Below are 72,089 nucleotides of genomic sequence, written 5' to 3'. Positions count from 1 at the left end.
GCTCTCTGCTATCTGATTGTCTCACTTACTCTGACGGCGAGAGATGATTTGGCCCAGCTCATAATCCTCTGGATTCTCCTCAGTAAGGAAGTGTAGGTCGAGGGCGCTGCGGATGACGACAGGAGCCCTATCGTGGCAGGTCACCTGGAGCAGCATGGGAGACAGGCCTTCAGGAAATGGGCCTTGAAGTGACTACTCAAGGACAGTGGGCAGGGGCATTCTGGAGGCACCTCCACTCTAAATACAAGGGCAACATCCATGACCCTACTACCCGAGGCTGACCTCCTGCTCATCGTGTGGGCTCTTCCCACAGGCTACTAGCCCAATCCTTGTACATAGGACTTCCTGGGCCTGCCATTGCTCTTTGTGGAGCTGCACTCCTCTCGGAGTGAAAGGACCCCACTACCTGCATACAGATGCAATCTCATCCCACAAGTTGGGAGGAATGGGACAATAGCCTCCAAGATCCCAGGTCTGCCCGAGGATGCAGGCGGCATTGGGAATGGCCTAGGCACAAAACCTAGAGGCTTTGGTCTGGATTGCCAGGGCCAAAAACAGACCCAGGAACATGACCACACACAGGAGAGCTGAAAGATAGCCACGAGAGCTCCTGGCCTCCAGAGGCTCAGTGCTGGCTGGGATGTAGGAGGGCACCTCATCCAGCAAGGGTGGTCATTGGGTTACCTGGACATTTAGTGTGCTTGCTCCACATCCATATCGACTCTGCAGAGAGACTCTCTCAGCTCCTTGTTCAAGGAACATGGAGAACCTCACACTGCTGTCCTCCTCCATAGACGTCAGCATCCCATACAAGGGAACCTGCAACCTAGTTCCTGTCCTATTCTCATCTGTCACCCATACCTGTCCCTGCCCTTCTGGACTGCATGCTGCCACCTGACACACAGACTCCCTCAGACATGGCAGTGGACAAGCTGCTGCACTCGCTCATCTCAGCTCCAGCCCTTCACACTGACCTCTCCCTTCTTGATTCCCATCTATCCTCCTGATCATCCAGAAGCTCCAAATTCAAGAGGGCATGAGTAGTCCATGGTATTGGACCAGTGTCTGCTCCCCACCCAGGTGTAAGCACCACGGGACACCCCTGCTCCCAGGCTTACCAGAACACTCTTGGCCATCTCTGGACTTTGTGTTTCTAAGTGGACACGAATTAAGCAGGTGTCTCCCACCTGCTTGTGGGAAAGCGGCCTGGAGGACTTGCAGGTTGATTCTGAGAACTGTGGGGGATGGAACATCAGCAAACCCAGAAACAGAAAGCCACCCCAGACTGTCAGTTGGCTCTATGGGCTTCCAGCAAATATGTCCAGGTGCTGAGGCTTCTTATTTCCTCAGGTCGGAGTGGAATGGCAGCACATGCACAGCTTGAATAAGGTAGGTGTTTACCTCCTTTCCCTTGACCTGGGGGCGTTTCCTCACCATGAAATATTGTATTCCCAGATTCATGGACGGACACACGAGTGAGTGGTCAGAGACCTTGATTTCTGCAGAGCGAAGTGGAGAGAATTGTTAGGTGGCACTCAAAGATTATACCACAAAACACCCACAACCCCTGAGAGTCTCCGCCAGGCCCATCACACTTTGGTATTTTGGGGCCAAGGCCCACTTTCTCTTGGCTGTCAGTTATCCTGAGCCCACTGTGGATCATGTCTCCCCACTGTCTGATTGTCCTACTTACTCTCATCCTCAGACATCATATACAGCAGCTCAAAGTTGTCCACATCCTCATGCTGCAACAAATTTTGGTCCAAGGCCCTGCGGATGAGGCTTGTCACCGTCTCCTGAAAGGTCACCTGGATCAGGGTGGGACAAATGTCATCAGAGAATGGCTTTTAGAAGAGCTACCCAGAAGACTGTGGTCAAACATTCAGGAGAAATCTCAGCTACATATACAAGGGCACAATCTTGTTATCCTGCTACCTGAGTGTGTCCTCCATATACCACCTGGGTTCTTGCAATGTGCTACTAGAACAATCCTGGTACAAATATCTGCCTGTACCTGCCATCTCCCCTCCCCCTGGGGAGCCACATTCCACTCATGTCAAAGGACCAAACTGCCTATGCACAGACACACTCTCATCTCACTGAGATGAGAGCAATGGGCCAGGGATCTGCGCACCAAGTGTGATCTGGGATGCAGGCTGCCTTTGTGGGTGCAAGAGGCAGATGCACTGAAAATTTGGGTCCTGACTGCCACGACACAAAACAGACTCAGATACAAGAGTGTGCACTTGAGTGCTTCATGATAGCTTTGAGAGGCCCTGGCCTCTGGAAGCTCGGTGCGGGTCTGGTTGTCATGATGTACTTGACTCAGCACTGGCAGTCACTGAACATGTCTCCTCTGCAGCTGGACACCTGCAGCATTAGCGTGTCTACTGCACATCCATAGAAATTCTGCCAAGAACCCCTTTAGCTCCGTATTTACATACATGCAAAGCCTAACATTCCGAAGCTTTGGCATGACCCCCCAGGTGATCCCGACCCCAAATTCCTACACCTAGTCATGCTAAGGAGGTTCTCTTCCCTGCCACCAGGAACACATCCCCTCCTACACATGTGACAAGTCACTGCCACCTCCTCTGCTCCAACTTCACTCATTGAGAATACCAAGTTCTAGGCACTGCAGCCTGCACCCTGGACATATCTCTGCCTTCATCTGTCCACAGCACTTCCGTCTGCACTTCTGGCCTGCAAAACCCACAATACACAGGCCCACTCACCACTGAAGCTGGGCATGCTGATGCTCTCCCTCCTCAGGTCAAGCCCTTAAGACGGACCTCTCTCTTCTTTATTTCCCACCATAGCCCTGGGGTTGGCTGTGTCTCCTGCCTTCCACTGTGTGGACACCCAGGAGGCAGCCCTGCTGTCGGGCTTACCGGGATGCGCTTTGTCTCCCTCAGGCTCTGTCCCTCTAGGAGGACGTGAACAACGCGGCTGTCTTCCACCTGCTCGCTGGAGTGAAGCAGTGAGGAGCTGCTACTCACAGCTGCTGGGGTCCTGGATGCCACTGCCACAGAAGGTTCCAAGAACTGTGGGGGATGACAACATCAGCAAAGCCCAGCAACTGCACCCCACCCAGCCTGGCAGTTGGCTCTGTGGGCATTCTACAACATCCATCCAGAACCTGAGGTTCTTGTCCCCTTGGAGGATGTGGAGTGGCACCAGGAGTAAAGACTGAAGAAGGTGGCTGTTTTGGGAACAAGAGATCCAGCACCTGCTGGGTGGGGATGAAATCCCAGGAGATTAACCCCATGTTGCTGCTGAAATGTAGGTTCCTCCCACAAATGACAGGCAGGAGCTCATTCCTAAGCTGGTCCTGCCTGTAAGGTTCAAGGCTCTGAACCCTGAAGGGCTCCTCCGTGTTCTGATCATTTTCACCCTGGGTTGGGACCAAGAATGGTGGGTTCAAAATGGAAATGGTGACAAACAGAAAAATGACTTGTGCCAATACACTAGAGTCAAAGCACAATGGGACAGTTCCCATCAGTACAAACACACACACACACACACACACACACACACACACACACACACACACAGAGTCAGAATAGGAGTCCTGGGCCATTCATCAGGGATCAGACTAGAGGGCCTGCTGGGCTCACCTGCCCTGTGCTACTCACTGTTACTCTTGAGCTCCTCTGCGACAATCGCCAGAGGCTCTGGCGTCTAAGATGAAGCCTCACCCAGTGTATCCACAAAAGGGCTAGTTGGCCCCCCTGAGATTCCTGGGAGCCTGAGGCTCGGCATTGTCTGCAACCACAGGAGAACATCCTTCTCCCTCCAGTGGCTCCAACCAAGTGAGCTCGGATGGCTTGGTCAGTGAAGTGGGTGCCTGGATACCAGGGTTCCATGTTCTGTTTGATCCATTGTCAAGGCAATGATGTCATTTCCTGTGCCCATACCTGAGCCTCTTTTCACATAAGACCACTTTCAACAGCCCTATGGGCTGCCGATTTCTCCTCCATGCCTACCCATCTCAGGTGCGCAGGTGTTCACCAACAACTACCCAAACATCCCCACCAGCATCTGCCCTGCTTGGTGCCACTAGAGTTCCAGCTTGGAGCCTTCAAAAATGCATTCACAACCAGTCCTTCCCTCTCAGCAGCTTTTGGACCCTGGTCCCATCATTGTGCAACTCATGGTGTGCCCAGTCTTTTCTGGAAAGTAGGGTAGCATCTAATCTCTAGGGTTTATTGTGTCTATTGGCCCATAACACCCTCTGTTCTCTCTGAAACCAGAGATGGGACTCACAGGTGGCTAAAGCACAAATGTAGAGATGGGATAATCACAAGAAAGGGAGAGACAAAGAATGCACCCTAACTCAATCAGGCCTGTGTCCCACACAGGGACATGGCCAATGTCCGTCCCATCGTGGCTGCAGTTCCCTCTCTACACCATGGCAAGTTGGAGGGGACTGAGATGCAGAGGCTGCTCCCCTCTGCCATACAACTTCCCAAGGCTTCTCCTAAGATTTCAAAAGGGCCAAGTGTGTCTAGTGTTGGGGTCTCACAGAGACTCCGAGGTACCACAGCATCCTGCTGCCCAGAACCGGTTCACCCCTCACCTCAAGGGGGCTCAGCCTCTGGATTCATGGGAATTGAAGTGGGTACAGGTGATGGGATATCACCTCCAAGACTGAGTTATGCCAAGTCCATGACCCCTGTCTGCATCCCTGTCTCCAGCACCACTCCCCCCTCTCTCTTTCCTCCTCAGAGCAAACAAATCCATTTAGCAAGTGTGTCCTGTGATAAAGACATGACGGTCACCCATCCTCTCATTACAAAAACACTGAGGCTCAGCCAACATGGATCCTACAGGGAACACAGGCATAAACTCAGACTCCGATCCTCCCAGCCGAGCCTCAGTGGAGCCTGGACTCCCAGCCTCCTGAGTCAAGGAAACAGAGGTTCCTAGCCGAGCCACCTTGGATGCAGCCGCACACAAACTGAACTCATCAATGCCCCTTGCTCTCAGTTGTGAGTAAGAGGGGAAGTGGTGTTTCACAACCCTGGACATCAAGTGCAGTCTCCAGGCTTTGGGGTGTGCCCTGGCCTCTGTCTATCTGCCCAGGCTCTCCAACCCACACTGGCCTCTTACCCAACCTCCTCCTAGGGCCAAACTCAATCCTGCCTCTCAATTTCTGCTGCCTTCCCCAACACACTGCTCCCCAAAATGAGCAGGGCTGGCTCTCGGTTATCATGCTGGTGCCAGCAGCAATGCCACCCCACTGACATAATTCTGAGTCCCAACCTAGGCACTCCAGCTGTCTTTGCCACACCTGGCCTGTTTGGGCTCTGGCTCTTGCTCTTTTCTTTCATGTGCATGTGTTTTGAGGTTTTGAGTTTCTCCCACTGCAGAACTGCAGCTGTGGCAGGGTAGAGCTCATGAGGGTGACATTCTGAGCCACATCCAATCCCATCAGGACTGTTCACTGGGGTGACTGCTGGAACACAGTGATGAGTGAACACATGGGAGGTGGTTGGACCCACCTTGCCTCTGAGTGGCTTCCTTTCAGGACAGGAATGTAGGCATGGGAGCCCCTGGCGTGGGATGCTTTGCACAAGGCGTGACCATGGGCTCTCTTTCCTGGCAAAAATGGCTCCACTCAGCATGGAGAGCACTGTCATTCCTGGTGGCTAACAACAGCCCTGGACCCCAGAAAGGAACCCACACTCAAGATTAACGTCTGAGTGTGCGTGTCCTCGAGGAAATGAGGTCTCCTGATCCCAGGTGCAAAGGGGTAAGTCCTCTAACTCCAGGGGCCATGAAGGGACATCTGAGTTTCCCTTGTCCTTCTTTCCCTCTCTAACTAACCACAGTTAGGACCCTGGCCTCATTCCCCAGTGAGGATCATTAGGCTCCATAAAGGACAGTCTCTAAGATGCTCAGTGGACCAACACCCTCTGCACAACCCATAACCCTATTCACCCAAGAGGCAAGAGGATTTCTATTCAGGAAAACCAGGAAAGGGAGAGCCTTTCTCAAGGACACAAGGACATTAGTGAGTGAGGGAGTGATTAATGGATGGAGAACTATTTCCAACACCAACTTCCAGGAGCATATATGGCCCCCTGGAGAATTCTGCAGTGTGTTGGTGATTAAGGAGAACGTGTGAATTCAGGGGTCACTAGGTCCTCTCAGCCATAAGGAGGGAAACTGCCATAAAGGAACTAGGACAAGGGTGCGAGGAATGCTCACTGGTGGGAGATAGGAAGGAAGGAAAGTGTACTCATTAGAAAAGTGTCGCCTGAAAATTCTTAGCCAGCCAAAAGCCGTGCGAACTTGTGTGGGAAAAGAGTCTTTGCACAGTGATGAAGCTAAGAGCTCACATGATGGAACACAGCATCAACTGGGACCAAATCCAATATCTGATATTCTTGTAGGAAGAGGAGAGTCTGGACCCAGATACCAGGGAGACTGGGGGATACCGGATATGTGAGGTTGGAGCCAGGGCGGGATGCCCATATGGGAACCACAGATCGTGGGCAGCAATAGGAGAGTGGGCAAGGGCTGGGAGAGTTGGGGAGACAGTCCCCTTGAAACCTGGGAGGGGTTATGGCACTGGGACAGCCCAACACCTACTGTGTTGAGCCTCTGGAGCTCAACGGAAGACACTTCCTCTGTTGTCGGCCACCCAGTTAACAGAGTTTGGTTGCAGCAGCCTAGGACCCAGCTGAAGGTCTGAGCATGTTGGCCATGCAGGTTGGATCTGGACCACAGACACCCTCATCAGAGATTGTAGGGTCTCAGCCCTGAGGCAAGACAGGCACTAAGTCAGGCCAGGTGGGGAAACGGATAGGCACACACTCTGGGGGCTGGTGCCTGTGTTACTGGGAGCACTTCTGATCGCAATTCCCTGATCTGCTGCCAACACAGGCTACAGAGGAGGGTACAGAAACACAGACCACGGATCTGCCCCACTCAGTGGGCCCAGGCCAACACCACACCCAGCAGCCTCGTGCCATACCCAATGAGTCTCGAAGCGGCCCCCTCTTCCCATCCTGAGAGCTCTTCCCTTCCTCATGTGCCAATAGCTCCCTACTGTCACTGGCAATATCTACTCTGTGAGATGTCAACATCCGTGGGTACTGTTCTCTCATCCCAGGACAGTGTGGTCCCACACACCCTGGTGAAATGGGCCACCTGGAGGCTGGACCTGGAGGTTGTTGAGGCTGAATGGCAGCGGTGGTCCTCTGGCACTTAATATTATTTAAGTTAAAAAAAACAAAAACAAAAACAAAAAACGGGTCTTGGTGCTCAAAAATGTTTGATTTGCATATTCTCATCCCCTAACCCCAATATTTTCATTATTTCCTCACATATGAAATCTTACTAGCATAAAGGTAATTTCGTATTAAACAAAGTGGATTGAAATAACATTGGTAAAAATAATCAATCACCATACTTTCAATTTTTGTTCTGCTTTCCTATTAGAAACCACTTGGATACAAGAGAACAGAGGACAGACTCATGGAAATGCTTGAAATGACAAGAAGCTCCCACTCAAGCTCAGCATTCAGTCCTGGACAGGGTAAGACCAGGCCACTTTGACATCTGTGCCAAAGAGTCTACCAGACAGAATCCTCTGACTGATCCCTGACTGAGCCATAGGAACTGGCTAGAAAAGCCTTCACATCCTCAATACATTCTTCACGTCAGAATACTTGACAACCATTGATATCCATCTCTCGTTAACTTGCTCCCCAGCCAACCATTCTTCAACAAATTCAAAGGAGTAACTCATGCAAGCACACAGAAAGGGGTGTTCACTACACACATCCATGTGCGAAAAAGACAACTGGTATTTCTTGTTTGGGCTATTTCAAATGAAATCCCTTCTGCATGACCTCCACAAACCAAAGGAAAATATTTGTGAAATTCCCACGTAGAAGACAAGATACACTTGCCAAGGAGGCAGTGGCAAGAATTTTGACACTCCAAATGTAGAGTGTGTGTTTAGGAAGCAGTCACAGTTTCCATGAGAGAGTCCCATGAAATCAATTAGGAAGATCCATGCTCTAGCCCTACCATGCAAGTGATGTGACTTGAAAGAGTCACTTAGTCTTAGTAACCATCATCACTAACAACTAAGTCAATGAATAAAGGTCCTCAGGTGCCAAGCTACAAAATGTGGGATGAGCATGGATGAGGATGGGTGGGAGAAGTCTCCAACTCTAACACAATTAGGGAAGGATGTGCTGACCTCAAGTGGCTGGGGGGGCTGGGATCCTGCCACAGAGGGGGATTCCAAACCTCACATCCCCTGACCCAGGCCAGAAGACCAGGTAGAGTCCAAGGACCCTGGGGTGGCCCAATGGCAATAAAGGTCAAAAGGAACTAGGGATCTGCCTGGTCCCTCAATCCCCTACTCTGAGCAGGGCTGCATGACGAGGCCAGAGGCCATCCACAGCAATCTGCCTTTACAGGAAAACAGGGACTGCAGGCTGCCTCTGGCTCACTGAATCAGGGTGGTGTTTTCATAAAGCAAGACCACTTCCTCACATTTGACCAGCAGCTCATGTGTTGACAGCACAATGACTGACTTGACTCAGGCCCTGATGAATGAAATAGAAAATTCATAGCAAACCCATCTTTAGCTCTTCCACATCATCAGGGGCTCCGATTCAATTCCGTCCAGAAAGGTGTCTGAAATGATTTCTAAACATGCTGGGGACTCACCTCTGTGTGGAACTTTTCAGGAAAAAGGGGATCAAATCTCATGAAGCAACTCTTCTCTCTTCTAGCCCATGGGCAATGCAAGGAACCTGCATGATACCAGAGGCTCACTTCTCTCTTCTCATGTCTTCTGGAAAGGATTCGTTAATGCTTCCTGCAAGGTGAAGCAGAAGCCTGCATCCCCAGCTGCACAGAAGTGTTTTAGGGCAGTGTCTCCCTTAAAACCCAAAAATAAAAAAAAACAGGTCATTCAACAGGCACATGGATTCGAGTACATGTTCAATGAACCCTCCTCCCTGGAGCCTTCCACATGCCCATCTTCCACATTCACAGAGCAATGCTTGGCCATTCTCAAGACCAGGAGACCATGATGCTCATCACCAGGAAGTCAATAAGGAACATGAAGAGAGCAGCATGGATTGCAGAAGGTGGCACATCAAGGATCTTCAGCTCTGCTGCTAGAACACAAGAGCTTAACTTCAGTATTGACTTTTTGCCAACTACCAAGTACGATAGCAGTGTCAAGCCCAATATGCAGATATGCAAGTAGTAGGTGACACCCCGCATCCATTCACAAAAGTGGGCAACATCTGCATCAGAACAAGGAAGTATCTTACCCTTACTCATAAAAATCATCAGAAACAAAATAAAATGGATGCAAGACTTCTCATTTCACTATTAGGTAGCTGTTGGAATTCCCTATTAAATAATACCTCCTCCAAAATAAAAAGTATCTCAGACATGTGTCAACTATTCAATGGATGACATTTTAAAAACTATGGACTTTACTTAATATTTATGTATGCTATATCCCTGCCTAAGGCTCTATGAGAAAGGAGCACATAGAATTGGATCTTTGAAAATCTCACATTTGCTGATAAATATTACTGCTGATCTCAGGCATGGCGAAGTGAAAAGTGGGACTTTGGATATTCCAAGAATGCTATGTTGTGGGATTGGTGTCCCTGATTCATACATAGCATATGGTTTCTATGAAATCCAGTGAGGGAGCAGGAGTAACGAAGCTGATTGCACAGATGACCTCAGGGAATACTGACAGATAGGCCAAATGAAAAATATGCTCCAGCTAACCATTGGTATTTGGGCTTCTGATCCCAGTCCTGTTTTTAAAAAAGGTGCAGACAGGCAGTGTTCATTAAAAACTGTCTACCATGTAAAAGTGGGTAATTTAAATGGCATCTAGTTACACATCTGATAGAATGGTCTGGCAACATATGAATTTCATTCTAACAACAACAACAACAACAACAAAACAAAGAAAATGAGACATAAAGATAAAACCTTGTCTTCACCAGGATGCCTAAAAATAGGTTTTATTTGGCTCATGCAAATAAATATCTTTCAATAGAATTTCTGATTTCTGAATGAATCCATTCAACTTCATACTGCACAGATCACAAGGTTTTCTTTACAGAATATTCTCTTCTTCTTCTTAAAGCCTCACATAGAAAATGTCTCACAGGACATAGGAGGGGAATGACCCAAAGGATGAGAGAATGGCTGGAACCGTTCTCAAATGTGCCCATGTAGCCTAAAGTTTGAAGGCATCTAATTGTACTCTAAAACAATTATGAACCTATTCGATCCATTATTAATAAATATCACCACTTTACCACTTGAACCAAATCACAGAAAATTGGAAACAGATGATCATTGGCTTTGATACCTTTACTTCTGTTTCATTACTCAGAGTCGATCATCTCTATACTTCAAGTGACACAGATTTATTACAGAATGCCTAAGATCCTAAGGATTTATTTTAGCTCAGCCCATGGTATTGCTTCATTATTTTATTATTTTGTAAGTAATAAAATATAACTTCATGTTGGATGACATATTCAAGCCATGAATATATCATCCAACATTGTTCTTCCCAAAATATTAGCCCAATTTCTGCGCGCGCTCACTTACTGTTCAGGAATTTTACTAATTGTTTGAAGGTTCTAGAGGACCTGTTAGACTCCTAATGGACAAACCATACAACATACTCCAGAGAACGGACGAGTGCCATAAGAAGAAAATAAGGTCAGCCTACAGCAATGGGCAGCTGCCTGCCCTCAGCTGGGAGGAGCCCTGGCCATGGCACCAGGGCTGCTGGGCAGCAGAAGCCTCCACAGCCCTGCAGGGAGCCTGGAGCACAGCTCTGCCTAACCATGCTCAGCCCTGGACAGATGCACATGAGTTCCCATCACAGGCTCGAGTGTGACAGTCCCAGGTGCATGCCTGTCATGCCAGCCACCAGGGAGGCTGAGGCAAGAGGAACGTTTGAGGTCAGCCTTGGCAACTTAGACCCCGAGGCAAAGGGGAAATACTTTTACAGGGGTCTCTGAGGGTGTAGCTCAGGTAGGTCACTTGCCTCACAGGCTCAAGGCCCTGGGTTCAATCCCCAGAACCCACGTACACACAAAAAGTGAACTTGGAATATTGTTTAAAATGATGGATCAGGTACACACAAGGACTTCAATATGACCTCTCAGAGGAGCTCAATTTGAGATCAGACTGAACAAAAGACCACCTGGACCATTGACTCAGTGTCTGAAACCCTCTGTGAGCATGGGAAGCACTGCTGGCAAGACACCAGAGGGCCAAAGCACTTGTGCCCCCTGCAGGGGCGTCTCTTGTCTACCGCCAAAGACTGTTCCCCTCCTGGGGCAGCTGAGAGCAAGCTGGGCCTTGGAGCAAGGACTAGTGCTTTAGATATAGACTATGCAAGCAAGGGGCAATGTCTTTAATAAAACTAAAATTAAAAAGTCACATTGAAAAAATTTTAAAAAGAAGAAAATAAGGTCAAGTAGAGGAAGCCCATTTTCACAGGAAAAAATCCCCCAGTGAAAAGCATCAGAATAGATACCAAGAAAAATACCAACAAAAACAGTGTGCTCCCACTATGTATCTACTCAACATGCAAAAGTTAGAAAGCTAGATAATACAATCCTGGCCACAGGTAGAGCTATGCAGAAGAGCCACCTGGCAGTGCTTAGTCAAAGAAGTAAACATGCACACTTTGACCTAGAAATTCCACCTGTGTGTAAACCAGGCGGTGCTTAAGCAGTTTCACAAGGGGACATGCACAGGGAAATTTATCCTCAGGTTCTTATAGAGTTGTCTGTGCTTACAGGGAGTTGATGGTTGTCAAGATGCCCACAGCTGCGAAAGTCAAAAGCTAAAAAAATAATAGATGCCAACCTGGATATATTAATAATCCCGTACCTATGATCACCTTCATAAGGTAGCTTCCCAACTTCTGTGTGGAAGTGAGTTCCTCCTTGGCCCTTACACTGTTGTGGAGACCACTAGGAGTTCAGCTTTGTGCAGGATCATCTGACCTGGACTTTTGGCAAGACCTGTACAGCCCTCACACATGCTCAGATGCTACAGGACTTTTCAGACCAGTCCAGACAACAGTAGGCATCCATTCATTGTCTGCACTCTACAGATTCCTAGATGCACGACATTCATTACCATCAAATGCAGAATTTTCATCAAAAACTAATATATATATCATTCCAATCTGAATCAAGAAAATCGGAAATATCCCCAAATCCAAAGAGTGGATCCCCATTGTGATGCTACAAGTTGAAAATTCCACAGCTGACCTCATGGGATGGTTCACAGTCAAAAGACAGCTGCATGAAAAATATTACATGACCTTCCTGCTATGTGAAAAGTGGCATGTGAAGTACACATGCATGTCTTCCTCAGACATGGGTTCATTTGCAAGACACCTTGTGCAATTGAAAATACTCCAAAAGGGGAGAAATCAGAACCATGTCTCCAAAGTATTTCAGCAGAGACCAACTCCATCTGTCTATCTATCTCTCAGTGAGTGTGTGTGCTCTTGTGTGTGTTTGTGTGTCTTTGTTTGTGTTTGTACCATCATAGCTGATACTTCATTGCCCCCATTGGAAAACTGACTCAGATAATGCCATCTGCCAAACTCCTAAAAACCAAAGTTCTTGCTGATAGAATGAAACATTCCTTCCTGTTGGTTTGGATGTGTCCTTTAGGAATCACTGCTACATTTAGTATACTCAAATCATCACAGTAGATCAGGTAACAAAAACATATATATTTTAAAATAATAATAATATATTAATGGAAACAACAAATACAGGATAGAGTAACAACTGTGTTACTAAACAAGGTCAAGGACAATGGCAAACTATAGATTCAAACTTTGAAGAAAATAGTAATCAATGTAAATATTCCTGGGCTGCCTCAGCCCCGCCCAGGCACACAGCAACAGAATGGTTTTGCAAGCATCCTCAGGAGGGCAGGAGCCTTCTTTGCAGGACGAGAGGGAGGTTGAGGCTCGATCCACCCATCATTCTTTTGGGAGAGGCTCCTTTTCCTCAGCACAAAGTTGGATTTTTTGTGAGGATTCTTGGCATAAAATACGTTGGCCTCTGCTGGAATCCTCAGCTCTGGGGAGGGAGGGGTGTACAAAAAGAAGGTGGCACTCAGGAGGTGCTCCCTAGGACACGCCAACATCTGAGAGCCTGTGCCAGAAAAGGCCAGAGCCACACACCTGAGAGCTCTCCAATTCAGCACCAATACCAACAAAGACAGCCTCCACAGTCCTCCCTGAGGAAGAACTAGGCAGAGCACTTCAACAGACCTAATGTCTGTTCCTACCGAAGGCTTTGGACTCCAGAATATCTCAGGTCCTCTTGCATCTGCCAAAGCACACCACTAGGGTTTGCATCTGAAATCTCCCACAAAAGGCTCCTGTGCCGAAGATTCAGTCCCCACATGAGCCATCTTCATAGGTGGGTTTGGAGGGAAGCATTGGATGGTGAGTGCTCTGATGTCAACATGAAATTCTCATTCAAGATGAATACACTCCTCGGGGGTGGGAGGGACTGGAAGAAAGGTTGAGCATGGTTGGAGTAAGACCTAAACAGGGTTGTGCCCTGGGCAACAGTACCTTGTTCCTGTTGGCTCCACTGAATCCTCATTCTCCAAGGAGAGGTCCTCCCTCTCCATCTTTCTCTCTCTCCCTCTCTGCCAGCCTCGTTCTCTCTCTCCCAGTCTATGCCTTTGTGGCAAGGGCTGAGGAGCTCTCCACTGCCACACACTAGAGCTTTATGGACAGCCTCAGTGCACAACCAAAGAGAAAGCTATGAAACCCAGAGAAAAAAGGCCTAGGATTCCTCCTCTGAGTTATTTTCCTCAAGTATGGCCACAGTGAGGACAGGCTGACCAGCACGGATACCACGTTAGAGCCATGCTTCTGCGTTGGTGGAGCCCGCCTCCATGTGAACCAGGCTTCTGAGAATGGAGGCCACATTCCAAATACTGCCCTACTGAGAACAATGGTTCCAAAGACCAGCAAAGGGACTGCTTCCCTCCAACATGGTGTATGGCCCAGTGGTGCCATGACCCCGAGTGGGGGAATACAACAGCCGCTTCTCCTTCCTCTGAACATGTGTTTCCTGTCGCCCTCCTCTCACCTAGAGCCTGTTCTCCATCCCTTCTGGGTTGGATGTGGAGATCTCTGCTATGAATTTCTTAGGCTACCAAGGCCCCAGACAGACTTCCTCTTCCATAGACTCTACTAACCTAACAGTAGGTTAAGATAGGAGACAAGTGATCCTAGAACTCATAGGGATGGTGGTCTTCAGGGTACATAGGCTGGGATAATGGCTGCTGTGGTGTTTGGCTCACAAAAACCAACCAAACAACCAACGAAAAAGCGCTGGCATTATTATCAGATGAGCTCTGTGGCTACGTGCTCAGGAAGCCCTCATCTGACTTTAGTTAGGGATCACAACCTGGCTATTGTGATCACTCCTTGCCTAGTGGACTCAGGTGCGTAAGACCATGGAATTTATGCAAAAACAGATGATTCAGGCTGTCTCCCAGGCTGTGTTTTCTTCCCAATTTCATCCTGTTACTGCTTGCTAGAATCCTGGCAATGCTCTGCCCAGGCAGTGGTTTTTTGGTCACACAGAAGGCTTTCAATAGTACTGCTTCAGTCCACAAAATGCCAGTTCCCTCTTTAGCCCATGCATTCCCATGTTCCTTTGAAACCACTCCTATCCCAGACCATGAAAACATACTGCTCCTGGAGAGAGGCTTTCCTCCTCACTCCTCAAAGATGTCAGCTTTGGATGCCTGTTCATGTCCAGGGGAGGGCACCTGGTGGGGAGCCGCAATATCCACCGGGGTATACCATTGGACCTCAAGACCTTCCACCAGCAGAAGTGCAGTTGGCTTTGTGCACGAACCCAACACACCTGTTGGAGTGTTCTTGGGGGTCAGAGACTACTCTTTGTTGCTAAGAGTTGACCTGAGTCCACATCCTGACCCTTGCTCTCTGCTATCTGATTGTCTCACTTACTCTGACGGCGAGAGATGATTTGGCCCAGCTCATAATCCTCTGGATTCTCCTCAGTAAGGAAGTGTAGGTCGAGGGCGCTGCGGATGACGACAGGAGCCCTATCGTGGCAGGTCACCTGGAGCAGCATGGGAGACAGGCCTTCAGGAAATGGGCCTTGAAGTGACTACTCAAGGACAGTGGGCAGGGGCATTCTGGAGGCACCTCCACTCTAAATACAAGGGCAACATCCATGACCCTACTACCCGAGGCTGACCTCCTGCTCATCGTGTGGGCTCTTCCCACAGGCTACTAGCCCAATCCTTGTACATAGGACTTCCTGGGCCTGCCATTGCTCTTTGTGGAGCTGCACTCCTCTCGGAGTGAAAGGACCCCACTACCTGCATACAGATGCAATCTCATCCCACAAGTTGGGAGGAATGGGACAATAGCCTCCAAGATCCCAGGTCTGCCCGAGGATGCAGGCGGCATTGGGAATGGCCTAGGCACAAAACCTAGAGGCTTTGGTCTGGATTGCCAGGGCCAAAAACAGACCCAGGAACATGACCACACACAGGAGAGCTGAAAGATAGCCACGAGAGCTCCTGGCCTCCAGAGGCTCAGTGCTGGCTGGGATGTAGGAGGCCACCTCATCCGGCAAGGGTGGTCATTGGGTTACCTGGACATTTAGTGTGCTTGCTCCACATCCATATCGACTCTGCAGAGAGACTCTCTCAGCTCCTTGTTCAAGGAACATGGAGAACCTCACACTGCTGTCCTCCTCCATAGACGTCAGCATCCCATACAAGGGAACCTGCAACCTAGTTCCTGTCCTATTCTCATCTGTCACCCATACCTGTCCCTGCCCTTCTGGACTGCATGCTGCCACCTGACACACAGACTCCCTGAGACATGGCAGTGGACAAGCTGCTGCACTCGCTCATCTCAGCTCCAGCCCTTCACACTGACCTCTCCCTTCTTGATTCCCATCTATCCTCCTGATCATCCAGAAGCTCCAAATTCAAGAGGGCATGAGTAGTCCATGGTATTGGACCAGTGTCTGCTCCCCACCCAGGTGTAAGCACCACGGGACACCCCTGCTCCCAGGCTTACCAGAACACTCTTGGCCATCTCTGGACTTTGTGTTTCTAAGTGGACACGAATTAAGCAGGTGTCTCCCACCTGCTTGTGGGAAAGCGGCCTGGAGGACTTGCAGGTTGATTCTGAGAACTGTGGGGGATGGAACATCAGCAAACCCAGAAACAGAAAGCCACCCCAGACTGTCAGTTGGCTCTATGGGCTTCCAGCAAATATGTCCAGGTGCTGAGGCTTCTTATTTCCTCAGGTCGGAGTGGAATGGCAGCACATGCACAGCTTGAATAAGGTAGGTGTTTACCTCCTTTCCCTTGACCTGGGGGCGTTTCCTCACCATGAAATATTGTATTCCCAGATTCATGGACAGACACACGAGTGAGTGGTCAGAGACCTTGATTTCTGCAGAGCGAAGTGGAGAGAATTGTTAGGTGGCACTCAAGGATTATACCACAAAACACCCACAACCCCTGAGAGTCTCCGCCAGGCCCATCACACTTTGGTATTTTGGGGCCAAGGCCCACTTTCTCTTGGCTGTCAGTTATCCTGAGCCCACTGTGGATCATGTCTCCCCACTGTCTGATTGTCCTACTTACTCTCATCCTCAGACATCATATACAGCAGCTCAAAGTTGTCCACATCCTCATGCTGCAACAAATTTTGGTCCAAGGCCCTGCGGATGAGGCTTGTCACCGTCTCCTGAAAGGTCACCTGGATCAGGGTGGGACAAATGTCATCAGAGAATGGCTTTTAGAAGAGCTACCCAGAAGACTGTGGTCAAACATTCAGGAGAAATCTCAGCTACATATACAAGGGCACAATCTTGTTATCCTGCTACCTGAGTGTGTCCTCCATATACCACCTGGGTTCTTGCAATGTGCTACTAGAACAATCCTGGTACAAATATCTGCCTGTACCTGCCATCTCCCCTCCCCCTGGGGAGCCACATTCCACTCATGTCAAAGGACCAAACTGCCTATGCACAGACACACTCTCATCTCACTGAGATGAGAGCAATGGGCCAGGGATCTGCGCACCAAGTGTGATCTGGGATGCAGGCTGCCTTTGTGGGTGCAAGAGGCAGATGCACTGAAAATTTGGGTCCTGACTGCCACGACACAAAACAGACTCAGATACAAGAGTGTGCACTTGAGTGCTTCATGATAGCTTTGAGAGGCCCTGGCCTCTGGAAGCTCGGTGCGGGTCTGGTTGTCATGATGTACTTGACTCAGCACTGGCAGTCACTGAACATGTCTCCTCTGCAGCTGGACACCTGCAGCATTAGCGTGTCTACTGCACATCCATAGAAATTCTGCCAAGAACCCCTTTAGCTCCGTATTTACATACATGCAAAGCCTAACATTCCGAAGCTTTGGCATGACCCCCCAGGTGATCCCGACCCCAAATTCCTACACCTAGTCATGCTAAGGAGGTTCTCTTCCCTGCCACCAGGAACACATCCCCTCCTACACATGTGACAAGTCACTGCCACCTCCTCTGCTCCAACTTCACTCATTGAGAATACCAAGTTCTAGGCACTGCAGCCTGCACCCTGGACATATCTCTGCCTTCATCTGTCCACAGCACTTCCGTCTGCACTTCTGGCCTGCAAAACCCACAATACACAGGCCCACTCACCACTGAAGCTGGGCATGCTGATGCTCTCCCTCCTCAGGTCAAGCCCTTAAGACGGACCTCTCTCTTCTTTATTTCCCACCATAGCCCTGGGGTTGGCTGTGTCTCCTGCCTTCCACTGTGTGGACACCCAGGAGGCAGCCCTGCTGTCGGGCTTACCGGGATGCGCTTTGTCTCCCTCAGGCTCTGTCCCTCTAGGAGGACGTGAACAACGCGGCTGTCTTCCACCTGCTCGCTGGAGTGAAGCAGTGAGGAGCTGCTACTCACAGCTGCTGGGGTCCTGGATGCCACTGCCACAGAAGGTTCCAAGAACTGTGGGGGATGACAACATCAGCAAAGCCCAGCAACTGCACCCCACCCAGCCTGGCAGTTGGCTCTGTGGGCATTCTACAACATCCATCCAGAACCTGAGGTTCTTGTCCCCTTGGAGGATGTGGAGTGGCACCAGGAGTAAAGACTGAAGAAGGTGGCTGTTTTGGGAACAAGAGATCCAGCACCTGCTGGGTGGGGATGAAATCCCAGGAGATTAACCCCATGTTGCTGCTGAAATGTAGGTTCCTCCCACAAATGACAGGCAGGAGCTCATTCCTAAGCTGGTCCTGCCTGTAAGGTTCAAGGCTCTGAACCCTGAAGGGCTCCTCCGTGTTCTGATCATTTTCACCCTGGGTTGGGACCAAGAATGGTGGGTTCAAAATGGAAATGGTGACAAACAGAAAAATGACTTGTGCCAATACACTAGAGTCAAAGCACAATGGGACAGTTCCCATCAGTACAAACACACACACACACACACACACACACACACACACACACACACAGAGTCAGAATAGGAGTCCTGGGCCATTCATCAGGGATCAGACTAGAGGGCCTGCTGGGCTCACCTGCCCTGTGCTACTCACTGTTACTCTTGAGCTCCTCTGCGACAATCGCCAGAGGCTCTGGCGTCTAAGATGAAGCCTCACCCAGTGTATCCACAAAAGGGCTAGTTGGCCCCGCTGAGATTCCTGGGAGCCTGAGGCTCGGCATTGTCTGCAACCACAGGAGAACATCCTTCTCCCTCCAGTGGCTCCAACCAAGTGAGCTCGGATGGCTTGGTCAGTGAAGTGGGTGCCTGGATACCAGGGTTCCATGTTCTGTTTGATCCATTGTCAAGGCAATGATGTCATTTCCTGTGCCCATACCTGAGCCTCTTTTCACATAAGACCACTTTCAACAGCCCTATGGGCTGCCGATTTCTCCTCCATGCCTACCCATCTCAGGTGCGCAGGTGTTCACCAACAACTACCCAAACATCCCCACCAGCATCTGCCCTGCTTGGTGCCACTAGAGTTCCAGCTTGGAGCCTTCAAAAATGCATTCACAACCAGTCCTTCCCTCTCAGCAGCTTTTGGACCCTGGTCCCATCATTGTGCAACTCATGGTGTGCCCAGTCTTTTCTGGAAAGTAGGGTAGCATCTAATCTCTAGGGTTTAATTAATCTCTAATTAATCTCTAATCTCTGCTCCCCTCTGCCATACAACTTCCCAAGGCTTCTCCTAAGATTTCAAAAGTCAAGTGTGTCTAGTGTTGGGGTCTCACAGAGACTCCGAGGTACCACAGCATCCTGCTGCCCAGAACCGGTTCACCCCTCACCTCAAGGGGGCTCAGCCTCTGGATTCATGGGAATTGAAGTGGGTACAGGTGATGGGATATCACCTCCAAGACTGAGTTATGCCAAGTCCATGACCCCTGTCTGCATCCCTGTCTCCAGCACCACTCCCCCCTCTCTCTTTCCTCCTCAGAGCAAACAAATCCATTTAGCAAGTGTGTCCTGTGATAAAGACATGACGGTCACCCATCCTCTCATTACAAAAACACTGAGGCTCAGCCAACATGGATCCTACAGGGAACACAGGCATAAACTCAGACTCCGATCCTCCCAGCCGAGCCTCAGTGGAGCCTGGACTCCCAGCCTCCTGAGTCAAGGAAACAGAGGTTCCTAGCCGAGCCACCTTGGATGCAGCCGCACACAAACTGAACTCATCAATGCCCCTTGCTCTCAGTTGTGAGTAAGAGGGGAAGTGGTGTTTCACAACCCTGGACATCAAGTGCAGTCTCCAGGCTTTGGGGTGTGCCCTGGCCTCTGTCTATCTGCCCAGGCTCTCCAACCCACACTGGCCTCTTACCCAACCTCCTCCTAGGGCCAAACTCAATCCTGCCTCTCAATTTCTGCTGCCTTCCCCAACACACTGCTCCCCAAAATGAGCAGGGCTGGCTCTCGGTTATCATGCTGGTGCCAGCAGCAATGCCACCCCACTGACATAATTCTGAGTCCCAACCTAGGCACTCCAGCTGTCTTTGCCACACCTGGCCTGTTTGGGCTCTGGCTCTTGCTCTTTTCTTTCATGTGCATGTGTTTTGAGGTTTTGAGTTTCTCCCACTGCAGAACTGCAGCTGTGGCAGGGTAGAGCTCATGAGGGTGACATTCTGAGCCACATCCAATCCCATCAGGACTGTTCACTGGGGTGACTGCTGGAACACAGTGATGAGTGAACACATGGGAGGTGGTTGGACCCACCTTGCCTCTGAGTGGCTTCCTTTCAGGACAGGAATGTAGGCATGGGAGCCCCTGGCGTGGGATGCTTTGCACAAGGCGTGACCATGGGCTCTCTTTCCTGGCAAAAATGGCTCCACTCAGCATGGAGAGCACTGTCATTCCTGGTGGCTAACAACAGCCCTGGACCCCAGAAAGGAACCCACTCTCAAGATTAACGTCTGAGTGTGCGTGTCCTCGAGGAAATGAGGTCTCCTGATCCCAGGTGCAAAGGGGTAAGTCCTCTAACTCCAGGGGCCATGAAGGGACATCTGAGTTTCCCTCGTCCTTCTTTCCCTCTCTAACTAACCACAGTTAGGACCCTGGCCTCATTCCCCAGTGAGGATCATTAGGCTCCATAAAGGACAGTCTCTAAGATGCTCAGTGGACCAACACCCTCTGCACAACCCATAACCCTATTCACCCAAGAGGCAAGAGGATTTCTATTCAGGAAAACCAGGAAAGGGAGAGCCTTTCTCAAGGACACAAGGACATTAGTGAGTGAGGGAGTGATTAATGGATGGAGAACTATTTCCAACACCAACTTCCAGGAGCATATATGGCGCCCTGGAGAATTCTGCAGTGTGTTGGTGATTAAGGAGAACGTGTGAATTCAGGGGTCACTAGGTCCTCTCAGCCATAAGGAGGGAAACTGCCATAAAGGAACTAGGACAAGGGTGCGAGGAATGCTCACTGGTGGGAGATCGGAAGGAAGGAAAGTGTACTCATTAGAAAAGTGTCGCCTGAAAATTCTTAGCCAGCCAAAAGTCGTGCGAACTTGTGTGGGAAAAGAGTCTTTGCACAGTGATGAAGCTAAGAGCTCACATGATGGAACACAGCATCAACTGGGACCAAATCCAATATCTGATATTCTTGTAGGAAGAGGAGAGTCTGGACCCAGATACCAGGGAGACTGGGGGATACCGGATATGTGAGGTTGGAGCGAGGGCGGGATGCCCATATGGGAACCACAGATCGTGGGCAGCAATAGGAGAGTGGGCAAGGGCTGGGAGAGTTGGGGAGACAGTCCCCTTGAAACCTGGGAGGGGTTATGGCACTGGGACAGCCCAACACCTACTGTGTTGAGCCTCTGGAGCTCAACGGAAGACACTTCCTCTGTTGTCGGCCACCCAGTTAACAGAGTTTGGTTGCAGCAGCCTAGGACCCAGCTGAAGGTCTGAGCATGTTGGCCATGCAGGTTGGATCTGGACCACAGACACCCTCATCAGAGATTGTAGGGTCTCAGCCCTGAGGCAAGACAGGCACTAAGTCAGGCCAGGTGGGGAAACCGATAGGCACACACTCTGGGGGCTGGTGCCTGTGTTACTGGGAGCACTTCTGATCGCAATTCCCTGATCTGCTGCCAACACAGGCTACAGAGGAGGGTACAGAAACACAGACCACGGATCTGCCCCACTCAGTGGGCCCAGGCCAACACCACACCCAGCAGCCTCGTGCCATACCCAATGAGTCTCGAAGCGGCCCCCTCTTCCCATCCTGAGAGCTCTTCCCTTCCTCATGTGCCAATAGCTCCCTACTGTCACTGGCAATATCTACTCTGTGAGATGTCAACATCCGTGGGTACTGTTCTCTCATCCCAGGACAGTGTGGTCCCACACACCCTGGTGAAATGGGCCACCTGGAGGCTGGACCTGGAGGTTGTTGAGGCTGAATGGCAGCGGTGGTCCTCTGGCACTTAATATTATTTAAGTTAAAAAAAAAAAACAAAAACAAAAACAAAAAACGGGTCTTGGTGCTCAAAAATGTTTGATTTGCATATTCTCATCCCCTAACCCCAATATTTTCATTATTTCCTCACATATGAAATCTTACTAGCATAAAGGTAATTTCGTATTAAACAAAGTGGATTGAAATAACATTGGTAAAAATAATCAATCACCATACTTTCAATTTTTGTTCTGCTTTCCTATTAGAAACCACTTGGATACAAGAGAACAGAGGACAGACTCATGGAAATGCTTGAAATGACAAGAAGCTCCCACTCAAGCTCAGCATTCAGTCCTGGACAGGGTAAGACCAGGCCACTTTGACATCTGTGCCAAAGAGTCTACCAGACAGAATCCTCTGACTGATCCCTGACTGAGCCATAGGAACTGGCTAGAAAAGCCTTCACATCCTCAATACATTCTTCACGTCAGAATACTTGACAACCATTGATATCCATCTCTCGTTAACTTGCTCCCCAGCCAACCATTCTTCAACAAATTCAAAGGAGTAACTCATGCAAGCACACAGAAAGGGGTGTTCACTACACACATCCATGTGCGAAAAAGACAACTGGTATTTCTTGTTTGGGCTATTTCAAATGAAATCCCTTCTGCATGACCTCCACAAACCAAAGGAAAATATTTGTGAAATTCCCACGTAGAAGACAAGATACACTTGCCAAGGAGGCAGTGGCAAGAATTTTGACACTCCAAATGTAGAGTGTGTGTTTAGGAAGCAGTCACAGTTTCCATGAGAGAGTCCCATGAAATCAATTAGGAAGATCCATGCTCTAGCCCTACCATGCAAGTGATGTGACTTGAAAGAGTCACTTAGTCTTAGTAACCATCATCACTAACAACTAAGTCAATGAATAAAGGTCCTCAGGTGCCAAGCTACAAAATGTGGGATGAGCATGGATGAGGATGGGTGGGAGAAGTCTCCAACTCTAACACAATTAGGGAAGGATGTGCTGACCTCAAGTGGCTGGGGGGCTGGGATCCTGCCACAGAGGGGGATTCCAAACCTCACATCCCCTGACCCAGGCCAGAAGACCAGGTAGAGTCCAAGGACCCTGGGGTGGCCCAATGGCAATAAAGGTCAAAAGGAACTAGGGATCTGCCTGGTCCCTCAATCCCCTACTCTGAGCAGGGCTGCATGACGAGGCCAGAGGCCATCCACAGCAATCTGCCTTTACAGGAAAACAGGGACTGCAGGCTGCCTCTGGCTCACTGAATCAGGGTGGTGTTTTCATAAAGCAAGACCTCTTCCTCACATTTGACCAGCAGCTCATGTGTTGACAGCACAATGACTGACTTGACTCAGGCCCTGATGAATGAAATAGAAAATTCATAGCAAACCCATCTTTAGCTCTTCCACATCATCAGGGGCTCTGATTCAATTCCGTCCAGAAAGGTGTCTGAAATGATTTCTAAACATGCTGGGGACTCACCTCTGTGTGGAACTTTTCAGGAAAAAGGGGATCAAATCTCATGAAGCAACTCTTCTCTCTTCTAGCCCATGGGCAATGCAAGGAACCTGCATGATACCAGAGGCTCACTTCTCTCTTCTCATGTCTTCTGGAAAGGATTCGTTAATGCTTCCTGCAAGGTGAAGCAGAAGCCTGCATCCCCAGCTGCACAGAAGGGGTTTAGGGCAGTGTCTCCCTTAAAACCCAAAAATAAAAAAACAGGTCATTCAACAGGCACATGGATTCGAGTACATGTTCAATGATCCCTCCTCCCTGGAGCCTTCCACATGCCCATCTTCCATATTCACAGAGCAATGCTTGGCCATTCTCAAGACCAGGAGACCATGATGCTCATCTCCAGGAAGTCAATAAGGAACATGAAGAGAGCAGCATGGATTGCAGAAGGTGGCACATCAAGGATCTTCAGCTCTGCTGCTAGAACACAAGAGCTTAACTTCAGTATTGACTTTTTGCCAACTACCAAGTACGATAGCAGTGTCAAGCCCAATATGCAGATATGCAAGTAGTAGGTGACACCCCGCATCCATTCACAAAAGTGGGCAACATCTGCATCAGAACAAGGAAGTATCTTACCCTTACTCATAAAAATCATCAGAAACAAAATAAAATGGATGCAAGACTTCTCATTTCACTATTAGGTAGCTGTTGGAATTCCCTATTAAATAATACCTCCTCCAAAATAAAAAGTATCTCAGACATGTGTCAACTATTCAATGGATGACATTTTAAAAACTATGGACTTTACTTAATATTTATGTATGCTATATCCCTGCCTAAGGCTCTATGAGAAAGGAGCACATAGAATTGGATCTTTGAAAATCTCACATTTGCTGATAAATATTACTGCTGATCTCAGGCATGGCGAAGTGAAAAGTGGGACTTTGGATATTCCAAGAATGCTATGTTGTGGGATTGGTGTCCCTGATTCATACATAGCATATGGTTTCTATGAAATCCAGTGAGGGAGCAGGAGTAACGAAGCTGATTGCACAGAAGACCTCAGGGAATTCTGACAGATAGGCCAAATGAAAATTATGCTCCAGCTAACCATTGGTATTTGGGCTTCTGATCCCAGTCCTGTTTTTAAAAAAGGTGCAGACAGGCAGTGTTCATTAAAAACTGTCTACCATGTAAAAGTGGGTAATTTAAATGGCATCTAGTTACACATCTGATAGAATGGTCTGGCAACATATGAATTTCATTCTAACAACAACAACAACAAAACATAGAAAATGAGACATAAAGATAAAACCTTGTCTTCACCAGGATGCCTAAAAATAGGTTTTATTTGGCTCATGCAAATAAATATCTTTCAATAGAATTTCTGATTTCTGAATGAATCCATTCAACTTCATACTGCACAGATCACAAGGTTTTCTTTACAGAATATTCTCTTCTTCTTCTTAAAGCCTCACATAGAAAATGTCTCACAGGACATAGGAGGGGAATGACCCAAAGGATGAGAGAATGGCTGGAACCGTTCTCAAATGTGCCCATGTAGCCTAAAGTTTGAAGGCATCTCATTGTACTCTAAAACAATTGTGAACCTATTCGATCCATTATTAATAAATATCACCACTTTACCACATGAACCAAATCACAGAAAATTGGAAACAGATGATCATTGGCTTTGATACCTTTACTTCTGTTTCATTACTCAGAGTCGATCAACTCTATACTTCAAGTGACACAGATTTATTACAGAATGCCTAAGATCCTAAGGATCTATTTTAGCTCAGCCCATGGTATTGCTTCATTATTTTATTATTTTGTAAGTAATAAAATATAACTTCATGTTGGATGATATATTCAAGCCATGAATATATCATCCAACATTGTTCTTCCCAAAATATTAGCCCAATTTCTGCGCGCGCTCACTTACTGTTCAGGAATTTTACTAATTGTTTGAAGGTTCTAGAGGACCTGTTAGACTCCTAATGGACAAACCATACAACATACTCCAGAGAACGGACGAGTGCCATAAGAAGAAAATAAGGTCAGCCTACAGCAATGGGCAGCTGCCTGCCCTCGGCTGGGAGGAGCCCTGGCCATGGCACCAGGGCTGCTGGGCAGCAGAAGCCTCCACAGCCCTGCAGGGAGCCTGGAGCACAGCTCTGCCTAACCATGCTCAGCCCTGGACAGATGCACATGAGTTCCCATCACAGGCTCGAGTGTGACAGTCCCAGGTGCATGCCTGTCATGCCAGCCACCAGGGAGGCTGAGGCAAGAGGAACGTTTGAGGTCAGCCTTGGCAACTTAGACCCCGAGGCAAAGGGGAAATACTTTTACAGGGGTCTCTGAGGGTGTAGCTCAGGTAGGTCACTTGCCTCACAGGCTCAAGGCCCTGGGTTCAATCCCCAGAACCCACGTACACACAAAAAGTGAACTTGGAATATTGTTTAAAATGATGGGTCAGGTACACACAAGGACTTCAATATGACCTCTCAGAGGAGCTCAATTTGAGATCAGACTGAACAAAAGACCACCTGGACCATTGACTCAGTGTCTGAAACCCTCTGTGAGCATGGGAAGCACTGCTGGCAAGACACCAGAGGGCCAAAGCACTTGTGCCCCCTGCAGGGGCGTCTCTTGTCTACCGCCAAAGACTGTTCCCCTCCTGGGGCAGTTGAGAGCAAGCTGGGCCTTGGAGCAAGGACTAGTGCTTTAGATATAGACTATGCAAGCAAGGGGCAATGTCTTTAATAAAACTAAAATTAAAAAGTCACATTGAAATAATTTTAAAAAGAAGAAAATAAGGTCAAGTAGAGGAAGCCCATTTTCACAGGAAAAAATCCCCCAGTGAAAAGCATCAGAATAGATACCAAGAAAAATACCAACAAAAACAGTGTGCTCCCACTATGTATCTACTCAACATGCAAAAGTTAGAGAGCTAGATAATACAATCCTGGCCACAGGTAGAGCTATGCAGAAGAGCCACCTGGCAGTGCTTAGTCAAAGAAGTAAACGTGCACACTTTGACCTAGAAATTCCACCTGTGTGTATACCAGGCGGTGCTTAAGCAGTTTCACAAGGGGACATGCACAGGGAAATTTATCCTCAGGTTCTTATAGAGTTGTCTGTGCTTACAGGGAGTTCATGGTTGTCAAGATGCCCACAGCTGCGAAAGTCAAAAGCTAAAAAAATAATAGATGCCAACCTGGATATATTAATAATCCCGTATCTATGATCACCTTCATAAGGTAGCTTCCCAACTTCTGTGTGGAAGTGAGTTTCTCCTTGGCCCTTACACTGTTGTGGAGACCACTAGGAGTTCAGCTTTGTGCAGGATCATCTGACCTGGACTTTTGGCAAGACCTGTACAGCCCTCACACATGCTCAGATGCTACAGGACTTTTCAGACCAGTCCAGACAACAGTAGGCATCCATTCATTGTCTGCACTCTACAGATTCCTAGATGCACGACATTCATTACCATCAAATGCAGAATTTTCATCAAAAACTAATATATATATCATTCCAATCTGAATCAAGAAAATCGGAAATATCCCCAAATCCAAAGAGTGGATCCCCATTGTGATGCTACAAGTTGAAAATTCCACAGCTGACCTCATGGGATGGTTCACAGTCAAAAGACAGCTGCATGAAAAATATTGCATGACCTTGCTGCTATTTGAAAAGTGGCATGTGAAGTACACATGCATGTCTTCCTCAGACATGGGTTCATTTGCAAGACACCTTGTGCAATTGAAAATACTCCAAAAGGGGAGAAATCAGAACCATGTCTCCAAAGTATTTCAGCAGAGACCAACTCCATCTGTCTATCTATCTCTCAGTGAGTGTGTGTGCTCTTGTGTGTGTTTGTGTGTCTTTGTTTGTGTTTGTACCATCACAGCTGATACTTCATTGCCCCCATTGGAAAACTGACTCAGATAATGCCATCTGCCAAACTCCTAAAAACCAAAGTTCTTGCTGATAGAATGAAACATTCCTTCCTGTTGGTTTGGATGTGTCCTTTAGGAATCACTGCTACATTTAGTATACTCAAATCATCACAGTAGATCAGGTAACAAAAACATATATATTTTAAAATAATAATAATATATTAATGGAAACAACAAATACAGGATAGAGTAACAACTGTGTTACTAAACAAGGTCAAGGACAATGGCAAACTATAGATTCAAACTTTGAAGAAAATAGTAATCAATGTAAATATTCCTGGGCTGCCTCAGCCCCGCCCAGGCACACAGCAACAGAATGGTTTTGCAAGCATCCTCAGGAGGGCAGGAGCCTTCTTTGCAGGACGAGAGGGAGGTTGAGGCTCGATCCACCCATCATTCTTTTGGGAGAGGCTCCTTTTCCTCAGCACAAAGTTGGATTTTTTGTGAGGATTCTTGGCATAAAATACGTTGGCCTCTGCTGGAATCCTCAGCTCTGGGGAGGGAGGGGTGTACAAAAAGAAGGTGGCACTCAGGAGGTGCTCCCTAGGACACGCCAACATCTGAGAGCCTGTGCCAGAAAAGGCCAGAGCCACACACCTGAGAGCTCTCCAATTCAGCACCAATACCAACAAAGACAGCCTCCACAGTCCTCCCTGAGGAAGAACTAGGCAGAGCACTTCAACAGACCTAATGTCTGTTCCTACCGAAGGCTTTGGACTCCAGAATATCTCAGGTCCTCTTGCATCTGCCAAAGCACACCACTAGGGTTTGCATCTGAAATCTCCCACAAAAGGCTCCTGTGCCGAAGATTCAGTCCCCACATGAGCCATCTTCATAGGTGGGTTTGGAGGGAAGCATTGGATGGTGAGTGCTCTGATGTCAACATGAAATTCTCATTCAAGATGAATACACTACTCGGGGGTGGGAGGGACTGGAAGAAAGGTTGAGCATGTTTGGAGTAAGACCTAAACAGGGTTGTGCCCTGGGCAACAGTACCTTGTTCCTGTTGGCTCCACTGAATCCTCATTCTCCAAGGAGAGGTCCTCCCTCTCCATCTTTCTCTCTCTCCCTCTCTGCCAGCCTCGTTCTCTCTCTCCCAGTCTATGCCTTTGTGGCAAGGGCTGAGGAGCTCTCCACTGCCACACACTAGAGCTTTATGGACAGCCTCAGTGCACAACCAAAGAGAAAGCTATGAAACCCAGAGAAAAAAGGCCTAGGATTCCTCCTCTGAGTTATTTTCCTCAAGTATGGCCACAGTGAGGACAGGCTGACCAGCACGGATACCACGTTAGAGCCATGCTTCTGCCTTGGTGGAGCCCGCCTCCATGTGAACCAGGCTTCTGAGAATGGAGGCCACATTCCAAATACTGCCCTACTGAGAACAATGGTTCCAAAGACCAGCAAAGGGACTGCTTCCCTCCAACATGGTGTATGGCCCAGTGGTGCCATGACCCCGAGTGGGGGAATACAACAGCCGCTTCTCCTTCCTCTGAACATGTGTTTCCTGTCGCCCTCCTCTCACCTAGAGCCTGTTCTCCATCCCTTCTGGGTTGGATGTGGAGATCTCTGCTATGAATTTCTTAGGCTACCAAGGCCCCAGACAGACTTCCTCTTCCATAGACTCTACTAACCTAACAGTAGGTTAAGATAGGAGACAAGTGATCCTAGAACTCATAGGGATGGTGGTCTTCAGGGTACATAGGCTGGGATAATGGCTGCTGTGGTGTTTGGCTCACAAAAACCAACCAACCAACCAACGAAAAAGCGCTGGCATTATTATCAGATGAGCTCTGTGGCTACGTGCTCAGGAAGCCCTCATCTGACTTTAGTTAGGGATCACAACCTGGCTATTGTGATCACTCCTTGCCTAGTGGACTCAGGTGCGTAAGACCATGGAATTTATGCAAAAACAGATGATTCAGGCTGTCTCCCAGGCTGTGTTTTCTTCCCAATTTCATCCTGTTACTGCTTGCTAGAATCCTGGCAATGCTCTGCCCAGGCAGTGGTTTTTTGGTCACACAGAAGGCTTTCAATAGTACTGCTTCAGTCCACAAAATGCCAGTTCCCTCTTTAGCCCATGCATTCCCATGTTCCTTTGAAACCACTCCTATCCCAGACCATGAAAACATACTGCTCCTGGAGAGAGGCTTTCCTCCTCACTCCTCAAAGATGTCAGCTTTGGATGCCTGTTCATGTCCAGGGGAGGGCACCTGGTGGGGAGCCGCAATATCCACCGGGGTATACCATTGGACCTCAAGACCTTCCACCAGCAGAAGTGCAGTTGGCTTTGTGCACGAACCCAACACACCTGTTGGAGTGTTCTTGGGGGTCAGAGACTACTCTTTGTTGCTAAGAGTTGACCTGAGTCCACATCCTGACCCTTGCTCTCTGCTATCTGATTGTCTCACTTACTCTGACGGCGAGAGATGATTTGGCCCAGCTCATAATCCTCTGGATTCTCCTCAGTAAGGAAGTGTAGGTCGAGGGCGCTGCGGATGACGACAGGAGCCCTATCGTGGCAGGTCACCTGGAGCAGCATGGGAGACAGGCCTTCAGGAAATGGGCCTTGAAGTGACTACTCAAGGACAGTGGGCAGGGGCATTCTGGAGGCACCTCCACTCTAAATACAAGGGCAACATCCATGACCCTACTACCCGAGGCTGACCTCCTGCTCATCGTGTGGGCTCTTCCCACAGGCTACTAGCCCAATCCTTGTACATAGGACTTCCTGGGCCTGCCATTGCTCTTTGTGGAGCTGCACTCCTCTCGGAGTGAAAGGACCCCACTACCTGCATACAGATGCAATCTCATCCCACAAGTTGGGAGGAATGGGACAATAGACTCCAAGATCCCAGGTCTGCCCGAGGATGCAGGCGGCATTGGGAATGGCCTAGGCACAAAACCTAGAGGCTTTGGTCTGGATTGCCAGGGCCAAAAACAGACCCAGGAACATGACCACACACAGGAGAGCTGAAAGATAGCCACGAGAGCTCCTGGCCTCCAGAGGCTCAGTGCTGGCTGGGATGTAGGAGGCCACCTCATCCGGCAAGGGTGGTCATTGGGTTACCTGGACATTTAGTGTGCTTGCTCCACATCCATATCGACTCTGCAGAGAGACTCTCTCAGCTCCTTGTTCAAGGAACATGGAGAACCTCACACTGCTGTCCTCCTCCATAGACGTCAGCATCCCATACAAGGGAACCTGCAACCTAGTTCCTGTCCTATTCTCATCTGTCACCCATACCTGTCCCTGCCCTTCTGGACTGCATGCTGCCACCTGACACACAGACTCCCTGAGACATGGCAGTGGACAAGCTGCTGCACTCGCTCATCTCAGCTCCAGCCCTTCACACTGACCTCTCCCTTCTTGATTCCCATCTATCCTCCTGATCATCCAGAAGCTCCAAATTCAAGAGGGCATGAGTAGTCCATGGTATTGGACCAGTGTCTGCTCCCCACCCAGGTGTAAGCACCACGGGACACCCCTGCTCCCAGGCTTACCAGAACACTCTTGGCCATCTCTGGACTTTGTGTTTCTAAGTGGACACGAATTAAGCAGGTGTCTCCCACCTGCTTGTGGGAAAGCGGCCTGGAGGACTTGCAGGTTGATTCTGAGAACTGTGGGGGATGGAACATCAGCAAACCCAGAAACAGAAAGCCACCCCAGACTGTCAGTTGGCTCTATGGGCTTCCAGCAAATATGTCCAGGTGCTGAGGCTTCTTATTTCCTCAGGTCGGAGTGGAATGGCAGCACATGCACAGCTTGAATAAGGTAGGTGTTTACCTCCTTTCCCTTGACCTGGGGGCGTTTCCTCACCATGAAATATTGTATTCCCAGATTCATGGACAGACACACGAGTGAGTGGTCAGAGACCTTGATTTCTGCAGAGCGAAGTGGAGAGAATTGTTAGGTGGCACTCAAGGATTATACCACAAAACACCCACAACCCCTGAGAGTCTCCGCCAGGCCCATCACACTTTGGTATTTTGGGGCCAAGGCCCACTTTCTCTTGGCTGTCAGTTATCCTGAGCCCACTGTGGATCATGTCTCCCCACTGTCTGATTGTCCTACTTACTCTCATCCTCAGACATCATATACAGCAGCTCAAAGTTGTCCACATCCTCATGCTGCAACAAATTTTGGTCCAAGGCCCTGCGGATGAGGCTTGTCACCGTCTCCTGAAAGGTCACCTGGATCAGGGTGGGACAAATGTCATCAGAGAATGGCTTTTAGAAGAGCTACCCAGAAGACTGTGGTCAAACATTCAGGAGAAATCTCAGCTACATATACAAGGGCACAATCTTGTTATCCTGCTACCTGAGTGTGTCCTCCATATACCACCTGGGTTCTTGCAATGTGCTACTAGAACAATCCTGGTACAAATATCTGCCTGTACCTGCCATCTCCCCTCCCCCTGGGGAGCCACATTCCACTCATGTCAAAGGACCAAACTGCCTATGCACAGACACACTCTCATCTCACTGAGATGAGAGCAATGGGCCAGGGATCTGCGCACCAAGTGTGATCTGGGATGCAGGCTGCCTTTGTGGGTGCAAGAGGCAGATGCACTGAAAATTTGGGTCCTGACTGCCACGACACAAAACAGACTCAGATACAAGAGTGTGCACTTGAGTGCTTCATGATAGCTTTGAGAGGCCCTGGCCTCTGGAAGCTCGGTGCGGGTCTGGTTGTCATGATGTACTTGACTCAGCACTGGCAGTCACTGAACATGTCTCCTCTGCAGCTGGACACCTGCAGCATTAGCGTGTCTACTGCACATCCATAGAAATTCTGCCAAGAACCCCTTTAGCTCCGTATTTACATACATGCAAAGCCTAACATTCCGAAGCTTTGGCATGACCCCCCAGGTGATCCCGACCCCAAATTCCTACACCTAGTCATGCTAAGGAGGTTCTCTTCCCTGCCACCAGGAACACATCCCCTCCTACACATGTGACAAGTCACTGCCACCTCCTCTGCTCCAACTTCACTCATTGAGAATACCAAGTTCTAGGCACTGCAGCCTGCACCCTGGACATATCTCTGCCTTCATCTGTCCACAGCACTTCCGTCTGCACTTCTGGCCTGCAAAACCCACAATACACAGGCCCACTCACCACTGAAGCTGGGCATGCTGATGCTCTCCCTCCTCAGGTCAAGCCCTTAAGACGGACCTCTCTCTTCTTTATTTCCCACCATAGCCCTGGGGTTGGCTGTGTCTCCTGCCTTCCACTGTGTGGACACCCAGGAGGCAGCCCTGCTGTCGGGCTTACCGGGATGCGCTTTGTCTCCCTCAGGCTCTGTCCCTCTAGGAGGACGTGAACAACGTGGCTGTCTTCCACCTGCTCGCTGGAGTGAAGCAGTGAGGAGCTGCTACTCACAGCTGCTGGGGTCCTGGATGCCACTGCCACAGAAGGTTCCAAGAACTGTGGGGGATGACAACATCAGCAAAGCCCAGCAACTGCACCCCACCCAGCCTGGCAGTTGGCTCTGTGGGCATTCTACAACATCCATCCAGAACCTGAGGTTCTTGTCCCCTTGGAGGATGTGGAGTGGCACCAGGAGTAAAGACTGAAGAAGGTGGCTGTTTTGGGAACAAGAGATCCAGCACCTGCTGGGTGGGGATGAAATCCCAGGAGATTAACCCCATGTTGCTGCTGAAATGTAGGTTCCTCCCACAAATGACAGGCAGGAGCTCATTCCTAAGCTGGTCCTGCCTGTAAGGTTCAAGGCTCTGAACCCTGAAGGGCTCCTCCGTGTTCTGATCATTTTCACCCTGGGTTGGGACCAAGAATGGTGGGTTCAAAATGGAAATGGTGACAAACAGAAAAATGACTTGTGCCAATACACTAGAGTCAAAGCACAATGCGACAGTTCCCATCAGTACAAACACACACACACACACACACACACACACACACACACACACACACACAGAGTCAGAATAGGAGTCCTGGGCCATTCATCAGGGATCAGACTAGAGGGCCTGCTGGGCTCACCTGCCCTGTGCTACTCACTGTTACTCTTGAGCTCCTCTGCGACAATCGCCAGAGGCTCTGGCGTCTAAGATGAAGCCTCACCCAGTGTATCCACAAAAGGGCTAGTTGGCCCCGCTGAGATTCCTGGGAGCCTGAGGCTCGGCATTGTCTGCAACCACAGGAGAACATCCTTCTCCCTCCAGTGGCTCCAACCAAGTGAGCTCGGATGGCTTGGTCAGTGAAGTGGGTGCCTGGATACCAGGGTTCCATGTTCTGTTTGATCCATTGTCAAGGCAATGATGTCATTTCCTGTGCCCATACCTGAGCCTCTTTTCACATAAGACCACTTTCAACAGCCCTATGGGCTGCCGATTTCTCCTCCATGCCTACCCATCTCAGGTGCGCAGGTGTTCACCAACAACTACCCAAACATCCCCACCAGCATCTGCCCTGCTTGGTGCCACTAGAGTTCCAGCTTGGAGCCTTCAAAAATGCATTCACAACCAGTCCTTCCCTCTCAGCAGCTTTTGGACCCTGGTCCCATCATTGTGCAACTCATGGTGTGCCCAGTCTTTTCTGGAAAGTAGGGTAGCATCTAATCTCTAGGGTTTAATTAATCTCTAATTAATCTCTAATCTCTGCTCCCCTCTGCCATACAACTTCCCAAGGCTTCTCCTAAGATTTCAAAAGTCAAGTGTGTCTAGTGTTGGGGTCTCACAGAGACTCCGAGGTACCACAGCATCCTGCTGCCCAGAACCGGTTCACCCCTCACCTCAAGGGGGCTCAGCCTCTGGATTCATGGGAATTGAAGTGGGTACAGGTGATGAGATATCACCTCCAAGACTGAGTTATGCCAAGTCCATGACCCCTGTCTGCATCCCTGTCTCCAGCACCACTCCCCCCTCTCTCTTTCCTCCTCAGAGCAAACAAATCCATTTAGCAAGTGTGTCCTGTGATAAAGACATGACGGTCACCCATCCTCTCATTACAAAAACACTGAGGCTCAGCCAACATGGATCCTACAGGGAACACAGGCATAAACTCAGACTCCGATCCTCCCAGCCGAGCCTCAGTGGAGCCTGGACTCCCAGCCTCCTGAGTCAAGGAAACAGAGGTTCCTAGCCGAGCCACCTTGGATGCAGCCGCACACAAACTGAACTCATCAATGCCCCTTGCTCTCAGTTGTGAGTAAGAGGGGAAGTGGTGTTTCACAACCCTGGACATCAAGTGCAGTCTCCAGGCTTTGGGGTGTGCCCTGGCCTCTGTCTATCTGCCCAGGCTCTCCAACCCACACTGGCCTCTTACCCAACCTCCTCCTAGGGCCAAACTCAATCCTGCCTCTCAATTTCTGCTGCCTTCCCCAACACACTGCTCCCCAAAATGAGCAGGGCTGGCTCTCGGTTATCATGCTGGTGCCAGCAGCAATGCCACCCCACTGACATAATTCTGAGTCCCAACCTAGGCACTCCAGCTGTCTTTGCCACACCTGGCCTGTTTGGGCTCTGGCTCTTGCTCTTTTCTTTCATGTGCATGTGTTTTGAGGTTTTGAGTTTCTCCCACTGCAGAACTGCAGCTGTGGCAGGGTAGAGCTCATGAGGGTGACATTCTGAGCCACATCCAATCCCATCAGGACTGTTCACTGGGGTGACTGCTGGAACACAGTGATGAGTGAACACATGGGAGGTGGTTGGACCCACCTTGCCTCTGAGTGGCTTCCTTTCAGGACAGGAATGTAGGCATGGGAGCCCCTGGCGTGGGATGCTTTGCACAAGGCGTGACCATGGGCTCTCTTTCCTGGCAAAAATGGCTCCACTCAGCATGGAGAGCACTGTCATTCCTGGTGGCTAACAACAGCCCTGGACCCCAGAAAGGAACCCACACTCAAGATTAACGTCTGAGTGTGCGTGTCCTCGAGGAAATGAGGTCTCCTGATCCCAGGTGCAAAGGGGTAAGTCCTCTAACTCCAGGGGCCATGAAGGGACATCTGAGTTTCCCTCGTCCTTCTTTCCCTCTCTAACTAACCACAGTTAGGACCCTGGCCTCATTCCCCAGTGAGGATCATTAGGCTCCATAAAGGACAGTCTCTAAGATGCTCAGTGGACCAACACCCTCTGCACAACCCATAACCCTATTCACCCAAGAGGCAAGAGGATTTCTATTCAGGAAAACCAGGAAAGGGAGAGCCTTTCTCAAGGACACAAGGACATTAGTGAGTGAGGGAGTGATTAATGGATGGAGAACTATTTCCAACACCAACTTCCAGGAGCATATATGGCCCCCTGGAGAATTCTGCAGTGTGTTGGTGATTAAGGCGAACGTGTGAATTCAGGGGTCACTAGGTCCTCTCAGCCATAAGGAGGGAAACTGCCATAAAGGAACTAGGACAAGGGTGCGAGGAATGCTCACTGGTGGGAGATCGGAAGGAAGGAAAGTGTACTCATTAGAAAAGTGTCGCCTGAAAATTCTTAGCCAGCCAAAAGTCGTGTGAACTTGTGTGGGAAAAGAGTCTTTGCACAGTGATGAAGCTAAGAGCTCACATGATGGAACACAGCATCAACTGGGACCAAATCCAATATCTGATATTCTTGTAGGAAGAGGAGAGTCTGGACCCAGATACCAGGGAGACTGGGGGATACCGGATATGTGAGGTTGGAGCCAGGGCGGGATGCCCATATGGGAACCACAGATCTTGGGCAGCAATAGGAGAGTGGGCAAGGGCTGGGAGAGTTGGGGACCCAGTCCCCTTGAAACCTGGGAGGGGTTATGGCACTGGGACAGCCCAACACCTACTGTGTTGAGCCTCTGGAGCTCAACGGAAGACACTTCCTCTGTTGTCGGCCACCCAGTTAACAGAGTTGGGTTGCAGCAGCCTAGGACCCAGCTGAAGGTCTGAGCATGTTGGCCATGCAGGTTGGATCTGGACCACAGACACCCTCATCAGAGATTGTAGGGTCTCAGCCCTGAGGCAAGACAGGCACTAAGTCAGGCCAGGTGGGGAAACGGATAGGCACACACTCTGGGGGCTGGTGCCTGTGTTACTGGGAGCACTTCTGATCGCAATTCCCTGATCTGCTGCCAACACAGGCTACAGAGGAGTGTACAGAAACACAGACCACGGATCTGCCCCACTCAGTGGGCCCAGGCCAACACCACACCCAGCAGCCTCGTGCCATACCCAATGAGTCTCGAAGCGGCCCCCTCTTCCCATCCTGAGAGCTCTTCCCTTCCTCATGTGCCAATAGCTCCCTACTGTCACTGGCAATATCTACTCTGTGAGATGTCAACATCCGTGGGTACTGTTCTCTCATCCCAGGACAGTGTGGTCCCACACACCCTGGTGAAATGGGCCACCTGGAGGCTGGACCTGGAGGTTGTTGAGGCTGAATGGCAGCGGTGGTCCTCTGGCACTTAATATTATTTAAGTTAAAAAAAAAACAAAAACAAAAACAAAAAACGGGTCTTGGTGCTCAAAAATGTTTGATTTGCATATTCTCATCCCCTAACCCCAATATTTTCATTATTTCCTCACATATGAAATCTTACTAGCATAAAGGTAATTTCGTATTAAACAAAGTGGATTGAAATAACATTGGTAAAAATAATCAATCACCATACTTTCAATTTTTGTTCTGCTTTCCTATTAGAAACCACTTGGATACAAGAGAACAGAGGACAGACTCATGGAAATGCTTGAAATGACAAGAAGCTCCCACTCAAGCTCAGCATTCAGTCCTGGACAGGGTAAGACCAGGCCACTTTGACATCTGTGCCAAAGAGTCTACCAGACAGAATCCTCTGACTGATCCCTGACTGAGCCATAGGAACTGGCTAGAAAAGCCTTCACATCCTCAATACATTCTTCACGTCAGAATACTTGACAACCATTGATATCCATCTCTCGTTAACTTGCTCCCCAGCCAACCATTCTTCAACAAATTCAAAGGAGTAACTCATGCAAGCACACAGAAAGGGGTGTTCACTACACACATCCATGTGCGAAAAAGACAACTGGTATTTCTTGTTTGGGCTATTTCAAATGAAATCCCTTCTGCATGAACTCCACAAACCAAAGGAAAATATTTGTGAAATTCCCACGTAGAAGACAAGATACACTTGCCAAGGAGGCAGTGGCAAGAATTTTGACACTCCAAATGTAGAGTGTGTGTTTAGGAAGCAGTCACAGTTTCCATGAGAGAGTCCCATGAAATCAATTAGGAAGATCCATGCTCTAGCCCTACCATGCAAGTGATGTGACTTGAAAGAGTCACTTAGTCTTAGTAACCATCATCACTAACAACTAAGTCAATGAATAAAGGTCCTCAGGTGCCAAGCTACAAAATGTGGGATGAGCATGGATGAGGATGGGTGGGAGAAGTCTCCAACTCTAACACAATTAGGGAAGGATGTGCTGACCTCAAGTGGCTGGGGGGGCTGGGATCCTGCCACAGAGGGGAATTCCAATCCTCACATCCCCTGACCCAGGCCAGAAGACCAGGTAGAGTCCAAGGACCCTGGGGTGGCCCAATGGCAATAAAGGTCAAAAGGAACTAGGGATCTGCCTGGTCCCTCAATCCCCTACTCTGAGCAGGGCTGCATGACGAGGCCAGAGGCCATCCACAGCAATCTGCCTTTACAGGAAAACAGGGACTGCAGGCTGCCTCTGGCTCACTGAATCAGGGTGGTGTTTTCATAAAGCAAGACCACTTCCTCACATTTGACCAGCAGCTCATGTGTTGACAGCACAATGACTGACTTGACTCAGGCCCTGATGAATGAAATAGAAAATTCATAGCAAACCCATCTTTAGCTCTTCCACATCATCAGGGGCTCCGATTCAATTCCGTCCAGAAAGGTGTCTGAAATGATTTCTAAACATGCTGGGGACTCACCTCTGTGTGGAACTTTTCAGGAAAAAGGGGATCAAATCTCATGAAGCAACTCTTCTCTCTTCTAGCTCATGGGCAATGCAAGGAACCTGCATGATACCAGAGGCTCACTTCTCTCTTCTCATGTCTTCTGGAAAGGATTAGTTAATGCTTCCTGCAAGGTGAAGCAGAAGCCTGCATCCCCAGCTGCACAGAAGTGTTTTAGGGCAGTGTCTCCCTTAAAACCCAAAAATAAAAAAAAACAGGTCATTCAACAGGCACATGGATTCGAGTACATGTTCAATGATCCCTCCTCCCTGGAGCCTTCCACATGCCCATCTTCCACATTCACAGAGCAATGCTTGGCCATTCTCAAGACCAGGAGACCATGATGCTCATCACCAGGAAGTCAATAAGGAACATGAAGAGAGCAGCATGGATTGCAGAAGGTGGCACATCAAGGATCTTCAGCTCTGCTGCTAGAACACAAGAGCTTAACTTCAGTATTGACTTTTTGCCAACTACCAAGTACGATAGCAGTGTCAAGCCCAATATGCAGATATGCAAGTAGTAGGTGACACCCCGCATCCATTCACAAAAGTGGGCAACATCTGCATCAGAACAAGGAAGTATCTTACCCTTACTCATAAAAATCATCAGAAACAAAATAAAATGGATGCAAGACTTCTCATTTCACTATTAGGTAGCTGTTGGAATTCCCTATTAAATAATACCTCCTCCAAAATAAAAAGTATCTCAGACATGTGTCAACTATTCAATGGATGACATTTTAAAAACTATGGACTTTACTTAATATTTATGTATGCTATATCCCTGCCTAAGGCTCTATGAGAAAGGAGCACATAGAATTGGATCTTTGAAAATCTCACATTTGCTGATAAATATTACTGCTGATCTCAGGCATGGCGAAGTGAAAAGTGGGACTTTGGATATTCCAAGAATGCTATGTTGTGGGATTGGTGTCCCTGATTCATACATAGCATATGGTTTCTATGAAATCCAGTGAGGGAGCAGGAGTAACGAAGCTGATTGCACAGATGACCTCAGGGAATACTGACAGATAGGCCAAATGAAAAATATGCTCCAGCTAACCATTGGTATTTGGGCTTCTGATCCCAGTCCTGTTTTTAAAAAAGGTGCAGACAGGCAGTGTTCATTAAAAACTGTCTACCATGTAAAAGTGGGTAATTTAAATGGCATCTAGTTACACATCTGATAGAATGGTCTGGCAACATATGAATTTCATTCTAACAACAACAACAACAACAAAACATAGAAAATGAGACATAAAGATAAAACCTTGTCTTCACCAGGATGCCTAAAAAGAGGTTTTATTTGGCTCATGCAAATAAATATCTTTCAATAGAATTTCTGATTTCTGAATGAATCCATTCAACTTCATACTGCACAGATCACAAGGTTTTCTTTACAGAATATTCTCTTCTTCTTCTTAAAGCCTTACATAGAAAATGTCTCACAGGACATAGGAGGGGAATGACCCAAAGGATGAGAGAATGGCTGGAACCGTTCTCAAATGTGCCCATGTAGCCTAAAGTTTGAAGGCATCTAATTGTACTCTAAAACAATTATGAACCTATTCGATCCATTATTAATAAATATCACCACTTTACCACTTGAACCAAATCACAGAAAATTGGAAACAGATGATCATTGGCTTTGATACCTTTACTTCTGTTTCATTACTCAGAGTCGATCAACTCTATACTTCAAGTGACACAGATTTATTACAGAATGCCTAAGATCCTAAGGATCTATTTTAGCTCAGCCCATGGTATTGCTTCATTATTTTATTATTTTGTAAGTAATAAAATATAACTTCATGTTGGATGATATATTCAAGCCATGAATATATCATCCAACATTGTTCTTCCCAAAATATTAGCCCAATTTCTGCGCGCGCTCACTTACTGTTCAGGAATTTTACTAATTGTTTGAAGGTTCTAGAGGACCTGTTAGACTCCTAATGGACAAACCATACAACATACTCCAGAGAACGGACGAGTGCCATAAGAAGAAAATAAGGTCAGCCTACAGCAATGGGCAGCTGCCTGCCCTCGGCTGGGAGGAGCCCTGGCCATGGCACCAGGGCTGCTGGGCAGCAGAAGCCTCCAGAGCCCTGCAGGGAGCCTGGAGCACAGCTCTGCCTAACCATGCTCAGCCCTGGACAGATGCACATGAGTTCCCATCACAGGCTCGAGTGTGACAGTCCCAGGTGCATGCCTGTCATGCCAGCCACCAGGGAGGCTGAGGCAAGAGGAACGTTTGAGGTCAGCCTTGGCAACTTAGACCCCGAGGCAAAGGGGAAATACTTTTACAGGGGTCTCTGAGGGTGTAGCTCAGGTAGGTCACTTGCCTCACAGGCTCAAGGCCCTGGGTTCAATCCCCAGAACCCACGTACACACAAAAAGTGAACTTGGAATATTGTTTAAAATGATGGATCAGGTACACACAAGGACTTCAATATGACCTCTCAGAGGAGCTCAATTTGAGATCAGACTGAACAAAAGACCACCTGGACCATTGACTCAGTGTCTGAAACCCTCTGTGAGCATGGGAAGCACTGCTGGCAAGACACCAGAGGGCCAAAGCACTTGTGCCCCCTGCAGGGGCGTCTCTTGTCTACCGCCAAAGACTGTTCCCCTCCTGGGGCAGCTGAGAGCAAGCTGGGCCTTGGAGCAAGGACTAGTGCTTTAGATATAGACTATGCAAGCAAGGGGCAATGTCTTTAATAAAACTAAAATTAAAAAGTCACATTGAAAAAATTTTAAAAAGAAGAAAATAAGGTCAAGTAGAGGAAGCCCATTTTCACAGGAAAAAATCCCCCAGTGAAAAGCATCAGAATAGATACCAAGAAAAATACCAACAAAAACAGTGTGCTCCCAATATGTATCTACTCAACATGCAAAAGTTAGAAAGCTAGATAATACAATCCTGGCCACAGGTAGAGCTATGCAGAAGAGCCACCTGGCAGTGCTTAGTCAAAGAAGTAAACATGCACACTTTGACCTAGAAATTCCACCTGTGTGTAAACCAGGCGGTGCTTAAGCAGTTTCACAAGGGGACATGCACAGGGAAATTTATCCTCAGGTTCTTATAGAGTTGTCTGTGCTTACAGGGAGTTGATGGTTGTCAAGATGCCCACAGCTGCGAAAGTCAAAAGCTAAAAAAATAATAGATGCCAACCTGGATATATTAATAATCCCGTACCTATGATCACCTTCATAAGGTAGCTTCCCAACTTCTGTGTGGAAGTGAGTTCCTCCTTGGCCCTTACACTGTTGTGGAGACCACTAGGAGTTCAGCTTTGTGCAGGATCATCTGACCTGGACTTTTGGCAAGACCTGTACAGCCCTCACACATGCTCAGATGCTACAGGACTTTTCAGACCAGTCCAGACAACAGTAGGCATCCATTCATTGTCTGCACTCTACAGATTCCTAGATGCACGACATTCATTACCATCAAATGCAGAATTTTCATCAAAAACTAATATATATATCATTCCAATCTGAATCAAGAAAATCGGAAATATCCCCAAATCCAAAGAGTGGATCCCCATTGTGATGCTACAAGTTGAAAATTCCACAGCTGACCTCATGGGATGGTTCACAGTCAAAAGACAGCTGCATGAAAAATATTACATGACCTTCCTGCTATGTGAAAAGTGGCATGTGAAGTACACATGCATGTCTTCCTCAGACATGGGTTCATTTTCAAGACACCTTGTGCAATTGAAAATACTCCAAAAGGGGAGAAATCAGAACCATGTCTCCAAAGTATTTCAGCAGAGACCAACTCCATCTGTCTATCTATCTCTCAGTGAGTGTGTGTGCTCTTGTGTGTGTTTGTGTGTCTTTGTTTGTGTTTGTACCATCATAGCTGATACTTCATTGCCCCCATTGGAAAACTGACTCAGATAATGCCATCTGCCAAACTCCTAAAAACCAAAGTTCTTGCTGATAGAATGAAACATTCCTTCCTGTTGGTTTGGATGTGTCCTTTAGGAATCACTGCTACATTTAGTATACTCAAATCATCACAGTAGATCAGGTAACAAAAACATATATATTTTAAAATAATAATAATATATTAATGGAAACAACAAATACAGGATAGAGTAACAACTGTGTTACTAAACAAGGTCAAGGACAATGGCAAACTATAGATTCAAACTTTGAAGAAAATAGTAATCAATGTAAATATTCCTGGGCTGCCTCAGCCCCGCCCAGGCACACAGCAACAGAATGGTTTTGCAAGCATCCTCAGGAGGGCAGGAGCCTTCTTTGCAGGACGAGAGGGAGGTTGAGGCTCGATCCACCCATCATTCTTTTGGGAGAGGCTCCTTTTCCTCAGCACAAAGTTGGATTTTTTGTGAGGATTCTTGGCATAAAATACGTTGGCCTCTGCTGGAATCCTCAGCTCTGGGGAGGGAGGGGTGTACAAAAAGAAGGTGGCACTCAGGAGGTGCTCCCTAGGACACGCCAACATCTGAGAGCCTGTGCCAGAAAAGGCCAGAGCCACACACCTGAGAGCTCTCCAATTCAGCACCAATACCAACAAAGACAGCCTCCACAGTCCTCCCTGAGGAAGAACTAGGCAGAGCACTTCAACAGACCTAATGTCTGTTCCTACCGAAGGCTTTGGACTCCAGAATATCTCAGGTCCTCTTGCATCTGCCAAAGCACACCACTAGGGTTTGCATCTGAAATCTCCCACAAAAGGCTCCTGTGCCGAAGATTCAGTCCCCACATGAGCCATCTTCATAGGTGGGTTTGGAGGGAAGCATTGGATGGTGAGTGCTCTGATGTCAACATGAAATTCTCATTCAAGATGAATACACTACTCGGGGGTGGGAGGGACTGGAAGAAAGGTTGAGCATGGTTGGAGTAAGACCTAAACAGGGTTGTGCCCTGGGCAACAGTACCTTGTTCCTGTTGGCTCCACTGAATCCTCATTCTCCAAGGAGAGGTCCTCCCTCTCCATCTTTCTCTCTCTCCCTCTCTGCCAGCCTCGTTCTCTCTCTCCCAGTCTATGCCTTTGTGGCAAGGGCTGAGGAGCTCTCCACTGCCACACACTAGAGCTTTATGGACAGCCTCAGTGCACAACCAAAGAGAAAGCTATGAAACCCAGAGAAAAAAGGCCTAGGATTCCTCCTCTGAGTTATTTTCCTCAAGTATGGCCACAGTGAGGACAGGCTGACCAGCGCGGATACCACGTTAGAGCCATGCTTCTGCGTTGGTGGAGCCCGCCTCCATGTGAACCAGGCTTCTGAGAATGGAGGCCACATTCCAAATACTGCCCTACTGAGAACAATGGTTCCAAAGACCAGCAAAGGGACTCCTTCCCTCCAACATGGTGTATGGCCCAGTGGTGCCATGACCCCGAGTGGGGGAATACAACAGCCGCTTCTCCTTCCTCTGAACATGTGTTTCCTGTCGCCCTCCTCTAACCTAGAGCCTGTTCTCCATCCCTTCTGGGTTGGATGTGGAGATCTCTGCTATGAATTTCTTAGGCTACCAAGGCCCCAGACAGACTTCCTCTTCCATAGACTCTACTAACCTAACAGTAGGTTAAGATAGGAGACAAGTGATCCTAGAACTCATAGGGATGGTGGTCTTCAGGGTACATAGGCTGGGATAATGGCTGCTGTGGTGTTTGGCTCACAAAAACCAACCAACCAACCAACGAAAAAGCGCTGGCATTATTATCAGATGAGCTCTGTGGCTACGTGCTCAGGAAGCCCTCATCTGACTTTAGTTAGGGATCACAACCTGGCTATTGTGATCACTCCTTGCCTAGTGGACTCAGGTGCGTAAGACCATGGAATTTATGCAAAAACAGATGATTCAGGCTGTCTCCCAGGCTGTGTTTTCTTCCCAATTTCATCCTGTTACTGCTTGCTAGAATCCTGGCAATGCTCTGCCCAGGCAGTGGTTTTTTGGTCACACAGAAGGCTTTCAATAGTACTGCTTCAGTCCACAAAATGCCAGTTCCCTCTTTAGCCCATGCATTCCCATGTTCCTTTGAAACCACTCCTATCCCAGACCATGAAAACATACTGCTCCTGGAGAGAGGCTTTCCTCCTCACTCCTCAAAGATGTCAGCTTTGGATGCCTGTTCATGTCCAGGGGAGGGCACCTGGTGGGGAGCCGCAATATCCACCGGGGTATACCATTGGACCTCAAGACCTTCCACCAGCAGAAGTGCAGTTGGCTTTGTGCACGAACCCAACACACCTGTTGGAGTGTTCTTGGGGGTCAGAGACTACTCTTTGTTGCTAAGAGTTGACCTGAGTCCACATCCTGACCCTTGCTCTCTGCTATCTGATTGTCTCACTTACTCTGACGGCGAGAGATGATTTGGCCCAGCTCATAATCCTCTGGATTCTCCTCAGTAAGGAAGTGTAGGTCGAGGGCGCTGCGGATGACGACAGGAGCCCTATCGTGGCAGGTCACCTGGAGCAGCATGGGAGACAGGCCTTCAGGAAATGGGCCTTGAAGTGACTACTCAAGGACAGTGGGCAGGGGCATTCTGGAGGCACCTCCACTCTAAATACAAGGGCAACATCCATGACCCTACTACCCGAGGCTGACCTCCTGCTCATCGTGTGGGCTCTTCCCACAGGCTACTAGCCCAATCCTTGTACATAGGACTTCCTGGGCCTGCCATTGCTCTTTGTGGAGCTGCACTCCTCTCGGAGTGAAAGGACCCCACTACCTGCATACAGATGCAATCTCATCCCACAAGTTGGGAGGAATGGGACAATAGCCTCCAAGATCCCAGGTCTGCCCGAGGATGCAGGCGGCATTGGGAATGGCCTAGGCACAAAACCTAGAGGCTTTGGTCTGGATTGCCAGGGCCAAAAACAGACCCAGGAACATGACCACACACAGGAGAGCTGAAAGATAGCCACGAGAGCTCCTGGCCTCCAGAGGCTCAGTGCTGGCTGGGATGTAGGAGGCCACCTCATCCGGCAAGGGTGGTCATTGGGTTACCTGGACATTTAGTGTGCTTGCTCCACATCCATATCGACTCTGCAGAGAGACTCTCTCAGCTCCTTGTTCAAGGAACATGGAGAACCTCACACTGCTGTCCTCCTCCATAGATGTCAGCATCCCATACAAGGGAACCTGCAACCTAGTTCCTGTCCTATTCTCATCTGTCACCCATACCTGTCCCTGCCCTTCTGGACTGCATGCTGCCACCTGACACACAGACTCCCTGAGACATGGCAGTGGACAAGCTGCTGCACTCGCTCATCTCAGCTCCAGCCCTTCACACTGACCTCTCCCTTCTTGATTCCCATCTATCCTCCTGATCATCCAGAAGCTCCAAATTCAAGAGGGCATGAGTAGTCCATGGTATTGGACCAGTGTCTGCTCCCCACCCAGGTGTAAGCACCACGGGACACCCCTGCTCCCAGGCTTACCAGAACACTCTTGGCCATCTCTGGACTTTGTGTTTCTAAGTGGACACGAATTAAGCAGGTGTCTCCCACCTGCTTGTGGGAAAGCGGCCTGGAGGACTTGCAGGTTGATTCTGAGAACTGTGGGGGATGGAACATCAGCAAACCCAGAAACAGAAAGCCACCCCAGACTGTCAGTTGGCTCTATGGGCTTCCAGCAAATATGTCCAGGTGCTGAGGCTTCTTATTTCCTCAGGTCGGAGTGGAATGGCAGCACATGCACAGCTTGAATAAGGTAGGTGTTTACCTCCTTTCCCTTGACCTGGGGGCGTTTCCTCACCATGAAATATTGTATTCCCAGATTCATGGACAGACACACGAGTGAGTGGTCAGAGACCTTGATTTCTGCAGAGCGAAGTGGAGAGAATTGTTAGGTGGCACTCAAGGATTATACCACAAAACACCCACAACCCCTGAGAGTCTCCGCCAGGCCCATCACACTTTGGTATTTTGGGGCCAAGGCCCACTTTCTCTTGGCTGTCAGTTATCCTGAGCCCACTGTGGATCATGTCTCCCCACTGTCTGATTGTCCTACTTACTCTCATCCTCAGACATCATATACAGCAGCTCAAAGTTGTCCACATCCTCATGCTGCAACAAATTTTGGTCCAAGGCCCTGCGGATGAGGCTTGTCACCGTCTCCTGAAAGGTCACCTGGATCAGGGTGGGACAAATGTCATCAGAAATGGCTTTTAGAAGAGCTACCCAGAAGACTGTGGTCAAACATTCAGGAGAAATCTCAGCTACATATACAAGGGCACAATCTTGTTATCCTGCTACCTGAGTGTGTCCTCCATATACCACCTGGGTTCTTGCAATGTGCTACTAGAACAATCGTGGTACAAATATCTGCCTGTACCTGCCATCTCCCCTCCCCCTGGGGAGCCACATTCCACTCATGTCAAAGGACCAAACTGCCTATGCACAGACACACTCTCATCTCACTGAGATGAGAGCAATGGGCCAGGGATCTGCGCACCAAGTGTGATCTGGGATGCAGGCTGCCTTTGTGGGTGCAAGAGGCAGATGCACTGAAAATTTGGGTCCTGACTGCCACGACACAAAACAGACTCAGATACAAGAGTGTGCACTTGAGTGCTTCATGATAGCTTTGAGAGGCCCTGGCCTCTGGAAGCTCGGTGCGGGTCTTTTTGTAATGATGTACTTGACTCAGCACTGGCAGTCACTGAACATGTCTCCTCTGCAGCTGGACACCTGCAGCATTAGCGTGTCTACTGCACATCCATAGAAATTCTGCCAAGAACCCCTTTAGCTCCGTATTTACATACATGCAAAGCCTAACATTCCGAAGCTTTGGCATGACCCCCCAGGTGATCCCGACCCCAAATTCCTACACCTAGTCATGCTAAGGAGGTTCTCTTCCCTGCCACCAGGAACACATCCCCTCCTACACATGTGACAAGTCACTGCCACCTCCTCTGCTCCAACTTCACTCATTGAGAATACCAAGTTCTAGGCACTGCAGCCTGCACCCTGGACATATCTCTGCCTTCATCTGTCCACAGCACTTCCGTCTGCACTTCTGGCCTGCAAAACCCACAATACACAGGCCCACTCACCACTGAAGCTGGGCATGCTGATGCTCTCCCTCCTCAGGTCAAGCCCTTAAGACGGACCTCTCTCTTCTTTATTTCCCACCATAGCCCTGGGGTTGGCTGTGTCTCCTGCCTTCCACTGTGTGGACACCCAGGAGGCAGCCCTGCTGTCAGGCTTACCGGGATGCGCTTTGTCTCCCTCAGGCTCTGTCCCTCTAGGAGGACGTGAACAACGCGGCTGTCTTCCACCTGCTCGCTGGAGTGAAGCAGTGAGGAGCTGCTACTCACAGCTGCTGGGGTCCTGGATGCCACTGCCACAGAAGGTTCCAAGAACTGTGGGGGATGACAACATCAGCAAAGCCCAGCAACTGCACCCCACCCAGCCTGGCAGTTGGCTCTGTGGGCATTCTACAACATCCATCCAGAACCTGAGGTTCTTGTCCCCTTGGAGGATGTGGAGTGGCACCAGGAGTAAAGACTGAAGAAGGTGGCTGTTTTGGGAACAAGAGATCCAGCACCTGCTGGGTGGGGATGAAATCCCAGGAGATTAACCCCATGTTGCTGCTGAAATGTAGGTTCCTCCCACAAATGACAGGCAGGAGCTCATTCCTAAGCTGGTCCTGCCTGTAAGGTTCAAGGCTCTGAACCCTGAAGGGCTCCTCCGTGTTCTGATCATTTTCACCCTGGGTTGGGACCAAGAATGGTGGGTTCAAAATGGAAATGGTGACAAACAGAAAAATGACTTGTGCCAATACACTAGAGTCAAAGCACAATGGGACAGTTCCCATCAGTACAAACACACACACACACACACACACACACACACACACACACACACACACAGAGTCAGAATAGGAGTCCTGGGCCATTCATCAGGGATCAGACTAGAGGGCCTGCTGGGCTCACCTGCCCTGTGCTACTCACTGTTACTCTTGAGCTCCTCTGCGACAATCGCCAGAGGCTCTGGCGTCTAAGATGAAGCCTCACCCAGTGTATCCACAAAAGGGCTAGTTGGCCCCGCTGAGATTCCTGGGAGCCTGAGGCTCGGCATTGTCTGCAACCACAGGAGAACATCCTTCTCCCTCCAGTGGCTCCAACCAAGTGAGCTCGGATGGCTTGGTCAGTGAAGTGGGTGCCTGGATACCAGGGTTCCATGTTCTGTTTGATCCATTGTCAAGGCAATGATGTCATTTCCTGTGCCCATACCTGAGCCTCTTTTCACATAAGACCACTTTCAACAGCCCTATGGGCTGCCGATTTCTCCTCCATGCCTACCCATCTCAGGTGTGCAGGTGTTCACCAACAACTACCCAAACATCCCCACCAGCATCTGCCCTGCTTGGTGCCACTAGAGTTCCAGCTTGGAGCCTTCAAAAATGCATTCACAACCAGTCCTTCCCTCTCAGCAGCTTTTGGACCCTGGTCCCATCATTGTGCAACTCATGGTGTGCCCAGTCTTTTCTGGAAAGTAGGGTAGCATCTAATCTCTAGGGTTTATTGTGTCTATTGGCCCATAACACCCTCTGTTCTCTCTGAAACCAGAGATGGGACTCACAGGTGGCTAAAGCACAAATGTAGAGATGGGATAATCACAAGAAAGGGAGAGACAAAGAATGCACCCTAACTCAATCAGGCCTGTGTCCCACACAGGGACATGGCCAATGTCCGTCCCATCGTGGCTGCAGTTCCCTCTCTACACCATGGCAAGTTGGAGGGGACTGAGATGCAGAGGCTGCTCCCCTCTGCCATACAACTTCCCAAGGCTTCTCCTAAGATTTCAAAAGGGCCAAGTGTGTCTAGTGTTGGGGTCTCACAGAGACTCCGAGGTACCACAGCATCCTGCTGCCCAGAACCGGTTCACCCCTCACCTCAAGGGGGCTCAGCTTCTGGATTCATGGGAATTGAAGTGGGTACAGGTGATGGGATATCACCTCCAAGACTGAGTTATGCCAAGTCCATGACCCCTGTCTGCATCCCTGTCTCCAGCACCACTCCCCCCTCTCTCTTTCCTCCTCAGAGCAAACAAATCCATTTAGCAAGTGTGTCCTGTGATAAAGACATGATGGTCACCCATCCTCTCATTACAAAAACACTGCGGCTCAGCCAACATGGATCCTACAGGGAACACAGGCATAAACTCAGACTCCGATCCTCCCAGCCGAGCCTCAGTGGAGCCTGGACTCCCAGCCTCCTGAGTCAAGGAAACAGAGGTTCCTAGCCGAGCCACCTTGGATGCAGCCGCACACAAACTGAACTCATCAATGCCCCTTGCTCTCAGTTGTGAGTAAGAGGGGAAGTGGTGTTTCACAACCCTGGACATCAAGTGCAGTCTCCAGGCTTTGGGGTGTGCCCTGGCCTCTGTCTATCTGCCCAGGCTCTCCAACCCACACTGGCCTCTTACCCAACCTCCTCCTAGGGCCAAACTCAATCCTGCCTCTCAATTTCTGCTGCCTTCCCCAACACACTGCTCCCCAAAATGAGCAGGGCTGGCTCTCGGTTATCATGCTGGTGCCAGCAGCAATGCCACCCCACTGACATAATTCTGAGTCCCAACCTAGGCACTCCAGCTGTCTTTGCCACACCTGGCCTGTTTGGGCTCTGGCTCTTGCTCTTTTCTTTCATGTGCATGTGTTTTGAGGTTTTGAGTTTCTCCCACTGCAGAACTGCAGCTGTGGCAGGGTAGAGCTCATGAGGGTGACATTCTGAGCCACATCCAATCCCATCAGGACTGTTCACTGGGGTGACTGCTGGAACACAGTGATGAGTGAACACATGGGAGGTGGTTGGACCCACCTTGCCTCTGAGTGGCTTCCTTTCAGGACAGGAATGTAGGCATGGGAGCCCCTGGCGTGGGATGCTTTGCACAAGGCGTGACCATGGGCTCTCTTTCCTGGCAAAAATGGCTCCACTCAGCATGGAGAGCACTGTCATTCCTGGTGGCTAACAACAGCCCTGGACCCCAGAAAGGAACCCACACTCAAGATTAACGTCTGAGTGTGCGTGTCCTCGAGGAAATGAGGTCTCCTGATCCCAGGTGCAAAGGGGTAAGTCCTCTAACTCCAGGGGCCATGAAGGGACATCTGAGTTTCCCTCGTCCTTCTTTCCCTCTCTAACTAACCACAGTTAGGACCCTGGCCTCATTCCCCAGTGAGGATCATTAGGCTCCATAAAGGACAGTCTCTAAGATGCTCAGTGGACCAACACCCTCTGCACAACCCATAACCCTATTCACCCAAGAGGCAAGAGGATTTCTATTCAGGAAAACCAGGAAAGGGAGAGCCTTTCTCAAGGACACAAGGACATTAGTGAGTGAGGGAGTGATTAATGGATGGAGAACTATTTCCAACACCAACTTCCAGGAGCATATATGGCCCCCTGGAGAATTCTGCAGTGTGTTGGTGATTAAGGAGAATGTGTGAATTCAGGGGTCACTAGGTCCTCTCAGCCATAAGGAGGGAAACTGCCATAAAGGAACTAGGACAAGGGAGCGAGGAATGCTCACTGGTGGGAGATCGGAAGGAAGGAGGGTGTACTCATTAGAAAAGTGTCCCCTGAAAATTCTTAGCCAGCCAAAAGTCGTGCGAACTTGTGTGGGAAAAGTCTTTGCACAGTGATGAAGCTAAGAGCTCACATGATGGAACACAGCATCAACTGGGACCAAATCCAATATCTGATATTCTTGTAGGAAGAGGAGAGTCTGGACCCAGATACCAGGGAGACTGGGGGATACCGGATATGTGAGGTTGGAGCCAGGGCGGGATGCCCATATGGGAACCACAGATCGTGGGCAGCAATAGGAGAGTGGGCAAGGGCTGGGAGAGTTGGGGAGACAGTCCCCTTGAAACCTGGGAGGGGTTATGGCACTGGGACAGCCCAACACCTACTGTGTTGAGCCTCTGGAGCTCAACGGAAGACACTTCCTCTGTTGTCGGCCACCCAGTTAACAGAGTTTGGTTGCAGCAGCCTAGGACCCAGCTGAAGGTCTGAGCATGTTGGCCATGCAGGTTGGATCTGGACCACAGACACCCTCATCAGAGATTGTAGGGTCTCAGCCCTGAGGCAAGACAGGCACTAAGTCAGGCCAGGTGGGGAAACCGATAGGCACACACTCTGGGGGCTGGTGCCTGTGTTACTGGGAGCACTTCTGATCGCAATTCCCTGATCTGCTGCCAACACAGGCTACAGAGGAGCGTACAGAAACACAGACCACGGATCTGCCCCACTCAGTGGGCCCAGGCCAACACCACACCCAGCAGCCTCGTGCCATACCCAATGAGTCTCGAAGCGGCCCCCTCTTCCCATCCTGAGAGCTCTTCCCTTCCTCATGTGCCAATAGCTCCCTACTGTCACTGGCAATATCTACTCTGTGAGATGTCAACATCCGTGGGTACTGTTCTCTCATCCCAGGACAGTGTGGTCCCACACACCCTGGTGAAATGGGCCACCTGGAGGCTGGACCTGGAGGTTGTTGAGGCTGAATGGCAGCGGTGGTCCTCTGGCACTTAATATTATTTAAGTTAAAAAAAAACAAAAACAAAAACAAAAAACGGGTCTTGGTGCTCAAAAATATTTGATTTGCATATTCTCATCCCCTAACCCCAATATTTTCATTATTTCCTCACATATGAAATCTTACTAGCATAAAGGTAATTTCGTATTAAACAAAGTGGATTGAAATAACATTGGTAAAAATAATCAATCACCATACTTTCAATTTTTGTTCTGCTTTCCTATTAGAAACCACTTGGATACAAGAGAACAGAGGACAGACTCATGGAAATGCTTGAAATGACAAGAAGCTCCCACTCAAGCTCAGCATTCAGTCCTGGACAGGGTAAGACCAGGCCACTTTGACATCTGTGCCAAAGAGTCTACCAGACAGAATCCTCTGACTGATCCCTGACTGAGCCATAGGAACTGGCTAGAAAAGCCTTCACATCCTCAATACATTCTTCACGTCAGAATACTTGACAACCATTGATATCCATCTCTCGTTAACTTGCTCCCCAGCCAACCATTCTTCAACAAATTCAAAGGAGTAACTCATGCAAGCACACAGAAAGGGGTGTTCACTACACACATCCATGTGCGAAAAAGACAACTGGTATTTCTTGTTTGGGCTATTTCAAATGAAATCCCTTCTGCATGAACTCCACAAACCAAAGGAAAATATTTGTGAAATTCCCACGTAGAAGACAAGATACACTTGCCAAGGAGGCAGTGGCAAGAATTTTGACACTCCAAATGTAGAGTGTGTGTTTAGGAAGCAGTCACAGTTTCCATGAGAGAGTCCCATGAAATCAATTAGGAAGATCCATGCTCTAGCCCTACCATGCAAGTGATGTGACTTGAAAGAGTCACTTAGTCTTAGTAACCATCATCACTAACAACTAAGTCAATGAATAAAGGTCCTCAGGTGCCAAGCTACAAAATGTGGGATGAGCATGGATGAGGATGGGTGGGAGAAGTCTCCAACTCTAACACAATTAGGGAAGGATGTGCTGACCTCAAGTGGCTGGGGGGGCTGGGATCCTGCCACAGAGGGGGATTCCAAACCTCACATCCCCTGACCCAGGCCAGAAGACCAGGTAGAGTCCAAGGACCCTGGGGTGGCCCAATGGCAATAAAGGTCAAAAGGAACTAGGGATCTGCCTGGTCCCTCAATCCCCTACTCTGAGCAGGGCTGCATGACGAGGCCAGAGGCCATCCACAGCAATCTGCCTTTACAGGAAAACAGGGACTGCAGGCTGCCTCTGGCTCACTGAATCAGGGTGGTGTTTTCATAAAGCAAGACCACTTCCTCACATTTGACCAGCAGCTCATGTGTTGACAGCACAATGACTGACTTGACTCAGGCCCTGATGAATGAAATAGAAAATTCATAGCAAACCCATCTTTAGCTCTTCCACATCATCAGGGGCTCCGATTCAATTCCGTCCAGAAAGGTGTCTGAAATGATTTCTAAACATGCTGGGGACTCACCTCTGTGTGGAACTTTTCAGGAAAAAGGGGATCAAATCTCATGAAGCAACTCTTCTCTCTTCTAGCCCATGGGCAATGCAAGGAACCTGCATGATACCAGAGGCTCACTTCTCTCTTCTCATGTCTTCTGGAAAGGATTCGTTAATGCTTCCTGCAAGGTGAAGCAGAAGCCTGCATCCCCAGCTGCACAGAAGTGTTTTAGGGCAGTGTCTCCCTTAAAACCCAAAAATAAAAAAACAGGTCATTCAACAGGCACATGGATTCGAGTACATGTTCAATGATCCCTCCTCCCTGGAGCCTTCCACATGCCCATCTTCCACATTCACAGAGCAATGCTTGGCCATTCTCAAGACCAGGAGACCATGATGCTCATCACCAGGAAGTCAATAAGGAACATGAAGAGAGCAGCATGGATTGCAGAAGGTGGCACATCAAGGATCTTCAGCTCTGCTGCTAGAACACAAGAGCTTAACTTCAGTATTGACTTTTTGCCAACTACCAAGTACGATAGCAGTGTCAAGCCCAATATGCAGATATGCAAGTAGTAGGTGACACCCCGCATCCATTCACAAAAGTGGGCAACATCTGCATCAGAACAAGGAAGTATCTTACCCTTACTCATAAAAATCATCAGAAACAAAATAAAATGGATGCAAGACTTCTCATTTCACTATTAGGTAGCTGTTGGAATTCCCTATTAAATAATACCTCCTCCAAAATAAAAAGTATCTCAGACATGTGTCAACTATTCAATGGATGACATTTTAAAAACTATGGACTTTACTTAATATTTATGTATGCTATATCCCTGCCTAAGGCTCTATGAGAAAGGAGCACATAGAATTGGATCTTTGAAAATCTCACATTTGCTGATGAATATTACTGCTGATCTCAGGCATGGCGAAGTGAAAAGTGGGAATTTGGATATTCCAAGAATGCTATGTTGTGGGATTGGTGTCCCTGATTCATACATAGCATATGGTTTCTATGAAATCCAGTGAGGGAGCAGGAGTAACGAAGCTGATTGCACAGATGACCTCAGGGAATACTGACAGATAGGCCAAATGAAAAATATGCTCCAGCTAACCATTGGTATTTGGGCTTCTGATCCCAGTCCTGTTTTTAAAAAAGGTGCAGACAGGCAGTGTTCATTAAAAACTGTCTACCATGTAAAAGTGGGTAATTTAAATGGCATCTAGTTACACATCTGATAGAATGGTCTGGCAACATATGAATTTCATTCTAACAAAAACAACAACAACAACAAAACAAAGAAAATGAGACATAAAGATAAAACCTTGTCTTCACCAGGATGCCTAAAAATAGGTTTTATTTGGCTCATGCAAATAAATATCTTTCAATAGAATTTCTGATTTCTGAATGAATCCATTCAACTTCATACTGCACAGATCACAAGGTTTTCTTTACAGAATATTCTCTTCTTCTTCTTAAAGCCTCACATAGAAAATGTCTCACAGGACATAGGAGGGGAATGACCCAAAGGATGAGAGAATGGCTGGAACCGTTCTCAAATGTGCCCATGTAGCCTAAAGTTTGAAGGCATCTAATTGTACTCTAAAACAATTATGAACCTATTCGATCCATTATTAATAAATATCACCACTTTACCACTTGAACCAAATCACAGAAAATTGGAAACAGATGATCATTGGCTTTGATACCTTTACTTCTGTTTCATTACTCAGAGTCGATCAACTCTATACTTCAAGTGACACAGATTTATTACAGAATGCCTAAGATCCTAAGGATTTATTTTAGCTCAGCCCATGGTATTGCTTCATTATTTTATTATTTTGTAAGTAATAAAATATAACTTCATGTTGGATGACATATTCAAGCCATGAATATATCATCCAACATTGTTCTTCCCAAAATATTAGCCCAATTTCTGCGCGCGCTCACTTACTGTTCAGGAATTTTACTAATTGTTTGAAGGTTCTAGAGGACCTGTTAGACTCCTAATGGACAAACCATACAACATACTCCAGAGAACGGACGAGTGCCATAAGAAGAAAATAAGGTCAGCCTACAGCAATGGGCAGCTGCCTGCCCTCGGCTGGGAGGAGCCCTGGTCATGGCACCAGGGCTGCTGGGCAGCAGAAGCCTCCAGAGCCCTGCAGGGAGCCTGGAGCACAGCTCTGCCTAACCATGCTCAGCCCTGGACAGATGCACATGAGTTCCCATCACAGGCTCGAGTGTGACAGTCCCAGGTGCATGCCTGTCATGCCAGCCACCAGGGAGGCTGAGGCAAGAGGAACGTTTGAGGTCAGCCTTGGCAACTTAGACCCCGAGGCAAAGGGGAAATACTTTTACAGGGGTCTCTGAGGGTGTAGCTCAGGTAGGTCACTTGCCTCACAGGCTCAAGGCCCTGGGTTCAATCCCCAGAACCCACGTACACACAAAAAGTGAACTTGGAATATTGTTTAAAATGATGGATCAGGTACACACAAGGACTTCAATATGACCTCTCAGAGGAGCTCAATTTGAGATCAGACTGAACAAAAGACCACCTGGACCATTGACTCAGTGTCTGAAACCCTCTGTGAGCATGGGAAGCACTGCTGGCAAGACACCAGAGGGCCAAAGCACTTGTGCCCCCTGCAGGGGCGTCTCTTGTCTACCGCCAAAGACTGTTCCCCTCCTGGGGCAGCTGAGAGCAAGCTGGGCCTTGGAGCAAGGACTAGTGCTTTAGATATAGACTATGCAAGCAAGGGGCAATGTCTTTAATAAAACTAAAATTAAAAAGTCACATTGAAAAAATTTTAAAAAGAAGAAAATAAGGTCAAGTAGAGGAAGCCCATTTTCACAGGAAAAAATCCCCCAGTGAAAAGCATCAGAATAGATACCAAGAAAAATACCAACAAAAACAGTGTGCTCCCACTATGTATCTACTCAACATGCAAAAGTTAGAAAGCTAGATAATACAATCCTGGCCACAGGTAGAGCTATGCAGAAGAGCCACCTGGCAGTGCTTAGTCAAAGAAGTAAACATGCACACTTTGACCTAGAAATTCCACCTGTGTGTAAACCAGGCGGTGCTTAAGCAGTTTCACAAGGGGACATGCACAGGGAAATTTATCCTCAGGTTCTTATAGAGTTGTCTGTGCTTACAGGGAGTTGATGGTTGTCAAGATGCCCACAGCTGCGAAAGTCAAAAGCTAAAAAAATAATAGATGCCAACCTGGATATATTAATAATCCCGTATCTATGATCACCTTCATAAGGTAGCTTCCCAACTTCTGTGTGGAAGTGAGTTCCTCCTTGGCCCTTACACTGTTGTGGAGACCACTAGGAGTTCAGCTTTGTGCAGGATCATCTGACCTGGACTTTTGGCAAGACCTGTACAGCCCTCACACATGCTCAGATGCTACAGGACTTTTCAGACCAGTCCAGACAACAGTAGGCATCCATTCATTGTCTGCACTCTACAGATTCCTAGATGCACGACATTCATTACCATCAAATGCAGAATTTTCATCAAAAACTAATATATATATCATTCCAATCTGAATCAAGAAAATCGGAAATATCCCCAAATCCAAAGAGTGGATCCCCATTGTGATGCTACAAGTTGAAAATTCCACAGCTGACCTCATGGGATGGTTCACAGTCAAAAGACAGCTGCATGAAAAATATTACATGACCTTCCTGCTATGTGAAAAGTGGCATGTGAAGTACACATGCATGTCTTCCCCAGACATGGGTTCATTTGCAAGACACCTTGTGCAATTGAAAATACTCCAAAAGGGGAGAAATCAGAACCATGTCTCCAAAGTATTTCAGCAGAGACCAACTCCATCTGTCTATCTATCTCTCAGTGAGTGTGTGTGCTCTTGTGTGTGTTTGTGTGTCTTTGTTTGTGTTTGTACCATCATAGCTGATACTTCATTGATCCCATTGGAAAACTGACTCAGATAATGCCATCTGCCAAACTCCTAAAAACCAAAGTTCTTGCTGATAGAATGAAACATTCCTTCCTGTTGGTTTGGATGTGTCCTTTAGGAATCACTGCTACATTTAGTATACTCAAATCATCACAGTAGATCAGGTAACAAAAACATATATATTTTAAAATAATAATAATATATTAATGGAAACAACAAATACAGGATAGAGTAACAACTGTGTTACTAAACAAGGTCAAGGACAATGGCAAACTATAGATTCAAACTTTGAAGAAAATAGTAATCAATGTAAATATTCCTGGGCTGCCTCAGCCCCGCCCAGGCACACAGCAACAGAATGGTTTTGCAAGCATCCTCAGGAGGGCAGGAGCCTTCTTTGCAGGACGAGAGGGAGGTTGAGGCTCGATCCACCCATCATTCTTTTGGGAGAGGCTCCTTTTCCTCAGCACAAAGTTGGATTTTTTGTGAGGATTCTTGGCATAAAATACGTTGGCCTCTGCTGGAATCCTCAGCTCTGGGGAGGGAGGGGTGTACAAAAAGAAGGTGGCACTCAGGAGGTGCTCCCTAGGACACGCCAACATCTGAGAGCCTGTGCCAGAAAAGGCCAGAGCCACACACCTGAGAGCTCTCCAATTCAGCACCAATACCAACAAAGACAGCCTCCACAGTCCTCCCTGAGGAAGAACTAGGCAGAGCACTTCAACAGACCTAATGTCTGTTCCTACCGAAGGCTTTGGACTCCAGAATATCTCAGGTCCTCTTGCATCTGCCAAAGCACACCACTAGGGTTTGCATCTGAAATCTCCCACAAAAGGCTCCTGTGCCGAAGATTCAGTCCCCACATGAGCCATCTTCATAGGTGGGTTTGGAGGGAAGCACTGGATGGTGAGTGCTCTGATGTCAACATGAAATTCTCATTCAAGATGAATACACTACTCGGGGGTGGGAGGGACTGGAAGAAAGGTTGAGCATGGTTGGAGTAAGACCTAAACAGGGTTGTGCCCTGGGCAACAGTACCTTGTTCCTGTTGGCTCCACTGAATCCTCATTCTCCAAGGAGAGGTCCTCCCTCTCCATCTTTCTCTCTCTCCCTCTCTGCCAGCCTCGTTCTCTCTCTCCCAGTCTATGCCTTTGTGGCAAGGGCTGAGGAGCTCTCCACTGCCACACACTAGAGCTTTATGGACAGCCTCAGTGCACAACCAAAGAGAAAGCTATGAAACCCAGAGAAAAAAGGCCTAGGATTCCTCCTCTGAGTTATTTTCCTCAAGTATGGCCACAGTGAGGACAGGCTGACCAGCGCGGATACCACGTTAGAGCCATGCTTCTGCGTTGGTGGAGCCTGCCTCCATGTGAACCAGGCTTCTGAGAATGGAGGCCACATTCCAAATACTGCCCTACTGAGAACAATGGTTCCAAAGACCAGCAAAGGGACTGCTTCCCTCCAACATGGTGTATGGCCCAGTGGTGCCATGACCCCGAGTGGGGGAATACAACAGCCGCTTCTCCTTCCTCTGAACATGTGTTTCCTGTCGCCCTCCTCTAACCTAGAGCCTGTTCTCCATCCCTTCTGGGTTGGATGTGGAGATCTCTGCTATGAATTTCTTAGGCTACCAAGGCCCCAGACAGACTTCCTCTTCCATAGACTCTACTAACCTAACAGTAGGTTAAGATAGGAGACAAGTGATCCTAGAACTCATAGGGATGGTGGTCTTCAGGGTACATAGGCTGGGATAATGGCTGCTGTGGTGTTTGGCTCACAAAAACCAACCAACCAACCAACGAAAAAGCGCTGGCATTATTATCAGATGAGCTCTGTGGCTACGTGCTCAGGAAGCCCTCATCTGACTTTAGTTAGGGATCACAACCTGGCTATTGTGATCACTCCTTGCCTAGTGGACTCAGGTGCGTAAGACCATGGAATTTATGCAAAAACAGATGATTCAGGCTGTCTCCCAGGCTGTGTTTTCTTCCCAATTTCATCCTGTTACTGCTTGCTAGAATCCTGGCAATGCTCTGCCCAGGCAGTGGTTTTTTGGTCACACAGAAGGCTTTCAATAGTACTGCTTCAGTCCACAAAATGCCAGTTCCCTCTTTAGCCCATGCATTCCCATGTTCCTTTGAAACCACTCCTATCCCAGACCATGAAAACATACTGCTCCTGGAGAGAGGCTTTCCTCCTCACTCCTCAAAGATGTCAGCTTTGGATGCCTGTTCATGTCCAGGGGAGGGCACCTGGTGGGGAGCCGCAATATCCACCGGGGTATACCATTGGACCTCAAGACCTTCCACCAGCAGAAGTGCAGTTGGCTTTGTGCACGAACCCAACACACCTGTTGGAGTGTTCTTGGGGGTCAGAGACTACTCTTTGTTGCTAAGAGTTGACCTGAGTCCACATCCTGACCCTTGCTCTCTGCTATCTGATTGTCTCACTTACTCTGACGGCGAGAGATGATTTGGCCCAGCTCATAATCCTCTGGATTCTCCTCAGTAAGGAAGTGTAGGTCGAGGGCGCTGCGGATGACGACAGGAGCCCTATCGTGGCAGGTCACCTGGAGCAGCATGGGAGACAGGCCTTCAGGAAATGGGCCTTGAAGTGACTACTCAAGGACAGTGGGCAGGGGCATTCTGGAGGCACCTCCACTCTAAATACAAGGGCAACATCCATGACCCTACTACCCGAGGCTGACCTCCTGCTCATCGTGTGGGCTCTTCCCACAGGCTACTAGCCCAATCCTTGTACATAGGACTTCCTGGGCCTGCCATTGCTCTTTGTGGAGCTGCACTCCTCTCGGAGTGAAAGGACCCCACTACCTGCATACAGATGCAATCTCATCCCACAAGTTGGGAGGAATGGGACAATAGCCTCCAAGATCCCAGGTCTGCCCGAGGATGCAGGCGGCATTGGGAATGGCCTAGGCACAAAACCTAGAGGCTTTGGTCTGGATTGCCAGGGCCAAAAACAGACCCAGGAACATGACCACACACAGGAGAGCTGAAAGATAGCCACGAGAGCTCCTGGCCTCCAGAGGCTCAGTGCTGGCTGGGATGTAGGAGGGCACCTCATCCGGCAAGGGTGGTCATTGGGTTACCTGGACATTTAGTGTGCTTGCTCCACATCCATATCGACTCTGCAGAGAGACTCTCTCAGCTCCTTGTTCAAGGAACATGGAGAACCTCACACTGCTGTCCTCCTCCATAGACGTCAGCATCCCATACAAGGGAACCTGCAACCTAGTTCCTGTCCTATTCTCATCTGTCACCCATACCTGTCCCTGCCCTTCTGGACTGCATGCTGCCACCTGACACACAGACTCCCTCAGACATGGCAGTGGACAAGCTGCTGCACTCGCTCATCTCAGCTCCAGCCCTTCACACTGACCTCTCCCTTCTTGATTCCCATCTATCCTCCTGATCATCCAGAAGCTCCAAATTCAAGAGGGCATGAGTAGTCCATGGTATTGGACCAGTGTCTGCTCCCCACCCAGGTGTAAGCACCACGGGACACCCCTGCTCCCAGGCTTACCAGAACACTCTTGGCCATCTCTGGACTTTGTGTTTCTAAGTGGACACGAATTAAGCAGGTGTCTCCCACCTGCTTGTGGGAAAGCGGCCTGGAGGACTTGCAGGTTGATTCTGAGAACTGTGGGGGATGGAACATCAGCAAACCCAGAAACAGAAAGCCACCCCAGACTGTCAGTTGGCTCTATGGGCTTCCAGCAAATATGTCCAGGTGCTGAGGCTTCTTATTTCCTCAGGTCGGAGTGGAATGGCAGCACATGCACAGCTTGAATAAGGTAGGTGTTTACCTCCTTTCCCTTGACCTGGGGGCGTTTCCTCACCATGAAATATTGTATTCCCAGATTCATGGACAGACACACGAGTGAGTGGTCAGAGACCTTGATTTCTGCAGAGCGAAGTGGAGAGAATTGTTAGGTGGCACTCAAGGATTATACCACAAAACACCCACAACCCCTGAGAGTCTCCGCCAGGCCCATCACACTTTGGTATTTTGGGGCCAAGGCCCACTTTCTCTTGGCTGTCAGTTATCCTGAGCCCACTGTGGATCATGTCTCCCCACTGTCTGATTGTCCTACTTACTCTCATCCTCAGACATCATATACAGCAGCTCAAAGTTGTCCACATCCTCATGCTGCAACAAATTTTGGTCCAAGGCCCTGCGGATGAGGCTTGTCACCGTCTCCTGAAAGGTCACCTGGATCAGGGTGGGACAAATGTCATCAGAGAATGGCTTTTAGAAGAGCTACCCAGAAGACTGTGGTCAAACATTCAGGAGAAATCTCAGCTACATATACAAGGGCACAATCTTGTTATCCTGCTACCTGAGTGTGTCCTCCATATACCACCTGGGTTCTTGCAATGTGCTACTAGAACAATCCTGGTACAAATATCTGCCTGTACCTGCCATCTCCCCTCCCCCTGGGGAGCCACATTCCACTCATGTCAAAGGACCAAACTGCCTATGCACAGACACACTCTCATCTCACTGAGATGAGAGCAATGGGCCAGGGATCTGCGCACCAAGTGTGATCTGGGATGCAGGCTGCCTTTGTGGGTGCAAGAGGCAGATGCACTGAAAATTTGGGTCCTGACTGCCACGACACAAAACAGACTCAGATACAAGAGTGTGCACTTGAGTGCTTCATGATAGCTTTGAGAGGCCCTGGCCTCTGGAAGCTCGGTGCGGGTCTGGTTGTAATGATGTACTTGACTCAGCACTGGCAGTCACTGAACATGTCTCCTCTGCAGCTGGACACCTGCAGCATTAGCGTGTCTACTGCACATCCATAGAAATTCTGCCAAGAACCCCTTTAGCTCCGTATTTACATACATGCAAAGCCTAACATTCCGAAGCTTTGGCATGACCCCCCAGGTGATCCCGACCCCAAATTCCTACACCTAGTCATGCTAAGGAGGTTCTCTTCCCTGCCACCAGGAACACATCCCCTCCTACACATGTGACAAGTCACTGCCACCTCCTCTGCTCCAACTTCACTCATTGAGAATACCAAGTTCTAGGCACTGCAGCCTGCACCCTGGACATATCTCTGCCTTCATCTGTCCACAGCACTTCCGTCTGCACTTCTGGCCTGCAAAACCCACAATACACAGGCCCACTCACCACTGAAGCTGGGCATGCTGATGCTCTCCCTCCTCAGGTCAAGCCCTTAAGACGGACCTCTCTCTTCTTTATTTCCCACCATAGCCCTGGGGTTGGCTGTGTCTCCTGCCTTCCACTGTGTGGACACCCAGGAGGCAGCCCTGCTGTCGGGCTTACCGGGATGCGCTTTGTCTCCCTCAGGCTCTGTCCCTCTAGGAGGACGTGAACAACGCGGCTGTCTTCCACCTGCTCGCTGGAGTGAAGCAGTGAGGAGCTGCTACTCACAGCTGCTGGGGTCCTGGATGCCACTGCCACAGAAGGTTCCAAGAACTGTGGGGGATGACAACATCAGCAAAGCCCAGCAACTGCACCCCACCCAGCCTGGCAGTTGGCTCTGTGGGCATTCTACAACATCCATCCAGAACCTGAGGTTCTTGTCCCCTTGGAGGATGTGGAGTGGCACCAGGAGTAAAGACTGAAGAAGGTGGCTGTTTTGGGAACAAGAGATCCAGCACCTGCTGGGTGGGGATGAAATCCCAGGAGATTAACCCCATGTTGCTGCTGAAATGTAGGTCCCTCCCACAAATGACAGGCAGGAGCTCATTCCTAAGCTGGTCCTGCCTGTAAGGTTCAAGGCTCTGAACCCTGAAGGGCTCCTCCGTGTTCTGATCATTTTCACCCTGGGTTGGGACCAAGAATGGTGGGTTCAAAATGGAAATGGTGACAAACAGAAAAATGACTTGTGCCAATACACTAGAGTCAAGCACAATGGGACAGTTCCCATCAGTACCAACACACACACACACACACACACACACACACACACACACACACACACACACACACAGAGTCAGAATAGGAGTCCTGGGCCATTCATCAGGGATCAGACTAGAGGGCCTGCTGGGCTCACCTGCCCTGTGCTACTCACTGTTACTCTTGAGCTCCTCTGCGACAATCGCCAGAGGCTCTGGCGTCTAAGATGAAGCCTCACCCAGTGTATCCACAAAAGGGCTAGTTGGCCCCCCTGAGATTCCTGGGAGCCTGAGGCTCGGCATTGTCTGCAACCACAGGAGAACATCCTTCTCCCTCCAGTGGCTCCAACCAAGTGAGCTCGGATGGCTTGGTCAGTGAAGTGGGTGCCTGGATACCAGGGTTCCATGTTCTGTTTGATCCATTGTCAAGGCAATGATGTCATTTCCTGTGCCCATACCTGAGCCTCTTTTCACATAAGACCACTTTCAACAGCCCTATGGGCTGCCGATTTCTCCTCCATGCCTACCCATCTCAGGTGCGCAGGTGTTCACCAACAACTACCCAAACATCCCCACCAGCATCTGCCCTGCTTGGTGCCACTAGAGTTCCAGCTTGGAGCCTTCAAAAATGCATTCACAACCAGTCCTTCCCTCTCAGCAGCTTTTGGACCCTGGTCCCATCATTGTGCAACTCATGGTGTGCCCAGTCTTTTCTGGAAAGTAGGGTAGCATCTAATCTCTAGGGTTTATTGTGTCTATTGGCCCATAACACCCTCTGTTCTCTCTGAAACCAGAGATGGGACTCACAGGTGGCTAAAGCACAAATGTAGAGATGGGATAATCACAAGAAAGGGAGAGACAAAGAATGCACCCTAACTCAATCAGGCCTGTGTCCCACACAGGGACATGGCCAATGTCCGTCCCATCGTGGCTGCAGTTCCCTCTCTACACCATGGCAAGTTGGAGGGGACTGAGATGCAGAGGCTGCTCCCCTCTGCCATACAACTTCCCAAGGCTTCTCCTAAGATTTCAAAAGGGCCAAGTGTGTCTAGTGTTGGGGTCTCACAGAGACTCCGAGGTACCACAGCATCCTGCTGCCCAGAACCGGTTCACCCCTCACCTCAAGGGGGCTCAGCCTCTGGATTCATGGGAATTGAAGTGGGTACAGGTGATGGGATATCACCTCCAAGACTGAGTTATGCCAAGTCCATGACCCCTGTCTGCATCCCTGTCTCCAGCACCACTCCCCCCTCTCTCTTTCCTCCTCAGAGCAAACAAATCCATTTAGCAAGTGTGTCCTGTGATAAAGACATGACGGTCACCCATCCTCTCATTACAAAAACACTGAGGCTCAGCCAACATGGATCCTACAGGGAACACAGGCATAAACTCAGACTCCGATCCTCCCAGCCGAGCCTCAGTGGAGCCTGGACTCCCAGCCTCCTGAGTCAAGGAAACAGAGGTTCCTAGCCGAGCCACCTTGGATGCAGCCGCACACAAACTGAACTCATCAATGCCCCTTGCTCTCAGTTGTGAGTAAGAGGGGAAGTGGTGTTTCACAACCCTGGACATCAAGTGCAGTCTCCAGGCTTTGGGGTGTGCCCTGGCCTCTGTCTATCTGCCCAGGCTCTCCAACCCACACTGGCCTCTTACCCAACCTCCTCCTAGGGCCAAACTCAACCCTGCCTCTCAATTTCTGCTGCCTTCCCCAACACACTGCTCCCCAAAATGAGCAGGGCTGGCTCTCGGTTATCATGCTGGTGCCAGCAGCAATGCCACCCCACTGACATAATTCTGAGTCCCAACCTAGGCACTCCAGCTGTCTTTGCCACACCTGGCCTGTTTGGGCTCTGGCTCTTGCTCTTTTCTTTCATGTGCATGTGTTTTGAGGTTTTGAGTTTCTCCCACTGCAGAACTGCAGCTGTGGCAGGGTAGAGCTCATGAGGGTGACATTCTGAGCCACATCCAATCCCATCAGGACTGTTCACTGGGGTGACTGCTGGAACACAGTGATGAGTGAACACATGGGAGGTGGTTGGACCCACCTTGCCTCTGAGTGGCTTCCTTTCAGGACAGGAATGTAGGCATGGGAGCCCCTGGCGTGGGATGCTTTGCACAAGGCGTGACCATGGGCTCTCTTTCCTGGCAAAAATGGCTCCACTCAGCATGGAGAGCACTGTCATTCCTGGTGGCTAACAACAGCCCTGGACCCCAGAAAGGAACCCACACTCAAGATTAACGTCTGAGTGTGCGTGTCCTCGAGGAAATGAGGTCTCCTGATCCCAGGTGCAAAGGGGTAAGTCCTCTAACTCCAGGGGCCATGAAGGGACATCTGAGTTTCCCTTGTCCTTCTTTCCCTCTCTAACTAACCACAGTTAGGACCCTGGCCTCATTCCCCAGTGAGGATCATTAGGCTCCATAAAGGACAGTCTCTAAGATGCTCAGTGGACCAACACCCTCTGCACAACCCATAACCCTATTCACCCAAGAGGCAAGAGGATTTCTATTCAGGAAAACCAGGAAAGGGAGAGCCTTTCTCAAGGACACAAGGACATTAGTGAGTGAGGGAGTGATTAATGGATGGAGAACTATTTCCAACACCAACTTCCAGGAGCATATATGGCCCCCTGGAGAATTCTGCAGTGTGTTGGTGATTAAGGAGAACGTGTGAATTCAGGGGTCACTAGGTCCTCTCAGCCATAAGGAGGGAAACTGCCATAAAGGAACTAGGACAAGGGTGCGAGGAATGCTCACTGGTGGGAGATCGGAAGGAAGGAAAGTGTACTCATTAGAAAAGTGTCGCCTGAAAATTCTTAGCCAGCCAAAAGTCGTGCGAACTTGTGTGGGAAAAGAGTCTTTGCACAGTGATGAAGCTAAGAGCTCACATGATGGAACACAGCATCAACTGGGACCAAATCCAATATCTGATATTCTTGTAGGAAGAGGAGAGTCTGGACCCAGATACCAGGGAGACTGGGGGATACCGGATATGTGAGGTTGGAGCCAGGGCGGGATGCCCATATGGGAACCACAGATCTTGGGCAGCAATAGGAGAGTGGGGAAGGGCTGGGAGAGTTGGGGAGACAGTCCCCTTGAAACCTGGGAGGGGTTATGGCACTGGGACAGCCCAACACCTACTGTGTTGAGCCTCTGGAGCTCAACGGAAGACACTTCCTCTGTTGTCGGCCACCCAGTTAACAGAGTTGGGTTGCAGCAGCCTAGGACCCAGCTGAAGGTCTGAGCATGTTGGCCATGCAGGTTGGATCTGGACCACAGACTCCCTCATCAGAGATTGTAGGGTCTCAGCCCTGAGGCAAGACAGGCACTAAGTCAGGCCAGGTGGGGAAACGGATAGGCACACACTCTGGGGGCTGGTGCCTGTGTTACTGGGAGCACTTCTGATCGCAATTCCCTGATCTGCTGCCAACACAGACTACAGAGGAGGGTACAGAAACACAGACCACGGATCTGCCCCACTCAGTGGGCCCAGGCCAACACCACACCCAGCAGCCTCGTGCCATACCCAATGAGTCTCGAAGCGGCCCCCTCTTCCCATCCTGAGAGCACTTCCCTTCCTCATGTGCCAATAGCTCCCTACTGTCACTGGCAATATCTACTCTGTGAGATGTCAACATCCGTGGGTACTGTTCTCTCATCCCAGGACAGTGTGGTCCCACACACCCTGGTGAAATGGGCCACCTGGAGGCTGGACCTGGAGGTTGTTGAGGCTGAATGGCAGCGGTGGTCCTCTGGCACTTAATATTATTTACGTTAAAAAAAAAACAAAAACAAAAACAAACAAAAAACGGGTCTTGGTGCTCAAAAATGTTTGATTTGCATATTCTCATCCCCTAACCCCAATATTTTCATTATTTCCTCACATATGAAATCTTACTAGCATAAAGGTAATTTCGTATTAAACAAAGTGGATTGAAATAACATTGGTAAAAATAATCAATCACCATACTTTCAATTTTTGTTCTGCTTTCCTATTAGAAACCACTTGGATACAAGAGAACAGAGGACAGACTCATGGAAATGCTTGAAATGACAAGAAGCTCCCACTCAAGCTCAGCATTCAGTCCTGGACAGGGTAAGACCAGGCCACTTTGACATCTGTGCCAAAGAGTCTACCAGACAGAATCCTCTGACTGATCCCTGACTGAGCCATAGGAACTGGCTAGAAAAGCCTTCACATCCTCAATACATTCTTCACGTCAGAATACTTGACAACCATTGATATCCATCTCTCGTTAACTTGCTCCCCAGCCAACCATTCTTCAACAAATTCAAAGGAGTAACTCATGCAAGCACACAGAAAGGGGTGTTCACTACACACATCCATGTGCGAAAAAGACAACTGGTATTTCTTGTTTGGGCTATTTCAAATGAAATCCCTTCTGCATGACCTCCACAAACCAAAGGAAAATATTTGTGAAATTCCCACGTAGAAGACAAGATACACTTGCCAAGGAGGCAGTGGCAAGAATTTTGACACTCCAAATGTAGAGTGTGTGTTTAGGAAGCAGTCACAGTTTCCATGAGAGAGTCCCATGAAATCAATTAGGAAGATCCATGCTCTAGCCCTACCATGCAAGTGATGTGACTTGAAAGAGTCACTTAGTCTTAGTAACCATCATCACTAACAACTAAGTCAATGAATAAAGGTCCTCAGGTGCCAAGCTACAAAATGTGGGATGAGCATGGATGAGGATGGGTGGGAGAAGTCTCCAACTCTAACACAATTAGGGAAGGATGTGCTGACCTCAAGTGGCTGGGGGGCTGGGATCCTGCCACAGAGGGGGATTCCAAACCTCACATCCCCTGACCCAGGCCAGAAGACCAGGTAGAGTCCAAGGACCCTGGGGTGGCCCAATGGCAATAAAGGTCAAAAGGAACTAGGGATCTGCCTGGTCCCTCAATCCCCTACTCTGAGCAGGGCTGCATGACGAGGCCAGAGGCCATCCACAGCAATCTGCCTTTACAGGAAAACAGGGACTGCAGGCTGCCTCTGGCTCACTGAATCAGGGTGGTGTTTTCATAAAGCAAGACCACTTCCTCACACTTGACCAGCAGCTCATGTGTTGACAGCACAATGACTGACTTGACTCAGGCCCTGATGAATGAAATAGAAAATTCATAGCAAACCCATCTTTAGCTCTTCCACATCATCAGGGGCTCTGATTCAATTCCGTCCAGAAAGGTGTCTGAAATGATTTCTAAACATGCTGGGGACTCACCTCTGTGTGGAACTTTTCAGGAAAAAGGGGATCAAATCTCATGAAGCAACTCTTCTCTCTTCTAGCCCATGGGCAATGCAAGGAACCTGCATGATACCAGAGGCTCACTTCTCTCTTCTCATGTCTTCTGGAAAGGATTCGTTAATGCTTCCTGCAAGGTGAAGCAGAAGCCTGCATCCCCAGCTGCACAGAAGTGTTTTAGGGCAGTGTCTCCCTTAAAACCCAAAAATAAAAAAAAAAAAACAGGTCATTCAACAGGCACATGGATTCGAGTACATGTTCAATGATCCCTCCTCCCTGGAGCCTTCCACATGCCCATCTTCCACATTCACAGAGCAATGCTTGGCCATTCTCAAGACCAGGAGACCATGATGCTCATCACCAGGAAGTCAATAAGGAACATGAAGAGAGCAGCATGGATTGCAGAAGGTGGCACATCAAGGATCTTCAGCTCTGCTGCTAGAACACAAGAGCTTAACTTCAGTATTGACTTTTTGCCAACTACCAAGTACGATAGCAGTGTCAAGCCCAATATGCAGATATGCAAGTAGTAGGTGACACCCCGCATCCATTCACAAAAGTGGGCAACATCTGCATCAGAACAAGGAAGTATCTTACCCTTACTCATAAAAATCATCAGAAACAAAATAAAATGGATGCAAGACTTCTCATTTCACTATTAGGTAGCTGTTGGAATTCCCTATTAAATAATACCTCCTCCAAAATAAAAAGTATCTCAGACATGTGTCAACTATTCAATGGATGACATTTTAAAAACTATGGACTTTACTTAATATTTATGTATGCTATATCCCTGCCTAAGGCTCTATGAGAAAGGAGCACATAGAATTGGATCTTTGAAAATCTCACATTTGCTGATAAATATTACTGCTGATCTCAGGCATGGCGAAGTGAAAAGTGGGACTTTGGATATTCCAAGAATGCTATGTTGTGGGATTGGTGTCCCTGATTCATACATAGCATATGGTTTCTATGAAATCCAGTGAGGGAGCAGGAGTAACGAAGCTGATTGCACAGATGACCTCAGGGAATACTGACAGATAGGCCAAATGAAAAATATGCTCCAGCTAACCATTGGTATTTGGGCTTCTGATCCCAGTCCTGTTTTTAAAAAAGGTGCAGACAGGCAGTGTTCATTAAAAACTGTCTACCATGTAAAAGTGGGTAATTTAAATGGCATCTAGTTACACATCTGATAGAATGGTCTGGCAACATATGAATTTCATTCTAACAACAACAACAACAACAAAACATAGAAAATGAGACATAAAGATAAAACCTTGTCTTCACCAGGATGCCTAAAAATAGGTTTTATTTGGCTCATGCCAATAAATATCTTTCAATAGAATTTCTGATTTCTGAATGAATCCATTCAACTTCATACTGCACAGATCACAAGGTTTTCTTTACAGAATATTCTCTTCTTCTTCTTAAAGCCTCACATAGAAAATGTCTCACAGGACATAGGAGGGGAATGACCCAAAGGATGAGAGAATGGCTGGAACCGTTCTCAAATGTGCCCATGTAGCCTAAAGTTTGAAGGCATCTAATTGTACTCTAAAACAATTATGAACCTATTCGATCCATTATTAATAAATATCACCACTTTACCACTTGAACCAAATCACAGAAAATTGGAAACAGATGATCATTGGCTTTGATACCTTTACTTCTGTTTCATTACTCAGAGTCGATCAACTCTATACTTCAAGTGACACAGATTTATTACAGAATGCCTAAGATCCTAAGGATCTATTTTAGCTCAGCCCATGGTATTGCTTCATTATTTTATTATTTTGTAAGTAATAAAATATAACTTCATGTTGGATGATATATTCAAGCCATGAATATATCATCCAACATTGTTCTTCCCAAAATATTAGCCCAATTTCTGCTCGCGCTCACTTACTGTTCAGGAATTTTACTAATTGTTTGAAGGTTCTAGAGGACCTGTTAGACTCCTAATGGACAAACCATACAACATACTCCAGAGAACGGACGAGTGCCATAAGAAGAAAATAAGGTCAGCCTACAGCAATGGGCAGCTGCCTGCCCTCGGCTGGGAGGAGCCCTGGCCATGGCACAGGGCTGCTGGGCAGCAGAAGCCTCCACAGCCCTGCAGGGAGCCTGGAGCACAGCTCTGCCTAACCATGCTCAGCCCTGGACAGATGCACATGAGTTCCCATCACAGGCTCGAGTGTGACAGTCCCAGGTGCATGCCTGTCATGCCAGCCACCAGGGAGGCTGAGGCAAGAGGAACGTTTGAGGTCAGCCTTGGCAACTTAGACCCCGAGGCAAAGGGGAAATACTTTTACAGGGGTCTCTGAGGGTGTAGCTCAGGTAGGTCACTTGCCTCACAGGCTCAAGGCCCTGGGTTCAATCCCCAGAACCCACGTACACACAAAAAGTGAACTTGGAATATTGTTTAAAATGATGGGTCAGGTACACACAAGGACTTCAATATGACCTCTCAGAGGAGCTCAATTTGAGATCAGACTGAACAAAAGACCACCTGGACCATTGACTCAGTGTCTGAAACCCTCTGTGAGCATGAGAAGCACTGCTGGCAAGACACCAGAGGGCCAAAGCACTTGTGCCCCCTGCAGGGGCGTCTCTTGTCTACAGCCAAAGACTGTTCCCCTCCTGGGGCAGCTGAGAGCAAGCTGGGCCTTGGAGCAAGGACTAGTGCTTTAGATATAGACTATGCAAGCAAGGGGCAATGTCTTTAATAAAACTAAAATTAAAAAGTCACATTGAAAAAATTTTAAAAAGAAGAAAATAAGGTCAAGTAGAGGAAGCCCATTTTCACAGGAAAAAATCCCCCACTGAAAAGCATAAGAATAGATACCAAGAAAAATACCAACAAAAACAGTGTGCTCCCACTATGTATCTACTCAACATGCAAAAGTTAGAAAGCTAGATAATACAATCCTGGCCACAGGTAGAGCTATGCAGAAGAGCCACCTGGCAGTGCTTAGTCAAAGAAGTAAACATGCACACTTTGACCTAGAAATTCCACCTGTGTGTAAACCAGGCGGTGCTTAAGCAGTTTCACAAGGGGACATGCACAGGGAAATTTATCCTCAGGTTCTTATAGACTTGTCTGTGCTTACAAGGAGTTGATGGTTGTCAAGATGCCCACAGCTGCGAAAGTCAAAAGCTAAAAAATAATAGATGCCAACCTGGATATATTAATAATCCCGTATCTATGATGACCTTCATAAGGTAGCTTCCCAACTTCTGTGTGGAAGTGTGTTTCTCCTTGGCCCTTACACTGTTGTGGAGACCACTAGGAGTTCAGCTTTGTGCAGGATCATCTGACCTGGACTTTTGGCAAGACCTGTACAGCCCTCACACATGCTCAGATGCTACAGGACTTTTCAGACCAGTCCAGACAACAGTAGGCATCCATTCATTGTCTGCACTCTACAGATTCCTAGATGCACGACATTCATTACCATCAAATGCAGAATTTTCATCAAAAACTAATATATATATCATTCCAATCTGAATCAAGAAAATCGGAAATATCCCCAAATCCAAAGAGTGGATCCCCATTGTGATGCTACAAGTTGAAAATTCCACAGCTGACCTCATGGGATGGTTCACAGTCAAAAGACAGCTGCATGAAAAATATTACATGACCTTCCTGCTATGTGAAAAGTGGCATGTGAAGTACACATGCATGTCTTCC

Source organism: Urocitellus parryii, chromosome Y (assembly GCF_045843805.1).
Source record: "Urocitellus parryii isolate mUroPar1 chromosome Y, mUroPar1.hap1, whole genome shotgun sequence".
Lineage (NCBI taxonomy): Eukaryota > Metazoa > Chordata > Mammalia > Rodentia > Sciuridae > Urocitellus > Urocitellus parryii.
Note: the sequence above shows the minus strand (reverse complement) of the source record.